Source organism: Terrapene carolina, unplaced genomic scaffold (genome assembly GCF_002925995.2).
Source record: "Terrapene carolina triunguis isolate 2854851 unplaced genomic scaffold, T_m_triunguis-2.0 Scaffold53, whole genome shotgun sequence".
NCBI classification, from domain to species: Eukaryota; Metazoa; Chordata; order Testudines; family Emydidae; genus Terrapene; species Terrapene triunguis.
In genome coordinates this window covers 14,789,551-14,855,191 of record NW_020664404.1, presented here as the reverse complement: position 1 = coordinate 14,855,191, position 65,641 = coordinate 14,789,551, and the positions used below count along the sequence as shown (strand labels likewise).

The 65,641-nt window shown below is 44.8% G+C and overlaps 2 protein-coding genes and 1 long non-coding RNA gene across 5 annotated transcripts; 1 reads left to right on the top strand and 2 right to left on the bottom strand.

The window, feature by feature from the left end:
- Positions 1 to 14,685: 14,685 nt before the first annotated feature.
- PLAT (plasminogen activator, tissue type) lies at positions 14,686 to 35,270 on the top strand. Of its 2 annotated transcripts, none has more exons than XM_024203391.1 (14): positions 14,686 to 14,793; positions 21,940 to 22,039; positions 23,039 to 23,078; positions 23,518 to 23,649; positions 26,222 to 26,335; positions 26,736 to 26,910; positions 28,268 to 28,359; positions 28,631 to 28,802; positions 29,179 to 29,264; positions 29,666 to 29,861; positions 30,937 to 31,073; positions 31,149 to 31,289; positions 33,056 to 33,201; positions 34,098 to 35,270. In XM_024203391.1, the coding sequence occupies exons 2-14, from the start codon at positions 21,977 to 21,979 to the stop codon at positions 34,254 to 34,256; spliced, it is 1,653 nt and encodes a 550-aa protein (XP_024059159.1). In that variant the 5' UTR covers positions 14,686 to 14,793; positions 21,940 to 21,976; the 3' UTR covers positions 34,257 to 35,270. The 2 variants fall into 2 exon arrangements, with proteins under 2 accessions (XP_024059159.1, XP_024059167.1); XM_024203399.1 differs by lacking the exon at positions 14,686 to 14,793 and adding an exon at positions 15,307 to 15,439.
- Positions 35,271 to 43,201: 7,931 nt separating this feature from the next.
- On the bottom strand, positions 43,202 to 57,146 carry AP3M2 (adaptor related protein complex 3 subunit mu 2). Of its 2 annotated transcripts, none has more exons than XM_026658446.2 (9): positions 56,989 to 57,146; positions 55,704 to 56,052; positions 50,339 to 50,510; positions 49,677 to 49,814; positions 48,976 to 49,061; positions 47,927 to 48,060; positions 46,823 to 47,030; positions 45,427 to 45,571; positions 43,202 to 44,935 (listed from the first exon to the last, which is right to left on the bottom strand). In XM_026658446.2, exons 2-9 carry the CDS (start codon positions 55,974 to 55,976, stop codon positions 44,835 to 44,837), a joined length of 1,257 nt encoding a protein of 418 aa, XP_026514231.1. In that variant the 5' UTR covers positions 55,977 to 56,052; positions 56,989 to 57,146; the 3' UTR covers positions 43,202 to 44,834. The 2 variants fall into 2 exon arrangements, with proteins under 2 accessions (XP_026514231.1, XP_024059470.1); XM_024203702.2 differs by lacking the exon at positions 56,989 to 57,146 and having other exon boundaries at positions 43,202 to 43,767; positions 44,819 to 44,935; positions 55,704 to 56,048.
- Positions 57,147 to 57,912: 766 nt separating this feature from the next.
- On the bottom strand, positions 57,913 to 64,231 carry LOC112109022. The gene is made up of 3 exons (XR_003899893.1): positions 64,170 to 64,231; positions 63,129 to 63,188; positions 57,913 to 57,989 (listed from the first exon to the last, which is right to left on the bottom strand). It is a non-coding gene; the product is annotated as an uncharacterized LOC112109022 (long non-coding RNA).
- Positions 64,232 to 65,641: the final 1,410 nt, after the last annotated feature.

Sequence of the window (65,641 nt, the reverse complement as noted above, 5' to 3'; positions counted from 1 at the left end):
AGAGGGAGTTCTAACAAAAATGAAACAATACTAGACTCTGGAGGTCAATATTTTCTGAGGTTAAACAATTTACCTTGTTGCTTCATCACCTCCTGAGTCTCGTGGTCACTTATCAGATGCTTCATCACCACAATGACTACATTAGAACTCAAACCCAGTAATTTTACATCTGTTCTTCTTTTAGCCTGAGACATTATTTTGCATTAAGACTTCTGAGGGATGCCAACCCCAAAAATACATATAACCTGCACCCTGTTTTACGTAACTAGACATTTAAGGCTTGTCTATGCTATAAAAATTATCCATCACTGACAAACAGTCCTGGAACGAAGAGGGTTACCTCAATCAGCGTATACTTGTTAAATATACATGGAGAAACAGTCCCTGCCCCAAAGAGCTTACAATCAAAACATTCATGGTTTTCCTTTGAGTCTGCAGCCAAATGCGCAGTAACACAAGATTGCAATGCAGCTAGCCTGGTTCAGCTCCCATTTCCTCAGAGAATGGAAAGGACACACCCAAATAGTCAGAAATCACCTCTTAACTAGGTGTCTCACACAGTGACAATCACAACTGATCACTATAGGCGAGTGGTTCTCAACCTTTCCAGACTACTGTAGCCCTTTCAGGAATCTGAAGCCCAAGCCCTGCTGCCCAGGGCTGAAGCATGTAACTTAGCTTCGAGGGGCCCGCTGTGGTGTGGGGCCACAGGCAACTGCCCTGCTTGCCAGCCCTGCACCTGCGACCCCCTGAGGCTCACAATCCCCAGGTTAAGAAACACTGATCTAGAGGAGTTGATGTACCCCTAGAAGACCTCTGCGTATGCGTATCCCTGGCTGAGAACCAAGGCTATAGGTCATGGCTGAGGTAACTAACTGGTCCCTATATTTAATCTAGATGAGGTCAATGACTGGTCCTTACCCATCATCATAGTTACTGATAAAAGTGAAGCTGCCTCTGTAAAAGAATGATGCTCTCTGTAACTCTCAATGGCCTGTTCCCAGCTTGCACTCCATGATGCAACTCTCAGATGCACAGAGAGTCATTAGTTATTAAAACATTCAGCTTGGACATCTGCATTAGTTTAAACACAAAACATCCTTTCCTGAAAGTGACCTGAACACACACAGTTTTTCTTCAGCCTGCCTCCTCATCATTGTGGCTGACGTAGGAGTTATATGATTGGGGGAGGGAGTGTATAACAGTTAGAGGGGGATGTGGATGAACAAGTTACCATACAAAGATAGGGGAGAGCAGAAGTTGGGCAATTAGCTGAAATGTTAGAACCCGTTTATTGTGTGTTTGGAAGACAGTTGCTCCATCCTTCATCTATGCTCTTTCTGTTTCTACCAGCAGTTGAGATAAGTGCACCTGCTGCACTCCCTAGGTCTGCAGATTTGCCATCCACTCAGTAACAAGGGACAGGCTGTGCTGAGCTGAAGGGATAAGGAAGAGAGAACTGCGTGATACATAACTAAGGAGCTGCATCACTGCAGGAAGAACACGCTAAAGTACATATGAAAAATTCACCACACAATCATAACACACCAGGAGTGCAGAAAGAAACCAGCTGAAGGGGCAGCCCCTAGAAATCTGCTCCAGCTCTGGGGCAGCTCTGACCCCAGCTCTGAAGAGACACAGTGAGACAGCCCCATGTGGGCCTTGCAGAGAACTCAGCTCTGCGTGACTAGGGATATCACCTGTTTAGCTCTGGCCAGCTCTGGCAGTAACTGTTACAAATTAAAAACTTTGTTCTTGTTTCTGGAATTTGTCAGCAAAACAAGTCAGAACAAGTCTGTTTGGAAAGAAACTATTCACTGACACAGTGTTCTGTAGACAGAAAAGATTAAATGCTCAATTTAGCTGGAGGGAACTAACTACTCTATGAGATCTGGAGGCAGAAAAAGGAGACCAGTAGCAGAAGGAGCTGCCAATCATAGAATATCAGAGTTGGAAGGGACCTCAGGAGGTCATCTAGTCCAACCCCTGCTCAAAGCAGGACCAATCCCCAACTAAATCATCCCAGCCAGGACTTTGTCAAGTCTGACCTTAAAAACCTCTAAGGAAGGAGATTTCACCACCTCCTTAGGTAACCCATTCCAGTGCTTCACCACCCTCCTAGTGAAAAAGTTTTTCCTAATATCCAACCTAAAACTCCCCCACTGCAACTTGAGACTATTGCTCCTTGTTCTCAGTGGTCATCTGCTACCACTGAGAACAGTCGATCCATCCTCTTTGGAACCCCTTTTCAGGTAGTTGAAAGCAGCTATCAAATCCCCCCTCATTCTTCTCTTCTGCAGACTAAATAATCCTAGTTCCCTCAGCCTCTCCTCCTAAGTCATGTGCTCCAGCCTCCTAATAATTTTTGTTGCCCTTCACTGGACTCTTTCCAATTTTTCCACATTCTTCTTGTAGTGTGGGGCCCAAAACTGGGCACAGTCTCCAGATGAGGCCTCACCAATGCCGAATAGAGGGGAATGATCACATCCCTCGATCTGTTGGCAATGCCCCTACTTATATAGCCCCAAATGCCGTTAGCCTTCTTGGCAACAAGGGCACACTGTTGACTCATATCGAGCTTCTCGTCCACTGTAACCCCTACGTCCTTTTCTGCAGAACTCCTGCCTAGCCACTCGGTCCCTAGTCTTTAGCAATGCATGGGATTCTTCCGTCCTAAGTGCAGGACTCTGCACTTGTCCTTGTTGAACCTCATCAGATTTCTTTTGGCCCAATCCTCTAATTTGTCTAGGTCCCTCTATAGCCTATCCCTACTCTCCTGCATATCTACCACTCCTCCCAGTTTAAACAACAAGGAGTCCGGTGGCACCTTAAAGATTAACAGATTTATTTGGGCATAAGCGTTCGTGGGTAAAAAAAAAAAAAAAAAAAACCTCACTTCTTCAGATGCAACAGACTAACACGGATACAGACTAACACGGCTACCCCCTGATACTTGACTCCTAGTTTAGTGTCATCTGTAAACTTGCTGAGGGTGCAATCAACATCATCCTCCAGATCATTAATGAAGATATTAAACAAAACCGGCCCCAGGACCAACCCCTGGGGCACTCCGCTTGATACTGGTTGCCAACTAGACATGGAACCATTGATCACTACCCATTGAGCCCAATGATCTAGCCAACTTTCTATCCACCTTATAGTCCATTCATCCAGCACCATATTTCTTTAACTTGCTGGCAAGACTACTGTGGGAGACTGTATCAAAAGCTTTGCTAAAGTCAAGGAATAACACGTCCACTGCTTTCCCCTCATCCACAGAGCCAGTTATCTCATCATAGAAGGCAATTAGGTTAGTCAGGCATGACTTGCCCTTGGTGAATCCATGCTGATTGTTCCTGATCACTTTCCTCTCCTTGAAGTGCTTCAAAATTGATTCCTTGAGGACCTGCTCCATGATTTTTCCAGGGACTGAGGTGAGGCTGACTGGCCTGTAGTTCCCCGGAACCTCCTCCTTCCCTTTTTTAAAGATGGACAGTACATTAGCCTTTTTCCAGTCATCCGGGACCTCCCTCAATTGCCATGAGTTTTCAAAGATAATGGCCAATGGCTCTGCAATCACATCCACCAACTCCTTTAGCACCCTCGGATGCAGTGCATCCGGCCCCATTGAGTTGTGCTCGTCCAGCTTTTCTAAATAGTCCTGAACCACTTCTTTTTCCACAGAGGGCTGGTCACCTCCTCCCCATACTGTGCTGCCCAGTACAGTAGTCTGGGAGCTGACCTTGTCTGTGAAGACAGAGGCAAAAAAAGCATTGAGTACTTTAGCTTTTTCCACATTCTCTGTCACTAGGTTGCTTCCCCCATTCAGTAAGGGGCCCACTCTTTCCCTGACCTTCTTCTTGTTGCTAACATACCTGTAGAAACCCTTCTTGTTCCTCTTAACGTCCCTTGCTAGCTGCAACTCCAAGTGTGATTTGGCCTTCCTGATTTCACTCCTGCATGCCTGAGCAATATTTTTATACTCCTCCCTGGTCATTTGTCCAGTCTTCCACTTCTTGTAAGGTTCTTTTTTTGTGTTTAAGATCAGCAAGGATTTCACTGTTATACCAAGCTGGTCGCCTGCCATATTTACTATTCTTTCTACACATCGGGATGGTTTGTTCCTGCAACCTCAACAAGGATTCTTTAAAATACAGCCAGCTCTCCTGGACTCCTTTCCCCCTCATGTTATTCTCCAAGGGGATCCTGCCCATCAGTTCCCTGAGGGAGTCAAAGTCTGCTTTTCTGAAGTCCAGGCTCCATATTCTGCTGCTCTCCTTTCTTCCTTGTGTCAGGATCCTGCACTCGACCATCTCATGGTCACTGCCTCCCAGGTTCCCATCCACTTTTGCTTCCCCTACTAATTCTTCCCTGTTTGTGAGCAGCAGGTCAAGAAGAGCTCTGCCCCTAGTTGATTCCTCCAGCACTGAGGGGGAAGGAGAACTGCGGCCCCCAAGAGGAACAGGGAACAGCTGTGTAAAGCTCAGATTATAGTATGTCAGGGTGGGGAGCAAAAGGAAGAGAAACAAAAATGGGAGAGAAAAACAAGGAGACAAACAGAGAAGGGACAAGCAGGACTGAATGGCGCATCATAGGAGTTCTGGGCTAAGACAGGGCAACACTGGCTGGAAACTGAAGAGAATCTGTGGGAAAGAGAAGGGATTCGTGATTTAACGCTTATTCTCAGTTACTGGAAGAAGCATTTACTCCTAAATGAGAATATTAATTCTGGTGAATACTCACTGGGAAGAGGGAGTTCTAACAAAAATGAAACAATACTAGACTCTGGAGGTCATTATTTTCTGAGGTTAAATAGCTTACCTTGTTGCTTCTTGTGGTTACTTATCAGATGCTCCGTCACAACAATGACCACATTAGTACTCAAACCCAGTAATTTTACATCTGTTCTTCTTTTAGCCGGAGACATTATTTTGCATTAAGAATTCTGAGGGACGCCACCCCCAAAATGCATATAACCTGCACCCTGTTTTATGTAACTAGACTTTTAAGGCTTGTCTATGCGATAAAAATTATCCATCACTGACAAACAGGTACAACTGAACATGGAACGAAGAGGGTTACCTCAATCAGCGTGGGACGGCATGGCAAAGACACGCCGCATCCAGTGTGGGAGGGGAGGGCAAGGACACACTGTGTCCTGCACTATTTTAGAAACTGTGGTTAAATCTTACTCTTCCTCTTGATGTCTGAAGCAGAATTTTGTAGCATGGTCAGGATTGTTTGCAGTGTTATTGTAGCCATGCTGGTCTAAAGATGTCAGTTCGAAGGCTAAAGGTGTCAGGACTCTGGAGGCCTGGTCCTAGCGTCTCCTGTGCACAGGAGGGCCGGGCTTTAAAGTCTCAATCTTGAACCTATTGGAGACTGATTTATCTTTGACACGTGCACACCCTCCAGCTGTCTAAACTAAAGGATTGGCAGAAACACCATGAGACTATGACAGGCTCAGTTACTATTTCTCTAGATATCTAAACCAAGCTCATTGCTGTGGTTCCTTGGTATAGAGTCCCCTACCGAGGACAATCAGTGGGAGTGGGGTAAGGAGAACTTGTGGCATGCTCCTGTTAATCATTCACAGATCAACTAGCTTCCTCCAGGGCAGCCTTATAAAGCCAAGACCCAGTAGCTAATCAAGGGAGTCAGGCAGGGCCAGGAGGAGAGATGAGTACAGGGTGAATCCAGCGCCAAGAATCCTAAGAATTTCTCTAATTAGCTGACCTCATGGCAGGTGTCAAGTGAAATTATGGCCTCTGATATGCTTGGCTCCAGCTGACATTGGGCAGGACTTATTGAAACAAAGTAGAAAAATGCCTCTGGCCAGAAGGCAATAGGAGGTTAGGCACTGACTGCACCGAAAGGAGACAGAGTCAGAGAAGCTGCCCTTTCCGCCCATCCCTTTTGAAATACTCATTGCTAGATACCATCATGCAAGGGCCTAGAATCCACTGAGAGGATGCAGCCTAAACAGCTTGTCTGGAAATTCCCCAGGACTGCAGTTGAGGATTGTTAGCTACTGTGTTCATCGACAAGAACCAGGAGCATGACGTGCTCACACTGCGAGGCATGACTATCTGGGTAGTTAGACCAAACCTGTCCCTGTGGTATCTGAGCACCTTGTTACTGTCTGCTCCTATTCCATCCCATTAACATAGACTTGCTGGTGTCTGACACTCTCCTTAACACTGAAGTAGCAGATTGCTGCTGTGCAGCAAAAGCATTCAAGCCCAGCCACCAGGACTATAGCAGGTTAATCTCAGACTGAAGTTTTGGGCATCCCTGCAGGGGATGCGCTGAGAATCATTCCCAAAGAAGCTTGGTTGCGTGGCCACAATCTTATCTCACCACACCACCTTCCGTTCTCAGGTTTGCAGAAAGGTCCCCTGCTGGGCAGCGACCTCTCTTCTAGTTGCAACATGAATATACCTTCACTATAGACCCAAGCTGGCAGAGGGATCAAACAAACTTTCAGGAAAGGGGGCCCCAATTTGCAAGACACTCCTTTAGATCTGACAAGCAGCTGTGGGATATGCTGCTCCCTGGCTTAAGTCTCTGCAGGCTCTGTTCACCCCTCATGTGCTGCACAGAAGCAGCCGTTGTGTTTCCAATAGGTCTTTTAAAAACATACTATTGGACTCTTAATACATTCCATGGGTGGGGTACCCGAGCCCACCTATCCACTGATGCTTTAAAAACTCCGACACCCCAATCTGGATCTATGCTGGTTATGTGATATGTATGTACCTGGTGAACCTTGTAACCGATACTCGCAATCCCCCATAACCCAAGCCCGACCCCAGATGTACAGTACCTTCCCTCTTAACTTGTGTAAATTTGATTTCAAACATTAACTTTAATAAAAAATTTAAATTTGTTTCTTTAACATATTGAGCTAAAGTAGCTTTGTCCTGATATGGAAATATGCATTCACTGTGTCTTGGAGTAAATGAGTCAGTGCCACCTTCCCCCCTACTTCTCCACCAGCTCCCACCAGGAAATACCTAGGCAAAAGAACCAGAAACTCAGGCCTTGGCTACACTTGAGAATTCACAGCGCTGCCGCGGCAGCGCTGTGAAGTGCAAGTGTAGTTGCGCCGCCAGCGCTGCGAGAGCTCCACCTCTCCGAGGGGAATAGCTTGCAGCGCTGCGAGCGAGCGTGCAGGCGCTGATTACACTGGCGCTTTACAGCGCTGCACTCGCTGCGCTCGGGGGGGGGGGGAGGCTTTTCACACCCCTGAGCGCAGCAAGTTGCCCCGCTGTACAGCGCCAGTGTAGCCAAGGCCTCAGTCCCAGCCACCACTGCAACACCACGCCAGATTCTTCAGGTTCATCCCAACAAAACCAGTTCCTCTCATAACGGCTCTAACAGCAACTCTGTCGGAAAATACTGCTGAAGCCAGCCCTGAGAAGTGTGTGGCAGTCAGGGCTGTTTCTTTCCCATTAAGCACAATATGGGAAGGTGAGCTAGTGGCTTTCTGGAGTACTAAAGTTAGGAGCTCGTAGCAGTCAGCTGATGCATATAAAAAGGAAGCAAAACAAGTGTCTCTCTTGAGCCACAAGGAAAAGACACCTGGTGGAAACCCAGAGCATTTGTGACAAGGTGAAAGCAGATGGTGAGGGGACATACGTAATGGCTGCCACTTCACCTAGTCTTCTTTCATCAGCATGCACTGCTGCAGGATGGGGAGTCTTTATTTGAGAATGAAATGCTTGGGCAAGTCACTTCACCTCTCCATGACTCAGTTTCTACAGCTGTAAAATGGCTTTTGTACCCACTCACCAGCCTCTCAGCGGTTTAGGGTCAGTTAATACCTGTCCAGTGTTCTGAACACGTAAAATGCTAAGCACTGTTATTCTAACAACCTATCACTGACCCCAGGACCATAGTGTGACACCCTCTTCACATCCCAACCCCTACTGCAGCATCTCACTCCCTTACAATCAAGCTGATATTTAGATCACACAAAGATGCCAGCAGGTAGAGGTGGGCCAGACATTCACCTAGTGTGCCACATTTTAAGGGGCACCTAGATAGTCCACTGAATAGCAGTGCTCAGATAGTGGGCCATTTTTCAGTCACTTTAAGAAGCTCTTGAGCCCTCCTCCACAGACTCTGGTGACTCCATCAGCTTTGAGAGACACCTGCCCACTTCTAAATTCTCTTTTGAAGTTGTTAGTATTGGAGTATGTATATTAAAGTATTGCTCTGCTGAAAGGTGTTAATGACTACTACCAAGCGGGTCTTTAATCTACACACAATCAGACTTGGTTTAAGTCAATGGGTGTGCTAAGTACCCTTCTCACAGGTGAAGTGGAAGAAGCAGTTACATGCTCTTTTATGCAGTGATAACTGGAAACAGGAAGAGGTTACTGCCCAAAGTCTCGCAAGGAGGCCTCAGCAGGACTAAGATGTGTGGTGTGACTGATTTCCCTGGGACTGGGTGCAATCATAGGGGTTAGGGGAGTGTATGCAAGCTGCTTGTGTTGGAGCAGAGAAAGACAGCAGAAAGCAAAAGAATCAGTGGATGAGTGTGGCCCTGACATGGAGCAGAGAGACAGAGCTCCTTGGGCACAGAAATTACTAGAGGAGCAGACTTGGAAATAGCAAGAAAAGAAGATGCCTGCTGTTGTTTCTATTGTGTTTAAGGAAACAAGACTTTGGTGTAATCCTGTTTATATACAAGAAATGCACGCAAAGAATATACCTGATTCATATCCTCAATTTCTTTTTCTAGTGGAAAGAATTCTGCAAGGCTCCAAATATTGTCTAACCACTCGGGACAAAGGGGCAATAGTAAATTTACCTGTTGCAGATAGAGGTCTCACATGATCATGCCCTGCTTTCTTGGCTTCTCTTGCTCAGTCATCCCCTTACATATTCTGTTGGCCCAGATCTCTACCCTGGGTGGCTTCATAGTACATTTAAAATGAAAAGCTGAAGTTGTGGCCCAGCAGAAGCCCCTGAATAGCTTCCTTCCCTCAGGAAGCCTCAGCTTATGACACACCCTTGCTGCAGTAATAAGTAGGTTCCTCCCTACGCAGAGGAAGTCCAGCTGGAAACAGTCAGCCCTTGACCCACCAAGCCATGTCATGTTTAGTCCAGCTGGGTCTGACACACTCCCACAAAGCCACACACATATCTGGGATTGTTGAATTAAATTTGAGTATAAGATACTCGCAGAAGCACAGTTAGATTTGCATCCAGTCTCTGAGGTTCCTGCCGCTTCACATCGAATATGTAGATGGATCAGTTCATGACCTCACCATTAGACACAAAACATGACCTTTGAAGTGTGATTCAGTACAACAGTCTGCACCAGGACAACCATCAGATAGGAAATGGAGACTAGCAGATAAGGTGCTTCCCCAAAGAAGGCCCCTGAGAACTTCTTTCAGACTCTTGCGGTCTGGACTGTGGCACAGAAAGAAATAATCAGGAAAATGTGCAATAAATGTTAAAAACTCAATTGGACTAGGAGTTTCCATATTTACCCACTGTGAAAAAAAGGAGATCTCTGCAAAAAGTTAGGGACTTACCAACTGGAGGAGACACCCATGAACAGGGAGGCAGGACTGAGAGCTGGCTTTCTCTTATTGCAGGGGAAGTAGACTACCTGTGCAGTCTCTGAGAGTAATGAGGACAATCTGTGTGAAATAATCTTGGGCTGTGATAAGAGAAAATGTGTGATATTCCAATGCCCCGGGATCTCCCAATTCCAAAGCTCACTTAGGGCTACGGTGCATCTGCTTGAGCCTCTCACAGACACCAATGGGTATTACTGAGAAGGCTCAGAGCCAGCAGATAAGCACAGACTATTTTCTGTGGGCACTGTGTGAAGCTTACTATGTTCTGTACTCATCCTATGTACAAACAGAGGACTTCAGTCTTATCAGTCTGGCATCTTTCAACAGCATTAAACCAACTGGAGAAAAAAATAAAACCCAAACTTTCCTGTGCTGGACCTGATCTGCTAAGTGTGCCAGCCCCTGGGAAAGGGAGTAGTGATTCTCTGCTCAGGGTTACTTCTAAACTCCTTGAAGAACTTCAATATCTATGAATAAACAATAGTGGATTGCCTAACCCCTGCAGATGCCAGCTGATCTCCTAGCCCCACAGGGATTCCAGCGGACACAGAAGCTCCTATAGTGTGACTCATGGTTGCCCTTTGGCCACTTTACAGTCATTAAAAGGAGCCAAAGAGCAGCCACAGGCCCCCTCCCTGGTGAACAGTCCCCGCACAGCACACACCCCTCCAAGTGCAAAGCCTGTTCTGCCAGCAGCATGCCAACCCTGCAGAAGTCCTATTTGGACACAAGGTCAGTTCTGAGGTGGGCTGACAGAGGAAGGGGGTGTATTGAAGCAGGAGGAGGCATATCCAGGGCAGACCTATAACTTAGCAATTGCTTAGCTGCCACAATGCACAAGGCAGCCCTAGCCTGCCCCAGTAGCTGAATTGTCTCCCAGCAGCCCCAGAATGGGGGAAGCACAGCTGCATGTGTTTAGTCCATAATCCATCTGAGCACCTAGGCAGAACTAGATGGGTTAAAGAACACTATAATGTCTGCAGGTACAGCCTGGGAAACATCTTGTTGCAGTCTAGCAATCAGAAGTCCATAATATGCTAATAACACTGACTCTAGACCATATTAGTGGTAATCTAATTTACACAGCTGTAATTTACTACAACAGGGGACTTAAACACCTAAGGAGGTTCTCAGACAAACAAACACCTCAATCAAGTTGGAGTTAAGGTTAATTCGTGTCAATAATTTAAAGGGTAAAGCATATGAAACCCCTCCCCAAAACACACATCCTGGAATGCCAAGAAGTTTAAAGTTAAGGTAAAACTACAGCTTTTTAAATTATCGATCCCTAATACCCAGATTCGTCCCATGAAGAGAACACTTGTCTTCTTACAGCACCATAGTTGTCAAAACTCTGACTTATTGATGACCACGTAGACAAACCACAGAAATAGACATACAAACTTTGCTAGTTCATGAACCGAAAAGAGCCTTCTCTATTATTTCTAAAGTGTGCACGTGCTACCAAATATAAAGGTGTCATTAGACACAGAACTGGCATATCTTTGTGTACAAATCTTTGAAGCCAAGATTGTAAAATTATGCCTCTACGTGGCAAGATCATAGGATGCAGTAACAACAAAGCATCACAGAGATGTGAAACCAGCAATAAAGCCACACTCTTGATAGGCAGCTTGTAAGCTGTACAAAAGTATCTCATCCATATTTCACCCACCAGTACTGCAGCTTCATGAAGGTGAAGGTAACTACACAGGAAGAAAGCTGGGATGGGCCTTTTTGCTTGTTTTTATTTTGCTTCTTTCTAATGTATAAAACTGTCTTGAAAGGTTATGATAAAAAAGAGAGTTTTCTTTGTGCTTGTCTTTGCTATTAGAAATTCCAGCCCTGCACCCAGGCCTCTAAGTGCCCCTACCTGGGCATTTCCATACTTTCCAATATTTGTTCTTAAACTTTACGTTAACTGACCATTCCTTGGCTTTCTGAGCTGTGTTTTTATCACACTGCACAATACCTTGAATGCTTTTTCCATGTAGCTACTGATTTGTCTTAACAATCCAAACTCCAGCTTCACTAAATTGTTTTGTTTTTAATCTGGAAGCAGAGATATGCCAGCAGCAGACAGCCTGTGTCTGTCTTTAATTCCCAATAAATGGTACCCTTTCCCTTTCAGTTAGCAGACATGTTCTGTCACCTTTTTGTCAAACTGCTACAGAAACAGTTTCTCTCCCTGGCAGCAACAGCTGATTGATAGTCCAGCTGCCCTTCAATCAGATGCTACATCACTGCCCACAGATCTGATACCCAAGCCCAACAGCACCGTTGCTACTTGCTTTGTGAGTGACTCATGAAGAGAAGAATGTGATAAGGCCCCAGTCAAGCGAAGACAAGGCCTCAGAGGGAAGGTATCTCCTCACTGCATGGAAATCATGCCAAATTCAAAGGTTCACCAGCATAGTCTTAGTTTGACTTCTATATCTGGGAGGAAGCTCCAATCAGGCCAATGGGGAGGGGGGGAATTTTGCACCTGCCTGAGGCTTGCAGTTTGGGGGGGCAATGTCCCCCTGCTTCTCCCCAACTATGCCCAGGCCAGCACTTCCTCTTGCTAAAGGTGCCAAGTAACCCTCATCACAGAGCCTGACAGGGGCTCTTTCCAGCTATTTCATGGGTTCACAAACTGGGGGTCCTGACTCCTCAGGGGATCATGAGGTTATGATGTGGGGGGTCGCAAGCTGTCAGCCTCCACCCCAAATCCCACTTCATCTCCAGCATTTATAATAGTGTTAAATATAAAAGTGTTTTTAATTTGTAAGGGGGGGATCACACTCAAAGGTTTGCTGTGTGAAAGGGGTCACCAATACAAAAGTTTGAGAACCACTGAGCTATTTCCTGAAAGTGAAAGCCTTTCACACACTGTTTTCCCTGGACATACTATCAGACTGTAATTTCAGTGTGAAGTTGAGGGCAGGAATCTGATTCCTATTGAATCAGCTTCTTCATAGTTCCCGCAAATCTGTTATTACAGCAATTATCTCATCAGAGTAAACCTGTGTGCAATGATAATGCCATAGTGTCCAGCTCTAAGGCTGCCACCTTGTCCTTTGCCCTTCATGCTTACATACAGTAGTACCTATAGAGCTATATGTCAGATCGCCCTCTCTTCTGAGACAAGCCCCTCTCCCTCAGCTTCTCTGCCTCCATAACCCCCCATATGTAGTATCCTTGTCTTATATACTCAAGTCATTAGTATTTACTGATGCAGGAGATGAGACTAGAGGACCTAATTGTCCCTTCTGGCCTTAAACTGTATAAAATTCCTCATAAGAGAGCTAATTTCTCAGACTGCTTCTCTAGGACTGAACTCATCTGTGCCTTGGCAGAGCAACCATTCCTGCTCTAAAAAGTCCATCAGGGTTTTCATAAAGCATTACAAACTCTCCAGTCTTTCCCCTCCACACCCATCACTGACAGCAAACCCACCAAGTGTCAATTCCTTTCTTTTTAGCAGCGTTGCCTATTGTGGCCTTTTCCTGGAAAGGAGCTTGTAGTTCATGCTGCTTCCAGCTATTTCAGCCAAATGCTCCATCTTTATGATCTGAACCCAATCCAATCTGCCTCAGGGAATCAGAAGTTAGGGACAGAAAGGTTCAAGGTCATATTTAGTCCTTCCACCCAATCCCTCCTCCAATGGGATAAATCAGCTTTGTCCCTATGGGAATTTCTGAAGGGCTTTAATTGGTTATTACTGGTTTTAGGTTGTTGGTTCTAAGGATCAGAGTCATAGTCTTAGATGGACTCAAATCATGAAAAATAATTTAACTTGTTGGTCCTTAAATTGCTATTCCCAGTTCCCCCCAAAACGCTCTCCAGCCTTGAGCCTCCCACCCAATGTCTATTTTCCCAAGAGCCCTAGTGAGCTCCCCAGACAATTTAATCTCTGAGTGTTAATGATGTGACCTGGTGACAGTCAGTCATATGGGGCTACACTAAAAGGCTGAGGAATATCCAGGATCTCAGATGAGGCAGCAAGAATCTCCTGAGAGCAAAGAGAAAAGCTAAGGAATCTCTGTGTTAAAGATACAGGGTGTATAAAGATCCTAGTGGTTAACAAGGGAACTGGGCAATAAGAATTCAAACCTCTGCTGTTGTTAAAATCAGGTAGCCTCTATTTTAAGAACATCATCAATGTGGGTGGCCCTGCACAAACATGTAAGACACAGTCCCTGCCCCAAGGAGCAACGGCCTAACCTTTAGAGAAAAGTGGCCATTTGAGAGAGTGTAGCATCCACTAGTGGAGAGGTAGACTGGGTGCATGGAGGCTCTTATCTCCGGTGCTAGGAGTACATTATCCCAGCACAGGGCCTCAGACTGCAAAATTCAAACCTAGATTAAACTTGTCCAATATCTCGCTGTGTTTGGACTCAGGGATTTTGTTGAGGCCCTCGTCTACTCTCCCCCTTCTTCCAGTTATCTCCCTCACACCCTTTCCTGCCCTGTCCTCTCCCCCGTACACTGCTCTGTGCTCTCTACGGCTGCCAGGGCAGGTTTTGTTCCACTCACAGATCGGTGTCTCTTTTTCAAGTGATGTGAATAGGCATCATTCAGAGACGGACGCCTGGTGCATTACGTGCCTGAACTGCATCATCTGCTTGTTTAGCGTGGAAAGCTCCCTGGAGGAGGGACATGGTCTTTCTCTATAGTTTGTACAGCACCAGTTAAGCTGATAGCCCAAGGAAATAATGAACTTTTTTATATCTTGGGGCATTGTGTGGGTGATTTTCTCCCCCCCATTCCTGGAACCGTGATGAAGGTTCTCTTTGTAAGTGGCACTTATCTGATCTGTTCCTGGCTCTCAAAAGGAGTCAAGAGAAAAGGGAATGTACCAAAAAGAGACGCTGTGGAGTCACTAACTGCTTTCTGATCAGGACCATGAATAATACTGATTGGATGAGAGCCAGGATGTGTTCTGCTGACTTCATCAGGCACTTCCTCCCCCTCATCTTTGGAAAAAACTAACTCAGCCCATCCTGACCTCATCGCCACAGCCTACCACTGTGTATCTTTTCCTCAGGGTGAAAAAGTCCCACCCACCCCCCTGTAAAGTCTCCACCCCCTTGATTGGCATTTTAAGAAGGACACTGGAGCTATTTAGAGAGATCAGAGCTTAGACATATTCAAAGCACATCCAGGCTGCACTGAAAGGAAACCATCAGCAGAATACAGAAGAGAAGTGAAGGTATGTGTTATTCTGCACCTGTCTGTGCAGAGTCTTTCCCTTCCCCCCTATGGCTTAGTGTTGCAATCAGAGCAGGGGTAAATAAGGTCACACTTCTGATATTAATGATTACTTCTTAATTAATTAGCATGATGTACAGTGCTTTAGAATGTGGAATTTAACTTAGCTGTTTCTTTTCAGCCTCTGGGGAGAATTATGAAGTTGGGGACAGATGGTGCTTTCCAGTTCTCTCAGGAAAGCCTTGCTACCCCAAGTCAGGGAAAAGTGGAGCAGCTAAAGGACTGACAGCCTCTGGCACTGAACTGCACTTGGGTAGGAGCCCCCTGCACAGAGAAAAAGAAAAGAATAGTGTACATAAAAAAGAAGAAAAAGAAAAGAATAGTATAAATAAAAAAGAAGAAAATAATAATATAAATAAAAAGAACAGATATAACAAATCTTCCAAAAGCAACAAAAGACCAAGAGTGCCAGCTGTGACATTATCATTTGTCCTATTCATGAGAGGGGCTGAGATCAGACTGCACATTTCTCTTCAGGATTCCCATCTAAGCAGGGATGACAGAGGGGCCTCCGTGGGCTCTCTAGGCTTCTTCCTCTTCCCAAACACAACCAGAGCTACAGCAAATCTTCAGAACAATTCCCAAGGGTAAATCAGACTTCACAGGTGTCACGGGAATGGTGTATTTCAGAGACACTGAAGGGATAGGATATAAATATAAATGCCCTGGCTATGGAGGTGGCAGACAGGAAGAAATAGTAAGAAACTAGGCACCACAATGCTCAGTACAGGATTGGGGCACTACAACTCCTCTCAGCAGGCAGTAAAGGGGAGAAAGGCACAAAGGCGCTTTCTCCCTGCAGACAGGAGGGGCAGTGAGGCCCGGACTTTATGCCCCTCTGATCAGCTAAATCAGCTTAGAGAAGTATCAGCACAAATGGCAAACAGCTACTGATTCCAAATCCAGAGTCAAGGCAATGGGTTCTAATGAGAAGAGCATGGAACTGGGAGTCAGGATTCCTTACTTTTAATCTCTATTCTGCCTCAGACTGTCGATGTGACCTTGGGTGAGTCACTTCACCTCCATGGGTCTTGCCTTCCCCACCTTTAAATTGGGAGTAACATTTATTTACCTATTGCAGAGGAGAGTTGTGATGCTTAAATCATTAACGCTGAACATGTGAAGTTCAAAGTATTCTTGTTTCTGAGGCATCTGCAGAGCTGTAGCTGTGTCTGTAGAATGCAGCATTCTTTCGCTGTGTTGATTCCAGATTGGTAATGAATTTTGTCCTACTAACACAACATATGCATTAGGTGCACTAACTCCAGAACTGCTCCCCGGCTTTGTTTAGCACAAGGTTATCATGATATCATCAAGCAGGTGCACCAGGATCCAGGTATGTGGTTCTGGGGGGTGGCAAAGCATCATGAGGCAGATAGACTAGTTACATGCTACCCAGCTCACTTGGGGTTATGCAGAGGTTTGCACTCTCTGGGCTTCACACCACTTAATACATTCCTTAAAACCTCAATCCAAACATTTAAAAAACACCCTATCGTAGCCAACCTCCTCTTTCATCTCCCCCCATCCTATTTTCCCCTCCCTCCTCTTTGTTTCTCTACTTAGGGCTGGTCTACACTGGGGCGGGATCGATCCAAGATACGCAACTTCAGCTACGCGAATAGCGTAGCTGAAGTCGAAGTATCTTGGATCGAATTACCTGGGGTCCACACGGCGCGGGATTGACGGCCGTGGCTCCCCCGTCGACTGCGCTACCACCGCTCGCTCTGGTGGAGTTGACGGTGAGCGCGTTCGGGGATTGATATATTGCGATATATCTTAACGAGACGCGATATATCGATCCTAGATAAATCGATTGCTACTCGCCGATACAGCGGGTAGTGAAGACGTACCCTTAACTTCAGACAAGAAACTAGTTCATTCAAAACAAAACATTTGCCCATTTACCTAAATGTGCCAGGTCTGCACAAATCAAGCAGATTCTAATCCGTTTAGAGTTCCATAAGAATCTAGCCAGAGAGTAAATTTAAAGTGACAGCATCAATTAAAGTATAGTATGACCTGGATTACCTTTAATGTATTTTATACAGAATGAAAGTGTCAGCACAGTAAATCCAGCCCTTTCTATCTTATCACTGGATTAATTTACCAAGGGTCATGGTGGATTCTCCATCACTGGCAATTTTTAAATCACAAGTGGATGTTTTTCTAAAAGATTTTCTCTAGGAATTATTTTGGAGGAGTCCTATAGCCTGCTTTATATAAGGAGGTGAGACTAGATGATCACAATGGCCCCTTCTGGCCTTGGAATCTATTTGCTGGTCACAGGAGCCGAAGCAACAGGCATAACTAGGCCAGAGGCAGCTAGGCGAAAAAGATTATTGCTAGAAGGTCTCTGCTTCTATCCATGTAAACATTCTCATATTTTTGGAAATCCATGTGCTTTCCTAGATAGGGCTTATCATTAAGAACACTCTGATTGGGTAAGGCACAGCTGAGGCCAGGGATAAGACTAACAACATACATCGGGCAAACATCAGTTACCAGCCTTCCAAGCACACTGGACATCAGAACTGCCCTACAGCTACAGATAGGGGATTATGCTCTCATTTCTGTGTATTGGAGAGGTGCTGGCTGGAAGGAATAGCAAGGGTTATTGGAACAAAGGAATCAGATGACATCCATGAGATACAGGAAGCACTATCTGGTACAAAGAAAATTAAAGGATATGAGCTGCAGGTCAGCACTGCTAGAGTGTACAGTAGACTACATTAAAAACTGACTAACAAGCTAAGTGTAATTGGGACAGAATTTGTTTTATATTTAATTCTTCCTTTAAGTAGCTCTGGTGCTTTTTAAATGGAAGATTCTCCTCTCATACCAGTCTCCAAGATTTTAATACAAAACCTTTCAGGATATAAAAACATCTCTGATTCCTTCTTTTTCCTATCCAAGCTCCGGTTCCACCTGATTCCACATAGCCGGACTCCTGCTAGGTGACTACCCAGGTTAGCTCCAATACTTTGTTCTACTGCAGGAAATTCGGACTTTGCCACAACTGGCTTATTTCCAGGGAATCCTAAATTTCCTCAGAAGAAATGGCTCAGCAGACACTCTTCCACAGACAGATACTTGCTGGAGGATTAGGTCAGAGATTCTTCCTTTCAGATGAATAAAGTCTCACTTCCCTTAATGAGGTTTAAGAACCTCCATTCTCATGTGCTGCTTTAAGAGGAGGAATTGCAGCCTCCCTCTTACTGGTAAGAGTGACATTGGTCCTATGGTGCTAATTTACATCAAGTTATGGTTATACTGCAGCATCTGCAAGAATTCAAAGAAGTCATAGCATAGCTCTGATTTCAGGCAGCAGCCTGAGGACTTCTGCGTAATAAATTGGCACTAGATTTGATCAACAGTCTTGTGACTTTAGGGTAACAAAGACGGAGATGCTAGTTTGCTACAGCACTCCTGGGGACTTCAGAGGCTTATATCAGATTCATGTCCATATTCCTGAGAATCACTGCCTGTTTGGAAAATGTTTCTGCACTAAAAAAAAAAAAAAAAAAGGCCTGCTCTACAGCAGGGACCCATTTGTAAAATGAATTTTGTAAAGCCAGGGCCCTGAGAGTCTTTCTTGGGAGATTCTGTGAACATCAGGGACTTTACCACTGAAATGTGGAAATATATGGGCATCCTCAAAACTGTTTCTCCAGGTTTGACATCTGGAGATTTTTTAAAGTGCCTGTAACCCTCTCACATGCCCTCTTGAATCCTCCACTTGTTACAGACCTATCATGAGACATGGCAGCCTACATTCTGCTGTTACCACTGCTCCCTCTGATTCAGGGCCTGGAATAGTTCACTTGGGTCTTTCGCTTTTCCGTCAGTCAAACCCCATTTCTTAAAACAAGACTTCTTTTCATTTTCTCTCTCTCTGCTTTTGTTCCTGACCTGATGACTGACTAATCTGCAGCCTGCCAGCCATTTTCCAGCTGCTCTTACTGGCTTTATTTAAATAGCAGAGACTGAACTCCAGAGTTATGAAATATCAGTTCTTTCAAATACTTGGGCCAGTTTTCTGCTCACACAAGGACGCCTGATGTAGACAAACAGAGGAGATGGAAAAATGAGAAAAGGTGAGAGAGCAGATGAATGATATGGCAGAAATATTTGTGACTGCAGAATAATCCTAGAATTTAGAAATTGATAAAAGTTATGGAAACAAAATCCTCTTGCTACTCCTCCTATTTCCTGCTATCTAGAGCAGTCAAGTACACTCTTGGAGGAAGACAGAAGCAAAATCCCTTAATTTTATGATGCTCTTGTCACAATGTAATGAGAATCTATTTACATGACAGTTGGACAAAAACAAAAATCATTAGTTTCTGACAGCAGCACCAGTAACACTGGGGGTTCTGAAATCTCACATGCTGGGTACAGAGGGCCGTCACTAGCAATCTCATGAGAAGTCTCCCCACTCTGGCTGTGTATCCTACCTTATTCAATTGAAACAAAATGTCCCCAGTATGATTTTAGTTGAAAATAACTAAATAACTTACTTGAAGGGAGCTGTGCAAGTATAGGGCACTTTACTGAATGTCCCTGTACCTAGGAATTTACCATCTAATCCAGGCAAATATGATACCTGGAAGCAGATATCCGATACTTAATTGTAGGCTTGATCCAGGAAACACTTGGTGAATTTGCTGGCCTGTGTTATGCAAGATCAGAAGGACCTTAACATCTGTGGCTCAAAAATGTGGAAAAACGAAGTGTTGGAGTGCCCTTTAGTGCTATTTTGCTCCCACAGTGGAGTCCCTATGAACTGTATACTAATTCTAATCTACCTTCCTCAGTAACCTAACCTCTGCTGTACCACATGCCCTTAACATTAGTATAGAGCCCCTTTATTATCCCAGTGTGACTCCTGGTTAGACAGTCAGGTTTATTACAAGTTCTTGAATTCAGTAACATTTCTGAAAAAGATGATGAACTTCCCCCTGCAGTTGTTAAGCTCATGCTCTCAAGGTCAGGATTTGCAGGAGATTGCTTATATACCCTCCTTTTCCCTAATCTTTTATTATTGCTATGAGGTCACTGAGCTAACTGAAGAAAAAGGAAGCCTTTGCAGGGAATGGTCACAGAGATGAAAGTAGTGCTATGAGACCAGAGCAAAGCTGCACTGTCCCTGTGGGGAACAGACCTCCTCAAAGAGCCCCTCAATGCCTACGCCCCTTATTCCAGGGTGTTCTACTTGTGCTAGGATAAAAACTGTGCCTGGCTCTATACAGGGGCAGTAATGGATGTTATCAGTCTGGACTGGAGAATTTTATATATAAAAATGCTTTAATCTGCTCAGGACTGAAGTTGTATGATAAGCTTTCCGCAAGGTGCTCAATGGGGCTCTCTCCTCTCTCCAGCAACTTCCCCAAACCACAAAGTAATTCTCTACTGCTATAGTGAAGAAAACTGCCTGTCTCTTGCCTTTGTTTGTGAACAGACTGGGGGAGGGGATACTGGAGATAATGAGATGGCAGAGTTGAGCTACAGCGATCAGAGCTCATGTTGCTGCCATTAAGTCCGTCACCAAAGGAGGCTGAAAATGCTGCTCGGTAAAGGGGCAGGGAACACACAAGACTACTGAACTCCTCAGAGCCTGGATTGTCCCACTGTAATCAGTAGTGATCTGGGCAGCTCCAAGCAGCCAGGTAAGAAAGAGGACAGGGGAAGGAGAGAAGGAAAGTAATGTATTCATTGGAAGAGATGGATGCAGGCAGAGGTCTAAGTCCATTCTTCTTCTCACTCACATCAGATGAGCTAATGAACTGTGCAGGAACAGATTGTTTCCCAAGGTTACTGTTGTGGGGGACAGAAGATGTAAAGATTTCTCATAAGGGCTGGAATAGAACTTTGTCTGAAGTGACAGCTGCTGAGGTAGATTAAAGGGAATGAGAGACTGTTGTGACTACAGGGAAGTGAGTCAAGGAAAGAAATGCATGCTTGGATAAGTGAGATGGAGTGCCAGACCACAAGCTAGCATCCCAGCCAACTAACCTACTTTCAACTGCCTGCAAGAGGGGCAGGATGATAGTGGAAATAAAGTCCAGACCATACAGGGAGTGGAGGTTAAAATACTGAAAAACAGATCTAGTGCTTTAAATTGATTAGTGCTGTCCACACCCCTATCAGACACCCCGTTGGCCCTTCAGCCTTTCCCTCACCCAGTACTAACCAATCCATCAGCAGGCAGCATTATCCTTTGAGTGACAGCATGTGTGTGTAGGGGGGTAAGGATGGGAGTGGTCAGGCTTCTGATTCTATGCAAAAAATTTACTAATTCCATCTGCAAACCCTCTCACACAGACTTGTGACCTAGTCTGGAACCAGCAAGTTCTTGCTCAGCACAGGTGTCTCTTGGGCCCCCGAGAGCTGACACCCCAACCTAGACACTGCTACTCTTTCAGACACCTTGTTTTGGCATCTCTTGAGACACTGTAGTCTGTTTTATTAGACAAATCTGGGAGTCACAATTTCTTTTGTGCGAGTCTAGAGTTCTCGGCTGCCACTCAGCACCCTTGGAATCCCACAGCCTGCAGAGAAGTGAACTGGACTTGTCTCTTGCCAATGTCATCCCAAGTAGAGCCAGACAGGCACTGCTTAGTGCCAGAGCCTAAGAACTTGGTTTCTGCCACTTACCTATGGGAGGTGGCAGTGCTTAAAGTGGTCTGAAAAAAGTAGGGGGTCTATCATAACCTGGGAGCAGCAACTTTGGTAACAATGAAGTGCAGCCTTCAATGACGCAGCTCAACTTTTATTTTATTCTTTTCCCCGCTCCCAGGTCTGCAACCCCTCCCTCCTCCCCCTGCCACTTTAAGCAGTGGGAGGTGGGTCTGGTTCCAGACTGTCAGGGGCCCTTCCAAGTTACACCAAGGCTCCTAGGCTCTCAAATTGCAAAGCCAACTCAGGGATTTAGCCACTCCCTGCAAGCCTCCTTCCCTTTGGAAATCACTGGGAGCTGTGTGGGTAAAAGCCCTTGTTGTTTGCTTTGACAATATCAACCTCCGCTCACACTGGAGGCTCCTTGCTCACCCCCCCCCTTTTTTTTTTTTTTTTTTTTTTTTTTAAGATTCTGAGATTTGAAGGAAACACTGGAAAACAGGAGGATGGAAGGGAAACTCCTGTGTCTCTACCTGCTGATGGCAGCAATCACCACTCTGCAGTGCCAGGTAAGAGGCCAACATGCCAGTGCCATTCTGGGAGATCCCTGGAGGGTCCTGGCACCCCTTGGCGCCCTAGCCCTGGCCTGGCAGCACTGTCATCTCTTCTTGCCGGAGCCTCCATTGGTCTCTGCTGGTCAAGAGAATGGGCAGAGTTACACAGTTATAGAAGTCAGAGACAGAAAAGCCGTAAGAGGGTCCCAAAGTTCAGCCCCGGGTCCAGGCTGCGATCATTCCCTGCAGTCAATTATCCAGGGCAGTTTTTAATTGTATCAAGCAATGCACCTTCCGTCACTCTATTTGGGTGACTGTCCACAGCCAGATACCCCTGACTGTTAGAAAAGGCTCCATCATGGTCAGCCTTTGCTTGATTTCCCCACATCAGTCTTACTTACACCATCCTATCATCCTCAATTACACTTGACCCTTTGAATTTATGCAGAGGGTTCCCATATTCCCTAGCCTCAGACATTGTGTGGCCTCCAAACTGTAGATCCAGATGAATTCTAACTTTCTTAGTTCTTAATCTTTCCTCATTAGCAAGCCCCTCCGCCCTTCAGTCATTTGTGCTGCTTTGTGTTACTTGGGACCAGATTAAAGAGATGTTCTTTGTGAAAGTATTTCTATTTCATATACCTGAATGGCTCCACTTGATTTTCCCTCTGGGCCTGGGGAAGGGCTGTTGCCTAAATTCTCATGTCTGGCATTTACACAGAAATAGTGCATGGTGGTTAGCACATGTAAATTGTGTGCAACTGGAAGGATCCTTAATGCGCAACCCCAGGAACTTGAGCCAATTTGTGCTTGGTCCCTGCTATCCTGGACTATTATAGGTGTGTCTAAGGCACTCCCCCCAATACCAGGAATGCCACATTGGGGAGGGTGGGAGTGGGGCTCAGAGCTCTCCAGGTGTGCAGGGCCTGGGAAAGGAGTCCAGATTTTGGGAGCACTTGGTAATTGAATCTCTAAGACAGCAGCCACTCAGGCTTCCTCTTTCTCTGCTTGCAGGAGTTCCTTGTGCGCCTCAAACGGGGAGCCAGATCTAAAGGTAAGGAGGGGAGAGGAAACCCATTTAACTTGGGCTAAGCAGATGTGCAAGGCAAAGCAGGCTGGTGCTGAGGAAGTGAAACCAGGGCCAGGCTCATGCTCCAACTATGCCCATTCTCATAGGCTGTACTGACAGAGATTTGACCATTGAAGATATGGAGAACATACCCAGCATGCTGTAATACCTTATACAATTCAAAAGACAAGGAAGATCTTTCCCCTCTCCTACACACACAAAAAGAAGCTGGTGGAGCACAGAATTCTACATCCAACAGCACAGCAGGGAGAGGGACAAAGCAGCTCTGGCCTGGGAAGGGAAGAGAGCTCTGTTAACAGAGGGGACCATTCTGCTGTCCAGGGAAGGGAGCGGAGCAGAGCCTCTATGGTCAGACAGCCCCATTTGCCTTTTCCTAAGGAGGGTTTCCTGTCTCCAATTGCAGCCACTTGCACTGACCGTTCATCCAGACAGATTTACCAGCAGAGAGAGACCTGGCTACGACTCGCAGGAGCCAGAGTAGAATATTGTGTGTGTGAGAACGGCTGGAGTAGTTGCCACAGCGTGCCTGTCAGAAGTGAGTATGAAGCAGGAGCGGGGAAGGGAAAGGGGAGCATCTGCATTTCCAGCATTCAGCCCTGTTAAACAGAAAGGGGAATTCTGCTCTCGAGGGAATGATGATTGTGCACATATAATCTGGGGTTTGTATGGATGCACTAGGATGTTCCTACTCATTGAAGCAGGAGTAAGAGTGCAGGCTCGGCCAGAGGGGTAAGTGGAGATAAGAGCCAAAGCATGTGCCAAGGTGAGTGGGGAAGATGGAGGAAAGGGGTGGAGGTGAGTACAAGCTGGACCAGCGGCAGGAAACAAGATATATGTCTGCCAACATGCCAGAGAGAAAGGGGCAGTAAGGAGGCTGACAGGAGAGGTCACAGATCATAGTTTATGGCCAAAAAGGGATCAACAGATCATCTAGTCTGACCTCCTATTTATCACAGACTAGCACCACCACCCAGCACCCGCAGTTAGAGCAAAAATTATACAGCCCACAAGAGAATACACTACTTGTGCCACAGGGAGAGAATAGGAGGGATAAAAGTTCACCAATGTCAGGCCCCTGCAGTGGCAGAGAAATGATTGAGATACACCCAAATAATCCTGGCAAGTGACCCGGGCCCACAGAGGAAAGCGAAAAAACCCAAGCTTTCTGCCAAACTGACTTGGGGGAAAATTCCTTCCCAGCCCCACATATGGGGTCAGTGATACCCTAATCATGTGAGCAGGAACCAGCCAGTCAAGCACCAGATACAGAGGTGCCACCTCAGAGCCCTGAATCACTCTGCCCAATGTCCCTTTTCTAGCTGTGGTCAGGCCTGATGCTTCAGAGGAAGGGGGAGTCCCTTTGACCCCTGCCAGTTGCCAGCTGAAACCCAGAAACTTGAGCTTTTAGGAACATAAGACAAACTGGAAATGAACCCTAGGACTGCTGAGTCTTGCCCCTACCATCACAAGCAACCCCATCATGCCATCACTCATAAATTTGTCCAACCCTCAATTAAAACTAAGTTGTTTGCCCCGGTAACTCCTACTGGGAACAGTCTTTTTTCCAGCCCGAATTTGTTCATGGCCAGTTTATATCCATTTGTTTGTGCCCCCACATTGTCCTTTAGTTTAAATAGCTCTTCATCCTCCCTGGTAATTACCCCCTTTTTGATGTTTTTATACAGAGTAATCCGAGCCCCTCTCAGCCTTCTTTTTGCTAGACTAAGCAAGCCAAGTCCTTCGCATCTCCTTTCCTAAGACAGGCCCTCTGTTCCCCGATCATCCTAGTAGCTCTTCTCTGCATCATGGGTGACCAGCATTGTACCCAGTATTCCAAATGAGGTCTTACAAGCATACCTTGTACAATGACATTAGTTCTTCTCTATCTCTACTGGAAAGGACTTGTCTGATACATCCTAGGATTGAATTTGCCTTTTTCACAGCTGCATCACGCTGGTAGATCATAGTCATCCTGTGAGGGACCCCCACAGCCAGGTCTCACTCCTCATCTGTCGCCTCCAAATGATGAGCTCCCAACTTGTAGTAGAAAATCTTATTAGACCCTTGTACTTTGTACGGTTGAATTTCATCTCATTTCTGTCACTCCAGTCTTCGAGATCATCCAGATCTTCCTGTATAATATTCCAATCCTCCTCAAGATGCTTCCCAACTCTATATCATCAGCAAATTTCATTAGCACATGCCCAAGTTTTGTGCCAAGGTCATTAATAATAATATTGAATAAGATTAGTCTCAAGACCAATCCCTCATTGGTCTCATCTGGAGAACTCATCTGGTAACTTCCTCCAGTCTGATAACTCACCTTTCAGCACAACCCACTGCCTTCTCCCCTTTAGCCAGTTCCTTATCCACCTTACAATGCTTGTACTGATCCCCATCTTCCCTGCTTTAACTAACAGTTTCCCATGCGGTACCATGTCAAATGATTTACTGAAGTCCAGGTATATTAAATTTACTGCACTTCCCTTGTTTAAAAAAATCAGTTATTTTCTCAAAGAAGGAAATCAGGTTAGTCGGGCACAACCTACCTTTGGTAAATCCATGTTGCATTACATCGCCTTTACCATTACATCCATGAATTTAATTATTCTTTCCTTCACAATTTGTTCTAAAGCCTTGCATACTACTGAGATCAGACTAACAGGTCTGTAATTACCCAATCACTCCCCCCCCCCCTTCTTAAATATAGGCATGATGTTAAGTATTCTCCATCATATGATACTATCCCCAAATAAAAAGATTTATTCAAAATCCTTGCTACCTGACTAGCAGTCTCGTGTCAGTTCTTTCCATATTCTGGGATGAAAATTACCTGGTCTGTCCCGCCCCCCTCCCCCCATTTGAGCACATTAACATCTTTAAATTTTCCTTCCACCTCAGATGTGGTAATTTTCATTTCTAGACACTCATTTCCAACAGGTGTACTGCATGTATTCACATGTTCCATATTATCATCCTTATTTAAAACTAAAGCAAAGTATTCATTTAATTTTTGGGCCATACCAGTTTCTCAGATGGGGAGCTATTCATGACTGCCTGAGGATGTGAAATCTGATGAGGTTTCCTGGCTTGTGTTTGCTTGACAGGATGTGCTGACAAGAAATGCTACAATGGGGGTCAGTGCAAGCAGGCATTATACTCCCCTCTGCACTTCATCTGCCAGTGCCGTCAAGGCTTCTCTGGGAAGCACTGTGAGATAGGTGAGTGCATGTGCAGTGAGTACAGCTACATATGGCTGGGGCAATGAGGAAGGGTTTGGCTACCCAGAGCTGTGGGAAGAGCTACCCAGAGGTTGCTGCAATGTAACAGGCCCTGAGCTATGCTGTCTCTTTCAGAGACAATATTACAGGGGATCTTAGGCTGCATCTGGGGGAAGGATACCTGTGCTGCGGCCTGACCATAGATAAATACTTTCTAGCCTCGGGGCTGAAGACCCTCTGCTACACATGGGGTCTGGACTGTTGAGGCATTTACGCTGGGCTAGTGACTGTGGTACCTAGGGTCCCTCCATAAGGGAACAGCTCTCAGAAGCTCACGGGAGGGAAGCAGAGTCCATGTGGGACCAGTTTGAAGCTACCATTTTGCTTCCCTGTTGCTTAGATACCAAAGTCACATGTTACAAAGACTTGGGAGTAACATACAGGGGGACGTGGAGCGTGACGGAGAGTGGGAGCGAGTGCTTAAACTGGAATATCAGTGCCTTGGCTCAGAAAAAGTACAATGGGCGGAGAGCAGATGCTGCTCAACTGGGACTTGGCAATCACAACTACTGCAGGTGAGAGGCAGGGGAAAGGCGCTGCCATTGTAGTGATGGGGGTATACAATGTGTGGTGCTGTGTGTATGTGCAGGGGAGAGGATCACAGTGCTATGTATAGCATGGGGTGGAGGAAGACTGTATGCAGTGTAGGGGACCTAGCACAGGGTGACTGGCCCCTTTAAGAGGAAGCAGGGTCCAGTGCAGCTCTGACTGGTTAGATGCGTCCCAACTGGGTTTAAGAGAAGGCATCTAGGCCTATAAAGGGGCAGATGAGAGTTGCCTGAGAATAGAAGGGAGACAGATGGAGAAGCAGAGTTGCCTGAGGAGAAGAGATGAAGCAGAGCAGTAATTGTGAGTTGCCAGCAATAAGTGCTGAGGTAAGCTGTTGGGAAGACTAGCTATTGCTTGGGAACCCTACCAAGTTGCAGGAAGTTTTGTGAAGAAACCCCTAGGAATGAGAAGAACCAGCTTAGTCAGTGTAAGCTGGGCTCAGAAGCAAGAGGCTGCGGATGGTCCACAGGAGCAGGGGTAGGACTCACTGGTGATGAAATGTGAGGGCGTATAACACTGTGGGGAGGCCCTCTCATGGGTGACCTGATATGGGGTTACTGGAGAACACTGATGGGAGAGAAGTGGGTCTTGGAATTCTCAGGGTGGTGGCCTGGAGACGGGTCCCGAAGCAGGCTCACAATGAACTGGAACAGAGTGCCTAATGGTTCTCAGGTGGGTGACCTGGGAATGGTGACCTTGGCATGTGACTGAAGAGCTGCTGTAACCTTGTTTTGCTTTGGGGTTTTGGGAGGAACTGTGTTTAGCATAAGGGGTCTGTGGACTGCGGCACTTCATGTGAATAAAAGGGTTTGAATTTGGTACTGAAAAAGGACAATCATTCTTTGCATGAGTAGATGAAGGGGAAACTAAGGAAGGTCATACCTGATCTGCTGAGGTTGCCCATGACAGGGTTTCCCTGTAACAGTACCATGACGAAGCGGGGACTATATGTGGAAAGGGGCCAGGAAGCTACTTCCTTCCTGGGCCCTACATTCTGGCTCTCCCACAGGGGATTTCACTCTGCTTCAAGCTGCATATCTAATCACCCCCTTTGTTCTTTTCTCGCACCCTTGCCTCTGTACCTGAAACCCCCTTCCTGAGGGAATCTACCTAGCCATGACCTGCCTCTCCAAACCCTCCTTAAATAACCCAATCCTTAGTGCTCTCTGCTTCAGCACTACACACGCGCAAGCTACAAACAACACTCCACTACTCCTGCCTTCCATGTAACAATCAACATTCCTCAAGTTATTCAGTTAGACTGCAAGGGCTGGACTGTGCATCGGTATGGAGTTATATACACAATGTTACCATCTCTCTCAGGAACCCAGATGAGGACTCCAAACCCTGGTGCCATGTCTACAAAGGGGGGCAGTATACCTGGGAATACTGCAGCACACCTGCTTGCTTTAAAGGTATGTGCAGGGGCAGAGGGGATACCTGCTGTGGAGACTAGATTTTTAAGGGTTCCCTGGGCCCACAGACATTTCCATAGGCTGCAGAATTGAGCACTTTAAACTACATTTAAGCTTCTAACCTTTCTGGCTGAAAAGGCACAGACTTCAGCAGTCTTACTGATGTAGTGGTGATTATTAGTTGATGCACTATATAAACAACTGAGGTGGTGATGCTGCGAACAGTTAGCCCCTGGTACTAATCAGTTAATCTGCAGATTTCTTGTTGCAGGAAAGAAGGACTGTTTTTCTGGGACGGGCATAGAGTACCGGGGCAGCCACCGCACTACCAGCTCCGGTGCCGCCTGTCTGAGATGGGACTCCAAAATCATTGCCAACAAATTCTACACAGCTTGGCTGGTCAATGCCCAACAGTTGGGTCTCGGGAGCCACAATTTCTGCCGGTAGGTAGGGAGTTAATTCACAATTTTTAAAAGGAACCTCCCTTGCCCCATTCTCCCTAAGGTGCAGCTCTGACCTGTCACATGAATTAGGACATAGGGGATACACAGTACTGCAGGGAACATGCAGCCTGGCCATAGAGTGATTATCTGTGATGTCACTCCATGCACACAGTTTTCTGCAGATACTACTAGGTACAGCTCTGGTATCCTCCAGTGAAAGCTCACAAGGTGGTCTTGGCCCTAAGTTACACTCGAAGGATACAGACAGCTTTTGGAAAACAATGCTTTTCTCCATTGTCCCCTCCCCCACCGGGCTCTCTACAGTTCCAATGGGAGTGTGAGCAGCTGAAACATCTGCCCCTTTTTTGTGTTCCAGAAACCCTGACAATGACTCCAAGCCATGGTGCCACGTGCTGGAGGCAGGCCAGACAAAGTGGGAATACTGCAACGTGCCTGTCTGTTGTAAGAGACATCCCCACACTTGCTCTCCCTGTCTTCTCTTCCTTTGAATCCCCACTGCTATGCTTCTTGTCACTGTCACACTCAAGCCCCTTTCAGTAAGTAAGAGCTGGATTGCAGCTGTGGCAGGGCAGCAGCAGGGGAGTCTGTGGCTCCACACAGGTGTCTCTTCCAGACTTGCAAGGAAGGCAGCAGAATGGGGGGCACAGGCAGGGCTTCCTTGCTCTCTTTCCTGCCCGTGTGCCAGGTTTCCAGGGGGTAAAAGAAATCAGGTCATCAACAGCATTGTGTTCAGTGCTGCTTCAGCAGATGCTAAGCACATGGAGGCTTTTTAGCCCATGAGAGAGGGGAGAGCAGAATAAGGGCCACAGCACAAAGCCTATTTCTGTGTTTGTCATCCACAGCCACGTGTGGCCTACGGCAGCACAAAGTGGCCCAGTTCCGAATTAAAGGCGGCCTCTATGCAGACATCACCTCCCACCCGTGGCAGGCTGCCATTTTTGCCAGGAATCGGGGAGTGACTGGGGAGCATTTCCTGTGTGGAGGAATCCTGATCAACTCCTGCTGGGTCCTGTCAGCTGCCCATTGTTTCCAGGAGAGGTGAGAGAAGAATCCAGTTAGCGCCTCTGACACAGGGACTAGATACTGGGTCTCCCTATTGCAGTAATGAGAGAAAGAGATCCCAGTGCCCTGACTACCGAGACACTGAGCCACAGTGGGAGCTGCTGCATGCAGAGGGAGTCGAGACGAGTAACTGTGCCCTTCAGAACCTCTTACTCCCTACATTACTTTCCCAGCTATGGAATAAAATCCTCCTCCCCACCACCACCCTTGGGGATGTAGGACAGCTTAAATAGATACAAAGGTCCCCTCATCACCTCTCTCACTGCTGCAGCTAGGAAGGCACTCTCCTGTAGCAGTAGCACAGTGAAGGAAGGTGAGGCTGTGGTCTCTCGGTAGGCCTACTGTACTTAAGAACTATAGTGTAGGAATAGTGGGGTTTAACCTCCGCAACTGCCTGACAATGTTATTCTCTGTGAGTTAACCCTGCATCTGCTAAGCTAGGCTCAAATCTGGGGAATGGGAGGGATGTTGCAGTGACTGCTTTCTACAGAAAATTAACTACACAGTCATGGAGACCCCTATCCCACTGTGCATGGCTCCATCGAGACCCCATCTGGAACCCTGCACGCTACTCTAGTTACTGAGTTTAAGAAAAGATTATCTGATTTTTTTTTTTTTTCTGAGAGAGAGAATACAAAGGAAGCATCTGGAGTTATCAGATGTCCTACAGTAAAGAGATGGTCAAGATGAACATGACCAGCATCAAAAAAGGAGATTGAGAGGCGAACAAGCTGTGGGACATAAGATACCTCAAGGAGACTAAGAATAAATCTGTTATACAGGGCAATGAGAATAGAACCTGGGGCAGTCTGAGACATGACGGGGTGGGGAGAGAGAAGGGGAGAGCAGATGAGATTTCCCACTGTATGCAATAGTCGGTGCTACGAGGGAGACGAGGATGCCCTGAATATAAATCCAGACTGACTGGGTATGTAAGGAGTAACAATTCTACATGAGAGAAAGTTGAGCTCCTGCTGGGCAGCTGACACCTTCAAAGGATGGGTCTCTGGAGTTGAAGCTGGGAGACGCTCAAAGCTCTTTCATTGTCCAGATTTAGTGTCAACCGTCTAAAGATTGTACTGGGTAGGACCTATCGAATGATCCCTGAGAAGAACGAGCAGCAATTCCAAGTGGAGAAATACATCCTGCATAGCAAATTTGACCCAGAAACTTATGACAATGATATCGGTAAGAACTTTCCTAACCACACGTTCAGAAACTGCACCACCAGCCAAAGCCTGTTCTTATGCATTTTCTTTTCAGTTCTGTTACAGCTGAAGTCTGGGTCAGAAGAGTGTGCTATTGAAACGGACGCTGTACGCACTGTCTGCCTCCCAGAGCCAGGACTTCGGCTACCTGACTGGACGGAATGTGAGATCTCTGGCTACGGCAAGCATGAGGAATGTAAGGAGATGATGTACCCTATGTAAGGGATTCTTCCACAGGGCTCCTGTCCCTCACCTTCATATTTAAAAGAACTAAGTGGTCCCTGGAATCACTACTACTGTAGTTAGCATTACAGTGACTGTACACCTCAGTTCTGCCCAGAGTTATACCTGTAGCACCCTAGTGAGCTCCCCTCACATGGGCTACAACCATCCCTTGTCTGAAACCTACAGACAGTTGGAAGTATCGTGGGAGGTGCAAGACTCCAGCACAACGAATGAGCTAGGTGGAACGTGGCAGCTGTAACGCTGCATTTCCTCTTCTCAATTTATATGTAGAAAGATTCTCTCACTCTCATTCGGCTGGAAATAATTCTCCTGTCAAGGATTATTGCACAGTTGCAGATAGTGTGCCTTACTAGAATATAGTGGTGCTATCTGTATGATGCTGAGTAAGAGAACAGGAACAAGAGAAACAGCAAGAAGAACAGATGTTTAGAAGCCAACTAAACCACACCTAGATTATTTCTAGTTGGCTTTAAAAAAAAAGTGTTTATCCATCTAGATATGCAAATAGCTGTCTGATGAAAATAAGTCTTCTTATGGCCATCTTCTTCCTGGCTCCTTCCTATTGCCTATTATCCCTACTGTTGCATCTTTTCTCTTAATAAATTGCATGCCCTTCAAAGTAAGGGCTGACTGTTTGTGCAGGATCCAGCAAGTGGAGCCCAGATTCTGACTAGGGCCTCTCCCTGCTGCTGTAGTTATGTCTCCAAGCGTATATCAGCGTACTTTTAAGACAAACAGAGGGTTAAGTGACAAAGTGTTAAAGGAAGCTAATCCTTAATCATCCTTTGGTGAAACCTCATTTGAAATCAAGTTTTATGTTTCTGAAAAATCACTTGACAAATAACTATTCTGCCAAGTTTCAGCCCAATGAAGCTTGAAATGGCCAAGATATTAACCTCCCAAAACAAAAGCTTTGTCCCTTCTGAGTTCAGTAGAGCCATAATGCATTCCTATCTAGTTACACAGTTACATAGGCTCGAGTCTGCATGTACACAAATAGGACAGCTGGTTTCCATTAGAGCAAGTCAAATCCCCTAAAGCCATAACCCCTTTCAGAGAGTTCACAATACCCTCCCCCACCTCTTTCCCACCCCCCCAACTTTACACAATTAACAAACCATTTTACCGAACAAAAGCTTTGGCTGAAATGGAAGGCTTTTAGTCGACGCAATTTAGAACACTACAGCCAGCTGAGAGAAGCCATATCTTGTCCCACCTAGGTCCGAAGCAGTTTCCCAGTGCCAAAACAAAACCGATGGATTTTAAAAGTGACTCAAGTAGATAAGAGTTGAGATTTTTCTGTACCTACTTTAGAAACTTTGCTCTCCCTGATGATAGTTCTGGAATGGGGAGAGGGAAGGAGACTTGCAAAACCCCAGAGGTATCTGGGGACAGGTGGGGTAGTGCTCCAGGAATAGAAACTGTGTGGGCTCTGCCCCTGCATAAACTCGTGTGTGTGGGGTGGTGACAGCAGGATCCACAGAGACTGGAGCAGCTGCCATTGCGCCAGGGAGTGGGATCTGGAAGGATTGGAATGGGCCTGGGAGCAGATACGTGAACCCCCAGGACCCTCCTTCCAGCCAGAAACCAGCTGTTCCCCCCCACCACCTCATTAAGTCTCAGTACCTCCTGAGTCCCCTTCCTATCCCTTCACCTATCCATTTACAAGGAACTTCTGCTTCCCCCTCCAACCAAATACATCCATTTCTCTTGCAGTTTCTCCTTTCTACTCAGAGCGGCTGAAGGAAGGTCACGTCAGACTGTTTCCAGCTAGTCGCTGCACATCACAGCACCTGAACAAGACAGTCACTGAGAACATGCTGTGCGCAGGGGACACCCGGCAACTGGATGATGCCTGCAAGGTAAACCTACCTCTGTCCCTACCTGTTCTCTCTAGTTTCCTCCAGAAAATAGTTGCTAACAAAGCACTATGCTCCAATAAATCAGAGCAAATGCAGCGCTGCATCAGCCTATGGTGGGCTCTGGAGCAAGACTGTCCCTTGCTGATGCTGCAAGCTTCGCAGAAGCTAGGAAAAGAGGCCACATTTAACCAAAATAAACCTAGGACAATGGGCATTGAAAACCCAAACTGCAGGAAATGTTACCAATAGCTGGGCAGGAAACCCCACCTGGTGCAGGGTTTCCTGTAACTTTCCTTTACAGAAACAGAACATGAGGTGTTCATCAGGGGGCGGTCTGTGATAGGATAGGGCACTGCCCAACAGAAATGGGAATGGACTAACAGGCAAAGAGGGGAGTAGCATCAGAATTGGGGGGCACAAATAGTTAAAGTTCCTGAAACAAAGCCCCACATATCAGCATCCGATATTCCCTAATGAGTATGTTCTCTACATACCACAGCATTATACAGTGTCACCAGTTTACACAGTTGGGGGGGGGGGAACCCAACCAAGATTCTTCTAGGATTATTGTACTTTAAAGATTCCTCATGTGAGTTTCAGACTCTGATTTTTAAAGGGATGATGCTGGGAAGTATTTTAGGATCTCACTTTTTTCCTTGGTATAGCAGAAGGGGTGTAGGATGCTATCCTAGTAAACACAGATCGTAATTTTTCAGAGGGGCTTTCACCGACTGTACTTGAAGCATGGCACCTTTGAAGATCAGGCTCTATGCAAAGCCTAAGCTTGGCAGTGCAGAGGAAGTATCTATGGGGAATCTAATATGGGAAGGCTTAGCATCCAGTCAGCAAGTAAAGAAAGCGAATGAACCTCTTACTAACCTGCTTTCTCCTTGTAGGGTGACTCCGGAGGGCCTCTGGTCTGTATGAAGGATAATCGTATGCATCTGATTGGGATCATCAGCTGGGGAATAGGCTGTGGACGGAAAGACACACCAGGCATCTATACAAATGTGACTCGTTACCTTGACTGGATTCAGGACAACATGAAACCCTGAAGGAGGAAAATGAACCACTCAAGGCCTTGCAGTCATGCCCCCATCCCTCCCTTACAGCAGGTACTAAGGATACTGACAGGAGCTGCTGTTTACAGATGCCCTATGATCACTCACCTGTAGGGTGCAGGTGTGCAGCAGAGTGGAGGGCGGGGCATACACTTTTTAGGTACTTTCTCTCTCTTTAGAGATTATTAGAAGTCATGGGGGTTTTTTTGTTTGTTTGCGCACCAGGTCATATAGGCACAATGAAAAGTAAGTTCTACCCCCACGAGGACTGACTAAGCAGAGTCTATGCATCCCACAGCAGTAGTGAGAGTATATAGAAGGCAAAAAGGGCACAAGTCTAAACTCTGGAAGCTATCTTCTCTCTCTCTTTTAGAGGGTAAGGTTATGACACTTGCAGTATACTCCAAAGTATGTATAGAGAAACATGACTGTAGCTGCACTGTAGAGCTTGGACCATGTCCCATTTCCACCCCCACCTCAGGGTATGAGCTGTTGCTTAAATCCACTCCCACCTCCATATTTTCTTAAAATAAAAATACTGAGATTATTTGGCACTAGCCCCACCTCCCCAAGGTGCCCTTGAAAATCGAGAGAGGGGCAGACACAGTGAAAGGAGATCATAGCTTAGGATGCAAAGAGAAAAACCAAGTTTTGTGATCTCAGGTGAAACAGCCGAAGGTGAACACACACTGAAAAGCATAGGATGAGAGCATGTTCTACCACCACCCTGGTTCCATGCAGTGGGATTCCTAGAATAAGTGAGCACTTTGCCTGATGTCAGTTCACTCATAGGCACAAACATATTGTGAGTCCATCCACTTGCTCAGAACAATCTTCTAATGTGACACTTGTCTCCTGCAGCATTTTTAAAGATTATTTTTATACTATGCAGATATTTAAACTTTCCTGTATTTGTCGGTTTTGTTTTTTTTGTATGACGGTATAATTCCTACCACTATACTGACTTTCTGGCAAGCCTAGGCTTTTCCCTAGGAATATTAAACTATATTGGTCTTCTGAATTCAGCTTTGTTTTCATTGACAGACTTTATATTAATAATGACCTTGGAGGTAATAAAGACTGATTTACATTGCAAAAAAGGGCAAACATCATTCTGGGATGTATTAACAGGAGTGCAATATGTAAGGCACAGGAAGTAATTGTACCACTCTAATCAGCACTGAGGCCACAGCTTGAGTACTGTGCATCACATGTTGGGCATCACATGTTAACAAAGATGTGAAATTAGAGTCCAGAGGAGAGCCAACAAAAATGCTAAGAGTTTTAATAAACATGACCTGTGAAGAAAGGTTGAAAGAACTGGGTTTATCAAATATATAAAGAAGATGGTAATTGATTGTTCACCCTGTCCACAAAGGGGTAAGACAAGAAGGAATTGGCTTGTTTGTAGCAAGGGAGATGTAGATTAGATATTAGGAAAAACTCTTACTATAAGGATATTTAAGCACTAGAACAGGTTACCAAAGAGGTTGTGGAATCCCCCTCATTGGAGGTTTAAGAAGTTAGTACACTCAGGGGTTTGATTAGCAAAACTGATGAGTTGCTACTGCATCTGTACTTCATTACTAGCTCCAGCAGCACTCAAGCTTCATCCTATCCCACCAGATGGGCCAACTAGCTTGAGTACCATTTAGTTTGAGCTAGAGCTTAGGGCATTAGAGACAAATGCAAGTTATACTATGAGCTAACAATGCAATGAATATAAGCTCTGTCCTGCCCCAGTTTACTTTGGTAACTTGAACTGTTTGAGATTGGCTCTGGTATGAGCAGCAAAGCAAAATACATGGTTGCTCAGCTCAACTGCTTCATAGCAGTGCTGAAGTCCAAAATGTATGAATAAACACAGGACAAGGCATACACTAATGGGTTTAAGTTGCAGCAAGGGAGATTTAGGTTAGACATTAGGAAAAACTTTCTGACTGTAGGATAATTAAGCACTAGAAGAAATTATCTAAAGAGATTGTATAATCTCCATCACTAGAGGTTTTTAAGAACAGGTTAGACAAACACCTGTCAGGGATGGCCGAGATAATACTTAACCCTGCCTCAGTGCAGGGGACTGGACTAGATAACCTATCAGATTCCTTCCACTACTGCATTTCTATGATTCTACCCTTGATAATACACCAGCTACTCTTCCATTTGCTTTCCTTCTGACAGACAGCTGAACACCTAGACAAGAAAAAGGTCAAATAAGTAATGATGGAGCGGTCAGCAGAAAAAAATTTAAGCCTTTTGTATGTCACCCTTGATGCTTGGAATAGCCTCCCTGCCCTATATACTCAGGATTGTCACTGAAGACCCTTCTAAAAATTCAAATTTTTACCCCTCCCCTTTCACTCCTAAATGTCACTCTGACATTTAAGCCATTACAACACAGAAACCTGTAATCTAAACCATCCACAATGCATTATATGTCACACTTACCTCTTGCACATACATAATTTGTCATAATTTGCACATACAGCTTTTCTCATCGTACCACTCAGTTCTGCCACCCTTACTCACATTGATTAGTATCACACTCCTCAAGCAATCCCACAGAAATCAATGGGATTGCTCTCAGAGTAAAACACCACTCAGCACAAGCAACGCTGGCAGGGTCAAGGTCTTGGCTCATAAGCCCTTCAGGGCACAGACTTTTCTTATCACTGTCAAGAGCTATATACACATATGGCATTTGCCTCTCACTAGTATTGTGTCCTGCTACTCAGTACTCACTGGTGTGGCAAGCCCTCTACAGTAATGTCTGGGTGTTTCTAGTCATGTTTCACCAGGATGAGCTCCCAGTCCCACTGACTGCAGGATGCATAGGGAGGAGAGATAGGATTCAGCATAGAGTGAACATAAGAATGGCCATACTGGGTCAGACCAAAGGTCCATCAAGCCCAATATCCTATCCTCTGACAGTGGCCAATGGCAGGTGCCCCAAACGAAATGAACAGACAGGTTATCATCAAGTGATCCATGCCCTGTCACCCAATCCCAGCTTCTGGCAAACAGAGGCTAGGAACACCATCCATGCCCATCCTGGCTAATAGGTCCATCAATGGCTATCTTCCATGAATCTATCCAGCTCCCTTTTGAACCCCGTTATAGTACTGGCCTTCACAACACCCTCTGGCAAGGAGTTCCAGAGGTTGACAGCGCATTGCATGAAAAAATACTTTCTTGTGTTTGTTTTAAACCTGCTACCTATTAATTTAATTTGGTGGCCCCTCATTCTTGTATTATGAGGAGTAAATAACACTTCCTTATTTACTTTCTCTATACTGCTCATGATTTTATAGACCTCTCTCATATCCCCCCTTAGTCACCTCTTTTCCAAGCTGAAAAGTCCGTCTTTTTAATCTCTCCTCATACAGAAGCCGTTCTATATCCCTAATCATTTTTGTTGCCCTTTTCTGAACCTTTTCCAATATATCTTTTTTGAGATGGGGTGGCCACATCTGCACACAGTATTCAAGGTGTGGCGTACCACGGATTTATATAGAGGCAATATTTGTGAGTGGCCTTTGTTGTACCTGTGCTTAATGCCAGAACTGTTAAGGGCAGCTCCTTTTCCAGAAACAGGGTTGTTTGACTTTTCCCTGGGTCAAGGAGTTCTCAATGAAATTTGCTGGCACAGTTTAGTAAGAGTTACTACTGAGAAGGTATAATAGCCCCCAGCAGCCATTAAGCCTGTGCTGAACACATGTGCCCGAGTCAGAGATTTTGATTTTAGATCCTTATGCATCCAAATTCCTAAGATACACACAATTTTCCTCTCCTCACAGAGAGGCTTACTCTGGATAACCAAGTAATACAGTATTACTATTTGAAAAATAATAGTTTCAGGGCAAACAAAGGGAGGAATTTGGCTGCATCCTACTGGGGCTGCCCGGGCATGTTCAAACAGGAATCATTTTAAATTTAATTAACCAGAGCTGTTTGGCCTCCTAGTTTGAAGATGAAAAGTGAAAAGACAGCAGCCTCTCTCAGACTGGGTAATGGAAACCACAGACTGTAGAGACAATGCCTCAGTGCAGAGGTTGCTGACTCAGCAGCAGAGCAGGCTCGAGCACCAGGGTTGTTTGCAATGTCCTGGTCAGGTTCCAGTGCATTTTTAACAAGGTTTTCAGCCTGCAGTGGTGAAAATATGGAAGATTTTAGAGATTTAATTGAAACAAAACCAGCAGTGTTTATCAAAGAGAGATACTTTAACAGACTTACTACAAAAAAAGAGAAGCGTTCTGTTCCCAAGAGGATTAGCAGGGCTCTGGAGTGAAGTTTTCTTTCCTTGGATTCGGGGGTGCAAGTTTATAGATCTCTGTTACAAAATCTGCTAACAGTAAGGAAGACAAACATTCCTTCCCAGACATCAAAGCTGAGTCTTGAGCCACAACAGCAGTAGCTTGTAAGAAGCCTGTTTTATTGGTCAGAAAGTATCTTTTAAATTAACATTTCCTTCAATTGTCATCTGATGTGATGGAGCACAGGCTTCCTCTGCACCAGACCTTTGGTTTATAGCACAACCTACCATTTAAATGTTGAAGAGGTTGAGATAATTTATTAATTTAATTATATACAGATGGGAACATCCCTTGACAGGAAACAGCATAGGCTAAACCCTGGTACCATATACCAAGACAGCCAATAAAACTTACACCATTATTTATTTGCATTATAGCAATGCACAGATGCCCCAACCAAGATCAGGGTCTCATTGTGCTAAGTGCAGTACATTCACATAGAGACAGTCCCTGCCAGAAGAGTTTATGATCCAAATAGATGAGAGACAAGGGTAGGAGAAAGTAAGTATTATCCCTGTTTTACAGAAGTATAAACTCAGACAGAGATATTAAGTGATTTGCTCAAGGCCAGATAGGGAGTCTGTGGCAGAGCTGGCGACTGCTCTCAGCTCCCCCAGGACTGCCTTACCCACAAGGCCAGTTTTCCTTATTTGGCCAAGGTGTGTACATTAGAAAACATTTCTGTTGGTTAGTGATACATCACAGCTTTGAAAAAACTCTGGTGATTCACCACCATGCTCTTCCACCAAAGACAGAGGCCTATGGAACAGTTGGCATTCTGAGATTAGAGTGTTCAGAGAGGCCGATCCCTTCCACTCTGGCATCGGGTGAAGTGAATTCCCTGTAGAAAGCAACCCTGTCTTTCCAGCCACCTGCTTGTAAACAGGCCCCTGTAGAGAAAGTCATCCAGCATAAGCCCCTCAAATTAGCCTCAATGTAAGTTAGCCCCATTCCCACAGTATAAGTACCCCTACAGTCCCCTCTGCAATGCACAGGATATTTATGAACAAGTTGTAGCTTTCTCCACAGTTATCTAGTTGCCTTTTATAAATATTACTCTTAGAGAAGAGGAGACAGCTCCATTTCCATCTTCCCTAAAATCATCTCCAAACCTGCTGGGCCTCAGTTCTCTTGGCACGTGCAAGTCCATCAGCCTCCACCAGATGCAAAAACATACTACACCATTCCAGTGCAAGACATGAGCAGTGTGTATAGGACAGTAACTTTGGTCCCATGTTCTATTCCAGGGGTCCCCAACGTGGTGCCCGCGGGCGCCATGGCGCCCGCCGGGGCATCTATGTGCACCCGCGTACTGGCTGGCGGACAAGCATCCGCCGAAATGCCGCTGACAAGCAGCGTCAGCCAGAGGCGTCGCCGCCGAAAATCGGCGGCATTTCGGCAGCAACGCCTCTGGATGCTGCTGCTTGTCGGCGGCATTTTGGCAGCGACGCCTATTGACGTTGCCGCTTCTCGGCGGCATTTCGGTGGATGCTCATCCGCCGGCCACGGTGGCTCATTGTCTGGCACCTGCCAGACGAAAAAGGTTGGGGACCACTGTTCTATTCAGTAAAAAAAAAAAAAAAAAAAAATAGTTCATTATTTGAGTTAGGACACCACCTACTTGGCATAGGAAAGAAATACAATGGAACCCCACAGAGATGTAAATCACAGAAAGCAGGTGGAAGCCTCAGATAAAGGGTTTGGCATCATATGCATTTCCAACTCTATGTTTGACAAGTTACTCACTGGAGGATTATCCTGAGACAGCCGAGGGGCAGAGGCAACGCTGTAAGTTTCACTAAGGCAGCCAGCTTTGGCAACCATCTCTATGCTGACAACTCACATCCACTCCTGGCCTGGAAAGATAATGGAGCGGCTGATATGAGACTCGATTAATACAGAATTAAAAGAGGGCAATATATAATTAATGCCAACCAACACGGGTTTATGGAAAATAGATCTTGTCAAACTAACTTGATATCTTTTTTGATGAGATTACAAATTTGGTTGATATAGGCAATTCTGTTGATGTAATATATTTTTATTTCTGTAAGGCGTTGACTTGTATTGCATGACATTTTATCAAAAACAGAATGATACAGAATTAACATGGCATACATTAAATAGATTAAAAGCTGGTTGATAAGTCTCAAAATGTAATTGTAAATGGGGAATCATCATCAAGCAGGTGTGCTTCCAGTGGGATTCCAAAGGGATTGACTCTTGGGCCTATTCTATTTAACATTTTTATCAACGACCTGGAAGAAAACATAAAATCATCTCACTGATAAAGTTTGCAGAGGACACAGAAATTGGGGGCGTGGTAAATAACGAAGGGGAGAGGTCATTCTGACAGAGCGATCTGGATCATTTGGTAAGCTGGGAGCAAGCAAGCAATGGGTGTTTTAATACAGCTAAATGTAAATGTATACATCTAGGAACAAAGAATGTAGGTCATACTTACAAGTTGTGGGACTCTAGCCTGGGAAATATGGACTTGAAAAGGATTTGGAGGTTGTGGTGGATAATCAGCTGAACGAACGTAAGCTCCCAGGGCGACTGTGGTTAAAAGAGTTAGTATGATCCTTGGATTAATACACAGGGGAATCTCCAGTAGGAGTAGAGAGGCTATTTTACTTCTGTATTTGGCACTGTGTTTGGCGTGACTACAGCTGTCAAATTCTTGTGTCCATAGTTGAAGGATGTTGATAAAATTGGAGAGGGTTCAGAGAAGACCCACGAAAATAATTAAAGGATAAGAAAACATGCCTTATGTGACAGAATCAAGAAGCTGAAACTATTTAGCTCAACAAAGAGAAGGTTAAGGGGCAACTTGATCACAGTTTATAAGTACCTACATAAGGAACAAACATTTGATAATGGGCTCTTCAATCTAGCAGAAAAAGGCATAACACAATCCCATGACTGGATTGTAGACAAATTCAGACTAGAAATAAGGCATACATTTTTAACAGGGATGGTAATTAACCATTAGAACAATTCACCAAGGGTCATGGTGGATTCTCCATCACTGGCAACTTTTTTAACCAAAGATCTGCTTTAGGAATTATTTTTGGGAGTTTCTATTGCTTATTACACAGGTGATCACACTAGATTATCACAATGGTCCCTTCTGACCTTGGAATTAACGAATCCTTCCATTCAATCCAGCATATCAGCCTGTTACATACATCTCTTGGATGGCTCGTGGTCAGTTTAATAAGGACAAGACAGTGAACTCCCCATCTTTCTTCCCAAAATCCCTGCCTCCTCCACTGTTTGTCACTCAGGCCTCTAGCCTGAGGAGAGAGGAGGAACCTTGACACCTTCCTTTCCCTCAACCAGATTGTGTCCAAATACTACCACTTATTCCTCCACAACAGCTCCAAGACTCAACTTCTATATGTAGCACTCTCATTCTGGCCCTTCTCTTATCTTGGGTACTTCCTCTCCAGTCTCCTTAGAAGCCCATGGTGCCATCTTTAGTTTATTAAAAGACAACCTACCATTGGCAACAGCATTTCCCTGACCTGTCACTGACCACATCATATTCAACTTAATTTATCTCACCTTCAAGATCTTTCATTACTGTGCCCTCTAGCACTTAACAGACCTTATTTCTCATTGCATTATTCCCATGCCTCATTACTGATGCCAGCCTCAATGTCATTTGTTCTGCTTCTCCTTTCAACTTTCTTACCACTCTGCTATTGCCTCTGATGTACAGCTCACCCTTCCCTAACAGGTCTACAAAGCCAAGACCCACATCTCATTCAAACTCCTCAAGAACTTCCAGCCCATTGCCTACCAAAAGTTTGCCAGCTAGACATTTATTCTAATTAAAATACACCCCAAGGCCGCCTAAAACCCCACCTTCCTTTCCTCCACCAAGTCACGTTCTAGCCATCACAGTAAACTCATTAAATGTTTCCCTCCCCTCTACTTGGTGCCTTGTTTGGCCCTACATTCTACATTAGCTTGTAATCTCCTCATGCAGGTATTTATGAACAACGAAAATGCCTATCCAAGGCTCTAGGCATCCTAACAAACCATTTAACCATACAATACAATGAAATCCCAACCGCATTAAAGTAATTATTTCAACAGGAACATAGCCAGACAAGAAACCTACAGAACTCCTTCCTATTCCTTCATCATTTTGGGAAGCACACTCAGCCCTCTCCAAAAAACATATTGAACAGGTATCTTTTGCAGCATACCTGGACAGTCCAGGCAGGCTGCAAGAGACCCATCTGATAGGGTTTTTGTAGAGAGGTCACCAAATTCAAGATATGTTAGACCAAGGAAGGTGAATAAGATCTAGAGTCTCAGAGCCTCACAGAGAATAAGCTATCAGCCACATCCTGTCTTTTATAATGAGATACCATGTCTTCTGTTTTGGGAGGCGCATAGCACATCTTTCTGTGCCATCAGAAATAGTAATCCCAATAAACCAATTAATTTCAGCATGGTAGCTAGCTGATTTGGGAAAAATTCAGATTATTGATACAGTGATCATCTCACTGGGGTCCCCATCATCCAAGACCCAGTTAGCATGATCTAGCTTCAACCATGCACACCTTCTGCATCCCTTTTGAACCCCAGACAAAACACTGAACACAGACAACAGGTAAAATTGACCTTTATTGATACCCTGTTACATTTGCACTCAGCATGCTCAGATCCTAGGCCACCCTGCAGTAGCATTCATATTAGTTGCACAGGAATCTGTAATTCGAAAATGAGGTATCACTCACCCATTACAAACATCCATCACACACAGATCAGAGCAGAATGTAGGTTATCCCACAGCGGGTGTCACTCCTCTTGGTCACACACACACACAGGGTATGTGCGCTCGACTGCACAGCCAAGGAAGCTTTCCGGGTTATGTAGTCATATGCACAGTAGTCCACAGGTAAGTTCTGTTGCTCCAGAAGAGCACATATGGCTTTCAGTGGCCAAAGAGCACATGATGGGCAACCTGGAGCTATATGCACACTGTCCATGTATACTTTACTCTGTGCAGCACAGGCTGGAATGGGAACAAATGCGACAGTCTCTCATAGGACAGATGGCCCCAGAGGAATGACAACAGAGGCTGGAGTCTACCGGCACAGCAGCAGAACAAGGCAGGAAGTGGAATCAGGTAATACAGCCAGGAACATCATACAGATACCAGGACACAGGACCTTAAATAAACACGTCAGTGAGCAGCAGAACCACCATAGCCATTGTTACAGACAGGGAGAGAGGCATAGCTCTCACCCCACACTTTGCCAGGACAGAGCCTATCCTCTTCATTCAGCAGCAGGTAGGGCTGCCATCAGACGTCACTTCATACAGATGCTTAAATAATTATATACACAACTGTTCCCCCACTCCCAACAAGGGAACCAAGAGAACCCCCCCCCCAAATACTGAATAGAGAAGAGAAGCAGGGTCTCATGACAATAAGCATGTTCAGATAGCCCCATCCTTCAGACATCACAAGGTAATCCCTGCTCCAGTCAGCTCTTGGCAGGGCATAAGGCTAGGTTTAGTTGGGAATTTCCAGTCTATTCTCAGAGGCTCAAGATATGTAATGATCAAGAGAGCTCTGTGTAGCCAGAGATAACCAGATTCACTCTTCCAACTTCCTCCCTACTCCCCTTGTGCACCTTCTGAACAGGCTCCTGCTCCCTCCTTCCCACTTCTGGAAAGGAGATGCCTCCATCTCCCTTTGCCTCTCCAACTGACCCCTTCTCACATGACTAATCCTACCTCTCCTTCCAGTTCTAACAGGAATCGCTAGTTAGGGAGAGGAGCAAATTCTAAACCATTAAACTTTGAGTCCAGCTTCTTTAACCGAACCTTGTTCGATCTGCATAGAAATGCTAGCCAACCTAGCAATGCCTGGTAGGGGGCTCACAAGGGGAGTAGGCCTCCAGAGTGTCCTTTGCCAAGCAGGTTGAAGATGGTAAGAACTGAGTTGACATATCTGAACCCGCAGCCCCAAGAGACTGGAACATTTCTCCTATTTTCTTTTGACCCCACCTGAGAACTTAAGACTCAGCTAAAGCTGAGATGGTTTCAGGTCAGTCCTGCTCTTCCCTGTATATGCCATTCCCAATCCGCTAGGTACTGGCATCCCTGGAGGAACTAGAAAAAGGCAAGGGAGCAGCCCCAAGGGGTTGATAGCGGGCAGAGGCTGGATCCAACAACTGGGTACATAGGAAATAAGAAAGTGCTTGTGGTTCTTGCCTCACTCTTGGGCTCTCTAAGTTCGGACTTGGAACTTGCCAGCCTTGGTCATGTATTTAATGCCCTTAAACGGTTTGTACTTCTCCCCATACATGTCCAGGCGATTCACCTTCAGCCCTAAAAAAAATGGAAAAGACAGTGAAACTTTGGGGGTTGGAGGAGAGCTGCAATACTGCCACAGATGATGGGGAGAGGCTTTGAGAGAGCACAAAAGCTAGAAACAACATGCAGGCAATACTGGAAAACAGAAGGAAGGCAAAGGGACATAGGCTGCTGGTCACCACCTGCCTCAACTTTGTTAACAACATTGTTCACACACGCTGTACACTTCCCTAAAATGCTTTACAGAGCTCTAGAGAGGGAGAGGAATTAAGGGGGGCACAGACAGGCTGTTCCACACAGCAGTCAGGAGAGACTGTATGCTTGGGGGATTGTTCATACACCAGTGTGTACTCCAACTACAGAGACTATTTCAGATCAAAAACCCAGTTATGACACTCACATGGCCCCATATGCATCCAGAAGCACATTCTGTATGTCAGACATATGCTCACCCAGTGCATGAAGTAGAATAGGACTGTGCAGGCTCCAGGCTGACAGCCACTTACCAGAGATAGCCAGCTGCTGAATTTTAAACTGAAGGTTGATGGTGGGATTCTCATCAGGTTTGGATGTGCCAGCTTGAAGGCTCATAGTCCCCTTCAGACTCGGCAGCTTCTGGGGGTTTATTTTCCCTACATCCCATGAGAGCAACTTCAAAGGACAGAAAGAAAGTATTGAGATAGATGGATGTAATGATGATGCCCTGTAACGCAGTGGCTCAACCGTTCCAGACTACTATACCCATTTCGGGAGTCTGACTTGTTTTGCATACCCTCAAGTTTCATCTCACTTAAAAACTACTTGCTCACAAAATCAGACATAAAAATACAAAAGTGTCACAGCATACTATTACTGAAAAATTGCTTTCTTTCTCATTTTTACCATACAATTATAAATCAATTGGAATATAAATATTGTACTTACATTTCAGTGTATGGTATATAGAGCAATATGAACAAGTCATTGTCTCTATGAAATTCTAGTTTGTACTGACTTTGCTAGTGCTTTTTATGTAGCCTGTAGATGAACTGATGTACCCCCTAGAAGATCTCTGCTTACCCCCGGGGTACACGTACCACTGGTTGAGAGCCACTGCTGTAAAGGACCATCCCATTGATGGTTTTGAGTAATGATGCTTTCAGCCCATCCCAGTATTTGATTCTTTGCATTCAAGCCATGAAGAGGATTTAATGCTGCATGGTGAAACTGTGGGTCTGATTAAAGGAGTGTGCCCTCCAGTGGCCAGGATTGGCACTGCCAGTGAGACTCCACCTCACTTTCACCCAGTTGCGGCATCAAATGTTCCCTGTAAAGGAATCTGGGCAAATGGACCCAAAAGAAACAAACTAATAAAAATAAGTATATCTCCTTTAATAAGACCTTATGGCAAGGAAATTAAAATCCTTCTTGTTGAGCATTATAATCCTTGTAACTCTGTTCCCATTACCACCCAGGAGTGAGTGACCAAAAATCAGGTGTTTTACTGCAAGAGATAATCCCCATCTCCACTTCCATGGTATTGCCCATCCCAATTCAGAGGGGGTTGGCTTTTGCTCAGGGGCCTGAGCTGATCAGTCTGCATCACAATGGGCAGAAGTGACTGGTTTTGGCCCACTATATAAGAATTCCTCTCAGTACAGGGCTGGGGGCTCTCTCCAGGTAGGGAAGGCTCTGCTGGGAGTGATGCTCAGGGCCAAACAAGTGGAGACATTTCTTGAGACAAGGAGCTCTCCTCCAGATCTTAGGCCAAAACCCAGAGAAAGCAGTGTATGCAGTTTGGCCACTGTCGGAAGACAGGATACTGGGCTAGATGGACTTTTGGTCTTATGTTATGTTCTTACCAAGAGAGTGGCCCATGTACATCAGGCTACAAGAAAATCCCACTGCATCCTTTTCTCTCACCTTTGTAACTGGATCAAAGGTGTGCATTCCCTGTGAGGGGGTGAGGCTCATGTTCAAGACCCCTTTTGGCATCTGGCTGGTGACCATCACCCCCTCTACAGTCTTTCCCATAGTCTGCTTGGGTCCCACAGTGATCTCAAAGCGTCCCAATGAGCTGCTGTCACGGAAACTGATGTTGTGTTTAACATAGACAGGAATTGCCACCAAGCTGAAACAAAGGACAAGTCACTGCTATTGTAACCTACCCCTCACCACTTTCTATTCCACAATCATCACCCAGGCCCTGCATAGCCAACACTACAAGACATTCCTTCTGCATAAGGAGGAAGAAAATGAGTGTTGTATCATAGCTAAAGCCCAGACCAGGAAGTCAGGATGCCATCTCAGCTCTGTTAACCATATCCTTTGGTAGGTCACAATCTTTCTGTACCTCAGTTTCCCACTTCCTCACACTGCTGGTGTGTCAAAGATTAATTACTGTTTGGAACATGCTTTGGGGGTGAAGGATGCTGGTTTTTCTTGCAAAATGGGACCATGTTGGCAAGTTGCTCAAAGCAAAGGCAGCAGCACTGCCTTGGACTATGTAAGTGTGTTTGCAGCCTGACATCATCATTTCTGCTCTTTTCTATATAGTGCAGGTTTCAAGATGCACTTTGCTCAACCAAGTCTAATAAATGGCTTCAGCGTCTAGAGCCAAGACGTGCATCTTTTCATGGTGAAACCCAAACTGCTGGAATAAAAACTACCAGTTCCATTAAAACAGACACCAACATCATTGGATTATGCTATTATTTTACTTTATTTTAAGGAGCCTTGTTAGTGTAATGAATTAAAATAGACGGCAGACACTACTGCCTACTTTGTCCCAACCGTAGAATACACACCTGCCACAGGAACGTGACAGAGTTGGCTTGCAGAACTGAAATTGCAAGATTATTGCCTCAAAGAGTAAAGAGTTTAAATTAAAAAATAGCACTAGTTTTCCCAGCTCCTCATTCAGCAAAGGAAGCAAGTGATCCTTCTCTAGAGACTCTATTTAGCAATGGGCAGGAAGGGACAAAAGTCCAGATTTTGAAAACCCTCAGTTCTAAATTCCCTACTTACTTCTGAGCGCTGACATGATAGGAGAGCAATCGGAAATTTCCATCTGGTGGGATGAAAGAGAGGATCCGCTCTGATTCCCAGCGCTTGAAACGGACACATGGATGGAAGCTGACATCATCCAGTAACCGGGGGTTCTGAAATAAGACTGAGTCAAGAAGTCCAAGAAACCAACAAAATTTATGAAAAGGAATCTGTCTATGCTCTTTCCTCTTGTTCCTTTCCCGTGTCCCACCTCAAGCATCTGCCACGTGGCACACAATATATTCTCCCATCAGACATGCCAAACCCGTGGAAAAAAACGCAGAAATTGGACTTGCTTTTGGCTTAACTGGCTTGTGAGTTGCTTGTTGGCTTGTAGCTTGTTTGGCTTGTTGCTTGTTTTTTTTTTTTTTTTTTTGATCGGTTCCCGGCAAGCAGTGGGAGAGAGTCAGGGGTGCACAGCGGGCCCACCATAGTCCCAGACTGCACACCGGGAGGATCTAGTGACACAGAGTGTTGGGGTTCTTAGGGCCTGGCTTGTTTTGGCCTTGTTTTGAAATGAGATTAGCTCGATTTTTGGCTTATTGTGAAAATCAGGGTGCTTATTTATCACATGAAAGTTGGCTACTGTGTCTCCCATTCTGTTCTGTAGCAGTGTTAAGCTGTTTAATATTTGTGTAACAGGTGTACCTATGGTGGTGGTAATTCTATCCTAGCATATAAGGAGCCTATCTACTTAGTCATGTCAAATAACTACCCTGATGTGAACTCATTACAGATGAGCCCCGGGAGAAAGCTGCCTTAGACAGTGCTACATCTTGGAGCTTAGTGAGCCTACACACTGCTGTAGGCGACTTCTAACAAACAACACCCCCCCACACTCAAAATTGTAGAGGTTTATAGAGATTTTTCATCGTATGCATTCCTTCTTCCCTTCTCTACGTGGTATTCCTGGAACCTGTCATAGCTAGAGGCACCTAGGAGCCCAGTGAAGGCTATTTGATTAAAGAATCCTGCACTTCCTCTATACAGTATCAAGAGGACCTATCACCCCTTTTCTTGAACTTTACCATGAAAGAGAGAGTGAGGTCTGGCATTCCAGTCAATTTAACACAAGCATCAATCACCCCTTGGATTTCAGCTGTAATTGTGGAACCTATAATAGGAAGTAAAACAAAACAGGTTATGGAAGGCAACTGTGGACCTGATTGAAATTCATCCTGGACAAGTGGGGAAGACTGCAACACAGAGCGAACAACCAGAGTAAAAACCAAACCCTACATAAAATTCTGGCGCCTCTAGCTTGCTCAGTACACTAGCCTACCTATTCCTAATGTCATCTAGAGACGATACCAGAGTAATGAGAACTGCTAATATGGGCTCTCATCTACTTTACAGCTGACAGTGACAGCCTTCACCTCCAGTGAACCTATGGGAAATGCACTAAGATTAAGGAAGTAATTTCAAGAACAAAGGTTTCCTCTCACCTTCTATTTTCAGATGTAGAGTTGGTAATAAAGGTTTCATAAGGGAGCAGAGGAAGATGACAAGACTACTCAGTGCCCAAGACAAACCCTATTCAGGCCTTACAGCTTGAATCTACTGACACTTTACAGAAACTTAAGACTAAACAGCACATCTAAGCTGTCAAGAGGTCAGAATGAGAACAGTTTCCAACACTCCTCCCTCCTCTAAGAAAAATACACATCCTCTCCCTCTAGGCACTCCCAGAGCAGGATATCTCAGCCTTAACTGGAAGGAACGCTCATACCTGATTTGTCAATGATTGCATCTATCTCCTCAATTACATCAAAATATGCCTCATTATTGGTGTATTTCACACCGGTCCGTCGCCATGGCACCACTGATAGTTGTCCAGTAGGGAGTTGGTCACCTACATTGGTGCTTCCTGGAAGGGTTAAGAAGATCAGGGTGAACACAAGCAGCTAGCAAAGCCCCAGAAGAAGCCCCTGACCTCACCCATATAGAATATTGATTTGTTCCAGAAGTCCTCAATCTCATTAAATAAGAGCACAGTCACTCTCCAATGACTCATAGTATGAATTCACCAAGCATTACCTCTCCTGCCACCCGTCCCACTAACCCCTCATATGAGAGGAGGAGGAACAGTCCACTTAGGAAACCAACCCTGGCCATAAAGTAATTTCATGGATCCAACTAGAGTGCAGGACAATCCATTGTGGGCAGATGACTTTTTAGATAAAGGAGATCCTATGTCTAATGCTGGAAACTGGACTACCCCAATGCCAATATGCTAACATGGGCTCCCTTACAGCAACAGATACACTGGAGGTTAGGAGGATATGGTCAGAATATCAACTTCTCCTCCTCCCTCCCCAGCATTTGGAATCACTTCAACAGAAGGATCATCACAATGACTCAACCCCTTTCCCACTCCACACTCCCCTGTACCTGTAATGGTGTTGACAACAGTTCGCAATATGGTGGGGGGTTTTATCAGCTCCTTCAGGATATTGGACTCAGTAGCCAATGGGAATCCATTGTCCAGCATCTCCTCCAGCACCTCATAAACCACCACCACATTGTCCTTGATTACTACTTCTGAGCAGACACCAAAATAATCCTGTGTGAAACAGACACAATTACCCACCTTCCCCACTAAGCATATTCACAAGAACAATTGTGATTTTTAATGCTGCTAAAAGTGAGAGACCAATGGGTCTGATAATTAGAGCCAAGTATTAGAGCTTGTCTACACTTGAAATGCTACAGCAGCACAGCTGCGCCACTGCAATTGTGCCACTTTACTCTTCAGTGTAGACACTACCTACACCAACAGGAGGGGTTCTCCCATCACTGTAGGTAATTCACCTTCCCCAAAGGCAGTAGCTAGGTCGATGGAAGAATTATTTCGTTGCCCTAGCACTGTCTATACCGGGAGTCAAGTCGGATTAACTACGTCATTCAGGGATGTGGATTTTTCACAAACTTGAGCGACATAGCTAGGTTGACCTAACTTTTTAGTGCAGACCAGGCCTTAGCTATGCTGCTTTTCTCACACATCCGAATCTTCACCTGCAGGACTCTATAGTCCCGCTGCTTGAGGGGAACAATCCCCTCTTGACACACAGCTATTCCACTTAGTTTTGTTACTCACATTGCAAAACACAGAGTATTATTATACTGGTGTAAGTCACTTCAGTTTTTAAAGAAAGTTGTAAGTTATTTATACAACGTCTATCTCTTGTATGGGGGAAGGCTAGGGGAGAGCTGGAAAACTACAGCAAGCTGATTTTGATGCTGTTCCTTTCTACCTGGTCTTGTTTTACAGGGAAACGCATTCACCAACTGACATTTCTAGAGTGTCTCCCTCCCACATTGCTCTCAGTCTTTTCTCCCCAATGCCCTTTCCGATTCTTATATACTGCCAACAAAGCCCAAGGTAACTTGAATGGTCTGCTAACACTAGGTCCTGAGAGCAAAAGTCTGGTATTCCACAATCTGTTGAAGAGCCTGAGAAGCAATTCTCTCCTTCTGAAGGGCAGAAACCCAGCATGCAATCTTGAGAAGTGGGTAAAAAGAAAAACCTGTAGCATGAATAATAGAAGATCCCCAGCCCAGCATCTGCTTCAGTCACTCGGACTCTCAATGACAGTTGGTACAGCTTGGTTATGTTTCCTTCACTGTTTCTCACTTCCCACCCCCCACATAATATTTAACAGTATTACAACTTCTGGTCAGAGCATAACAAATCAGGCTGTGAGCCCATCAAATCTTACCAGTTTAGCAACTGGGATGGGAGATCTCCAAGAAGGAAGGAGTGTTGGTGATTCAGCAGTTCCCTTTGATTGAGCATTAAATCAAAGCCACATCTTGATGCTAGGGGCTGTGTGTGGCTTAAGAAGTCATCTTTCAGTAAAACCAAGCTCCTGATCATGCATGCTCATTAGAAAGCCAATGCATTTTTCATAAAAGCAAGAGTGTTACTATGCTATTTTGCCGAAATTCTGATGTGTGTAACTACATCCTGCCTACCTAATTCTACCCCACCCCACCCACAAATATCAACTGAAGAGATGATTCTTCTTTTTCCTATCCTCAACTGTCAAATAGTACCTGTGTGATGTTAAGCAGCTACCACGTGCCATCCAAGAGATGGTTGCAGGTCAGTAGGGGTTAAGCCATTATACATGCTCATGCATATTTATTTTATCTATACACTGGCAACGCTTTAAACACAAAAGGATGATGCAAATGCCAAGTATTATCATCTATGAAGTTTGTGAAGCACTCTGGGATCCTTTGTAATGAAAGGTACTACAAAATGTTAAAATATTGTAACAATATATTTGCCCTGGTGGTATCTGTGTGTCTATCCAGGGCTCTTATACAGCTAGTATGCAGTGAAGTGCACCTGCACCTCTTTCTTGTTCTTTTCTCATTCTCCAGATTCTAAGTTTTCACTTAAAAAAAAAAAAAAAAAAAAAAGTCAGTGTCTAGCTACTATGGTTGTTGAGACAGTCTTGAGAATGCAACCTGAGTAACTAGTGCAACAGCTCTGAATATACTTACACAACCTGTGGCAGCAAGCCTCCCAACTCAGGTTGTCAGACATGGGCTTGCACTACTGTGCTAAAAATAGATGTTGTAGACATTGTAGCTCAGGCTGGAGGTTGGGCTCTGAAGCTTAGGGAGGGTAGTGGTCTTCAGAGCACAGCCTCAATTTCAAAGTGCTGTCAGCACAGCTATTTTTAGTAGGCAGTACAAGTCCAGTGCAATGGGTTACCTAGGGAGGTGGTGAAATCTCCTTCCTTAGAGGTTTTTACGGCCTGGCTTGACAAAGCCCTGGCTGGGATGATTTAGTTGGGGATTAGGTCTGGCTTTGAGCAGGGGGTTGGACTAGATGACCGCCTGAGGTCCCTTCCAACCCTGATATTCTATAAAGTCTGTCAACCTGGGCTGGAAGGTGCTGCTGCAGGCTGTGTAGAGGTACCCTTGAGAGCTGTGAACTGCCTCATTCATCTGACTAACTCAGACAGCCAATGATAACTTTGATACTTGAAATATTAACTATTTTACTGCTCATCAAAGCCTGTAAGGAAGAAGGGTGGGGGGGGGGGGGAGAATCATAGAATGACCATCTGAATAATGTACTGAGAGAGACAGCTCATTTTGGCACTGCTGTGAGTGAGCTTGAACAACACTGCCACTTCTCTCCAGCCCCCACAACCAAGAAGGAGCCAAGTCCAAAGAATCTAGCAGAGCTCCCAGAAGAGAGCCAAGCTCAAGCAGCCTCCTGGGGCACATGAGCCTCATGAATGGGAAGCCAAACATGAAGAACCTAGAAGAACCCATGTGTGCATTCTCCATCTAAGGGGCAGCCCAGCACAAGCCCAATAAGCATGAGCAATCATATTCTGAACAACCTGCACAATCTATTGCAAATAGCTCCAGACTCAGGCTCCACGGGCAGAAGGGACAGCCACGATCATGTAGTCTGACCTCCTGCTCAACATAGGCCACAGAACTTCCCAAAAATAATTCCCAGAGCAGATCTTTTAGATAAACATCTAATCTTGATTTAAAAGTTGTCAGTGAGGGAGAATCCACCACGACCCTCGGTAAATTGTTCCAATGGTGAATTACACTGTTAAAAATGTACACCTTATTTCCAGTCTGAATTTGTCTAGCTTCAATTTCCAGCCATTGGATTATGTTGTACCGTTCTCCGATAGATTGAAGAGCCCATTACCAAATATTTGTTCCCCATGAAAATACTTAAAAACTGTAATCAAGTCATCTGTAACCTTTTCTTTGTTAACCTAAGTAGACTGAGGTCTCTGAGTCTATCATTATTATAAGTAGGGTGACCAGATAGCAACTGTGAAAAAACGGGACAGGGGGTGGGGGATAATAGGCGCCTATATAAGAAAAAGTCCCAAAAAACGGGACTGTCTCTATAAAACCGGGATATCTGGTCACCCTAATTATAAGGCATCTTTTCTTATCTTGTCTTTCTTGTGGCTCTTCTCCAAGCCCTCTCCAAATTATCAACATCTCCTCTGGGAAAGGCTTGGAAGAGTACCATCAAGTTTCATGCTCCACCTACCAGTCTGATCCCTGAATCTACCTAATTTCTGATCCCATTCCCCACTCACACCTCCCACGTCTGAATTCATGTGTCTGACTATAGTGCTCAGAAGCAAAGCACACATGATAAAGAAGTTTTACTAAAGGCTCCTATTTTCTCTCTTCTGCTGCAACTCTGGTCATGGGACACCTCAAATCCTGATCACAGGATTCAGAGCTTTGCAGGCAGAACATGATGTCTGCCTTCCTTCCCTAGATTGCCCGAGGATCCCACTACCACTGTACTCTGAATATTAACAACGCTCTGGGGCAACTCTAATGTGACTCATCTTTCTGTGAAACAAGATTTGTACTTTAAATTCACTACAGGAAACTCAGAGAAACCAAATCCAAAGATAACACTCCATTATCTGAAAGAAATGCCGTTAGTTGCCCAAATTCCTTCTGAGGGAGAAAAGTTCAATTAGAACAAAATTAGATTCAAAAAAATCCCACAGGAAGCAACTCCACTTTGGGATAAACATACGGTAAGGTAACAGCCCATACAATGCCATAACCCTTGCAAATATAAGTTGATCCTGATGTCCTGTTTTTCTAGTTATGAGTGCAGCTGCATCTTGACTGGGAATCACCTTGCTGCTGATCCAGTCCTGGTCTTCTCATGAGCAGAATGACAATGATGGGACACAGACAAAAGAGGAAGCAAATTACTGGTAACCTAACAGAGTTCCTTTTTTTCTCCCTTTGGCTTTTTTTTTTTTAATTAATTATAAGCATAATATCATAATCTTTCAGAACTTTTGTGTGTTTCAGTCCTCCACACTCATTACTTCACTGCCACTATAATCAATAAAATAGAATGTCCTGGTGAAAAAGAAAAAAATATTCAGTTACAAAGAAACTGACAAAGTCAGCTCCTTTATGATCCAAGGCAGGATTTAAGTCCCAGATCTGCAAAGGTGAAAGGCTACTGAGTTAACTCTCAGCACTATCTAATACCCTTTCCCACCCTGCAGAAGACCCTGCAAACCCCAAAGTTGTAAATTATCATGCTAGGGTTATTTTGTTAAATTAATGGAAATTTGTTTTATATGATCTCAAATGTCTATTTGTTTGCAGGTACAATTCAAGTTGTTCACTGATTTACTGTATAAGCACTAAATGGCTGGGTGTTGACTAAGTGAAGCATCATCCATGCTCTGCTGTGAATCTCCAAAGTTAATATCAGCTAGTGTATTTGAGCTAACAGTCCCCAGTTTTACATGTTAGGTGACAGGATGTTCTCAGAGGCAGACTTTGGATTTGAAAGAGCTCAAGCTTGTTGATTTTTCAGCCATTGTGTGAAACCCATCTCTTTTTACAGACTTTTGACTTGGCAAGAGCATGAAGTGGGGTGCAATTGCACTGAAAGAGCTTTACCTTTGTCTGAGTTCTTGCTGAAAAAAAATGATCTGTTGTGTTAAATTGTGTATGTGAATTCAAGGAATTGTAGTTGAGCACATTAAACAACTAAATGGTAGAGACCTAATTTATAAATCCACTTTTGTTGGTCTACACCAGCCAAGCAAAGCATGCCATGCAGAGAAAGGGCACTGCTGTGAAAAAGCTCACTGTGGCAGTTCCTAATGAACAACATAATATTGCTACAAGGCGATCTTTACTATTATAAGACAGTGAATGCACGAGTGACAGATAAATAAGAAACATAATGTCCTGCTTTTCTCACCTGGAAAGTGTCCACAACCCGATGTAAGAATTCAATGACAAAGAGGGGCGGCACTTCTGTCTGAATCACTGCCACAAAAAAAATCTTATGACGATAAACATTCAGGAGGTAGTGATGAGGTGTGGGGATCACAGGAGGTACATTTTCTGCCTCTGTAGCCCTCTCCTGTGCTTCAAAAAAGTAGTCACAAACAGAGCGGCTGACAACACTTTTCCAGTGCTTCTCCAGAAAAATATCCCCTGAGGAGTTAATCAGGAAGAGGCTGTGAATCATGGTTGAACCCAAGGGAGTACAAGTGCTGGAAACACTTTGCCTACCCAACAGGACCCTGTTCTGCAGTAGTTTGATCCTAGAAAACAAAATGGCCCATTCAAGAGTTGATCTTCGACGCTATTTAATTTTACAGAAAGTAACAACATGCACACGCTTGAATTTTGTAATTAGACTGTGTGGAGGGAGTATAGTCTTGTGTCTAAAGAAGTCAGGAGACCTGGATTCTGCTCCTGAGGCCTTGTCTACACTACAAATGTTTTGCCAGGATAACTATACCGGCAGAACCCCCTAATGTATATGCCACATATGCTACCAGGAATTTTTCTGTCAGCATAACCCCACCACCTCCTTGAATGATGTTAACTATGCTGACAGGAGCACTGTTCTATTGGCATATCTGCATCGATATTGGAGTTTTGCCAACATAGCTATGCTGGCCATGTGTATTTTTTACACACCCCTAACCAACAAAACTTCATACCAGAGAATTGGCCTAATTGTGCCACTGACTTGTTGGGTGATACTGAGAAAGTCACTTTCCCTCTATACCTCCATTTCCCCAGCTTTAAGACAGAGATAATGACACCACCCCAACATTGTAAAACACGTTGTGGTCCTGGATGTAGAGATTCCGTACGAGCCTGTGCATTCCCTGTGTAGCCTCCTCCTGTTTGGCCAATACCAAGTCACAGGGGGTGGCTGTCTGGGGCCTGGTGTTTTTTTTTTTAAATCATAATACCCTCCAGGAGCTCCCTCCTGCCTTATGTGGTACCATCACTCACTGCAGCTAAGTTACATGTAGCCCTGAGTGGGGGCCACACGGCTAGGGGGGCTGTGCCCGCAGGGAGGGGCTCTGGCGTTACAGCTGTGACAGCGGGGGGGGGGTGTGCCCGCAGGGAGGGGCTCTGGCGTTACCGCTCTGACAGGGGTCACGGAGCCAACCCCCTTCAGCCTCCGGGGCTCCGCGGGGGGTGGGCGCTAGGGGACCAGGAGGCTGCAGGGCGCCACTCACCTCCCAGGTCTGTCTGGCTCGCACCACGTTCCGGACGCTCCCCTCGCCTTGGCGGCGGCGGTCCCCCTCAGCAGAGCAGCCGTCCCCAGCCCCGGCGAATGGCCGCGGCAAAGACAAGTCCGGCCCCGACGCGCCTGGATCGGTGACGCCCCGAGGATTCTGATTGGGTGACTTGCGCCCCAATTTACGACGGATAGGTTGCGAAAAGGCAAATTGTTTACGACAAGAACGACATTGGTGCGCTGGCCTCTGATTGGCGTATCCCCAAGGCAGTGCGCTATGATTGGTGCAAACTCTAGGACGCCCCCAGCAACGCCCCGGCTCAGCGTGACTGGAGTCCGCCCGACAGAGGGCCCGTGCGAGAGCGAGCGACCGCGTGCTCCGGGCCCTGCTGCACAAAGAGAGCATTTCCCCGGACCTCCGCCATCCCAACCAGAGTGCGCCCCCTACCGGTCCTGGGCATATTGCGGGCACCAGCTGAGCTCACTCGCCCTTCCTTACCTTTCTGCACCAATGGGCTTGGGCTGCGCCCTCCCTGCTGAAAGCAGAGCTCTGCCCCCCCTGCTAGGCAGCACCTGCCAGCAGAGTACCCCCACTCCTTGCTGTGGGGGGCATAGGCCAGCTCTTCCCAGGGGAGCACTGAGCCAGGGACAGGTATAGCACCAGGCACCACAGCCCGATCAGGTCTCTGGACCGGAGTGCCATGCAAGGACAGCTCACACAGCCAGAGATGAACAGGCATTCAGCAAGGGTGACCAGATGTCCCAATTTTATAGGGGCAATCACAATATTCAGGGCTTTGTCTTATATAGACACTTATTACCCCCCATCCCCGTCCTGATATTTCACACTTATTATCTGATCACCCTACATTCAACATCACCCAGTATGGCCAACAGTCAAAAGTCAACCCCACCTTCAAACCTTTCTCATTTCTGTGCTCAGCTCATGGTTTCAGATTTCTCTCTGCAAGCAGGAGGGCTGGAAACTTCCATTTTTTTCTAGAGGTAAATGAAAACCAAGATTCTCATATAGTCACAGCACTCCAACAGCTGGGGTTTTAAGAAAAACTATCACAAGCGTAAGTAACAATGGAATTTACTATAGTACCCAAAGGGCTCAGTCATGTATCCTAGCCCTATGGTTCTGGGTGCTATAATCACCTGAAGAAGAGCACTGTGTAGCTCAAAAGCTTGTGTCTCTCATTAACAGAAGTTGGTCCAATAAAAGATATTACCTCACCCACCTTGTCTCTCTAATAATCATACATAATAAGTAACAGCCCCAGCCCCAAAAAGCTTACAGTCTTGGTTAGTGAAAAGATGCAACAGCTGGAGAGGCTGCACAGAAATAACCTCACCTTATTCTGGTTATTAGTCTGTCTCTCCGGTGGGGGTGGACAGCTCAGATATAAGAGCAGCACAATGAGAAAGAAACCCAGTAACAAACTCATAGTGGAACACACAAACTAACTGACTCCCTTCCTCTCACCCCCATTTCTCTCCGTGGGTGTCTGGCTGGCCAGCTGGTTGTTCCCACCACTCCCATTCTATATCTCTTCTAGTTCCACATTGTGTAGGCCTTGTTTTCTCCTGTAGTGCTTGGATCTGGAGAGCGCTCCCCAAAATGTGTTTCCTCCTGCTCATGGAATATGGCAGATACTGTTCCATTAACACTGACAAGAACATCTATTGTTCCTCCCTCAAATCCTTTCTAATAACACTCAGGTCTGGGAAGAGAAACATGCTGTTGCTTTCAGACAGGATGTCCTGTTGCTCCAATTTTAGCAGCACATCTCTATTCCTTCATGTCTACCAAAAGCTAAAATAAAAGCACCCCCATTATTTCCAGTGTCAGTGTTTCCTCCCATCCATATTCTGAAATATCTCACCACAAATATAGTTTTTTCTCAATATAAGCTTTCTGCATTCATGATTAAAGCTAAGATTTTGTCATGGATATTTTTAGTAAAAGTCAGGGACAGGCCACGGGCAATAAAGAAAAATTCACGGAAGCCTGTGACCTGTCCCTGACTTTTACTAAAAATATTCATGATAAAATGGGAAGGGCTGGGCGGCTGTGGGGCGGCTGGGAGCTCTGGGGGCCCCCACCACCCATGGAGGTCGAAGCTCTAGGGTCCCCCTCCAACCACTGCTCAGAACTGCAGGGTCCCCCTTCTGCCGGTGGTGGCGAGGAGCTGCTGGGGTCCCCCGCCTCTCCACAGCGACGGGGAACTGCGGGGATCAAAACAAAAAGAATCCTGACAATGGTATTGGTCCATTAAAGATGGAAATAGTAGAAATTTAAATAATAATTAGAAAAGGCAGACATGTTCACTAAATATTTCTCTTCTGTATTTGGGGAAAAACAGATGACAGTCTCATCCTATGATGATGATAACATTCTTTCCATTCCACTAATATCTCTGGAAGATACTAAAAAGAAGCTACTCAAGTTAGACATTTTAAAATCAGCAGGTCTAAATAACTTGCGTTCAAGAGTTTTAAAAGAGCTGGCGGGGGAGTTCACTGGACCGTTAATATTGATTTTCAATAAGTCTTGGAGCACAGAAGACTGGAAGAAAGCTAAAGTTGAGCCAGTTTTTAAAAAGAATAAATGGGATGACCTGAGTAATTCTCCAGTCACTGACTATTTTTAAATCAAGCTTGGATGTTTTTCTAAAAAATGAGCTCTAATAATTTGGGCGGGATGAGGGAGGGGGATTCTATGGCCTGTGTTATACAGGAGATCAGATTTTGTGATCACAGTGCTCTCTACTGGCCATGGAGTCTATGAATCTATGATATACAATTCAGCAGAGATAGCACCCCATTTATAAGCATGTGAAACATGGACAGTTTACTGCAAACACATTAAGTATCTTGTAAAATTTCATGTGTGCTATATCTGTTCTATTCTAAAGCTCTGGACACTCAATAATAGACTTAAAGGTGGCAATTCTTCAACAAAAACATTTCAAAACCAGATTCCAACAAGAAACTGCAGAACTGGAATTAATTTGCAAACTGGACACCATAAAATTAGGCCTGAATAAAGACTGGGAGTGGATGGGTCACTACAAAAGCTAATTTCCCCATACAGTTCTGTCTCATCTTACGGGGGGTTCCGTTCCGCGGTTAGCGCGTAAAGTGAAAACCGCGTATAGTCAAAATTACATTGAGTTCAATGGCAGGCGGAATCGCCCGCACTACAGGTACAGTATTAAAATTGTTATTTTTCTCTTTTTGTTTGTTTGTTTTTGTTTTTGCCGACCGCGTAAAGCTGAAAACACGCATGTTAAATGCGCGTAAGATGCGAGAGACCTGTACTAATTTCCCCCTACTGTTACTCACACCTTCTTGACAACTGTTTGAAATGGGCCACCCTGATTACGTTGCCCTCATTACCACTACAAAAGTGATTTTTCCTCCCTTGGTATTCTACTGTTGAGAATAGCCCATTTCCACTTTAATTGAATTGTCTCGTTAGCACTGACCCCCCCCACTTGGTAAGGCAACTCCCATCTTTTCATGTACTGTGTATATATATACACCTGTCTACTGTATTTTCCACTCCATGCATCTGATGAAGTGGGTTTTAGCCCACAAAAGCTTATGCCCAAATACATTTGTTAGTCTCTAAGGTGCCACAAGTACTCCTCGTTGTTTTTGCTGGTACAGACTAACACGGCTACCACTCTGAAAATGATGAGACAAAGTCTCAAACATTAAAGTCCTTGAAAAAGCAAAAAACAACCAGCAACAAGGCAATGTAATCAAAGCTCTGCTTAAACAGGCAGGTCATAGTATAAGAATGGGCGATGATAGACTCCCAACAAAACTTTTCTATAGTGAGCTGAAACTCAGAAAATGCAAGAGGCCCTTCACACTTCAGCAGAATCTCACCTCATGCAGCATAACTACTGATAACTTTGAAGACAGAGCCACAGACAGATCTGAATGGAAAGCAACTATCCATAAAGGTTGTAAACACTTTGAGGAAGACAGATGTGAAAAATCGATCGAAAAGACAGCCAAGTATCAAGAGGGAGCCTGCACATTCCTGTGTGATATCTGTTTGTGATCTTGCTCTTCACGGATTGGACTATACAGCCACATAAGAACACACATGACACCATGACATCACTGTTAGATGCAACAGTCATCTACCTATTATTTAGTTAGTTTAATTACTAAGATACATTCTCACACTATTAATTTATTCTGAATTTAAAACTTTTAGTAACATAGGTCTGTGAAAAGACACTCAAACAGGTTTTAAACATAGGATCCAGGAGACAGATATGGTCTGTTTCTGTTATTTATTCAGCCTATATGACAGATTCAGATTTTGCAGAATGCAAGTTTTCATTAAAAGAAGCATATCTCTAGCTCTTACTATTGTAAAGAAAATCTTAAAAATATGAAACATGTGTAGCCTATACATAACTGAGGCAGCGTGGTTTTCCTGAATCTGTACACAGCCTGAAATAACAGCTCTAAGAGATGTGAACTAGTTATCTAGTTGGGATGCAACTCTTGAATCACGTCATGAGCCATATTTTACAATAATAAAGGTACATGACTGAGCATGTAACTTGCATGGTTATTACCACTTCGTCAACAAATCAGTTAATTGCGTGCACAAAAAAACAAATAATTTTAAACAGCAATTTGTCTTCTCAACAGAATTAATTTGGTACCCTTACTGTAAATAACTGAATATGCTGTACACCACAACACAGAATATATGGCAATGAAGGCAACAACAGTGTGAGTCCTTGTAGTCTCCCCTGTTCTAATGCAGCACTGAAGGCATTAACAATCCTTGGTCTCTTGACAGCCACACTGGGCAACCCACCTTCCTCCATCAGAGTGAAGTAGGATGAAATTTTTTCAACAAATAGGTTATGTGCCAAAAATACACTTTTGATTGAGCTGAAACTATTCATAAATTTGACCAAGTTAGTTTGGGCCAGCTTCAGAGAAGTGAGAGACAGCATGTCTGTCCATCTATCAGCCTAGCAGTTAGAGCACTTACCTGGGATGTGGGAGATGTGTATTCAAATCCCTCCTCTAAATCAGGCAGACAGAAGATTTGAATCCACAACTCCTACCTCACAGTGAGAGGCTTAATCACCAGGGAACTGTCATTTTCACTAACTCTCTCTCTTTGGCCCAATGAATATTTAAGTATTTATACAAAGTAAAATACCTTTCACAGGAGAACCTGAGAGTGACTCATCTCAGAATTGTCTATAGCCTGGTGGTTAGAATGCTCATCTAGGAGGGTACAGCTCTGAGTTGAATCCCTGAGCCAGTGTGTGGATTCAAACCTTGGTCTTCTCCTTCCCAAGCAAGTGCCCTAACCACTAGAGGTCACACCCATATTTGCTGACAAATTCTGAACATTTTCGGAATCTATCTATTGTTTCTGATTTTTCGATTTGCAGGTTGAACCAAAAAATAAATTATTTACCCAGCTCTAGATGTAAGATGCCTTAAACAAAACCTTTCGAAACCAACCCAAACCAGCAGGGGGCACCTTTGAGATTTGCATGCAGGACACTGAAAGTCTGCTGTCTATACACCTCTACCTCGATATAACGCCACCCGATATAACACGAATTCGGATATAACGTGGTAAAGCAGCGCTCCGGGCGTGGGGGCGGCTGCGCACTTCGGTGGATCAAACCAAATTCAATATAACGCGGTTTCACCTATAACGCGGTAAGATTTTTTGGCTTCCGAGGACAGCATTATATCGAGGTAGAGGTGTACTTCTAATTCCCCTACCTCTCTAGGTGTCATGTAACAAAAATTAGATTCACACTGGTTCTCCCTATATTGGCCTAAACTCTCCACTCCTCCCTTGATTTATCCAGAACCCTAAAAAGGCTAAATCCTCACCTGGAGAACATACAGATCATTGTAGACCTCTGTTTTTGTGAACAGGTTTGCACAAAAAGATGAGTCTTTCACTGTGTCTTAAAAATGGCAAGACTCCAATTCTTCTTGTGTATCCCATGTAATGTTTACACAAATGTACCAATATATATTTCAAATTTAAGGTGCTAACCCTGGTGAATGAGGTCCTGTCTCTGACTTGGTTTGAAAAGTAATTGAAAAACCAATACATACCTCAAAAATACATGGTAATGTTATCTCCACAGAACCTTCAGCTACTGTATCATGGGTGGTCTACAATAACACAAGTACAAATTCAAGGACTAAAGACAAGATTAAAACATGTAATGTAATAAACTTAATGAGAATCAAGATATCCACCTCCTTAAAGTCCTCTGCCTGCTTTTCCTTTGCTTCTGGTCTAAAACTGCTGTGTACTGTTTCTGTGAACTATTAAACAGTTGCTGAATTTCATATTAGAAATAATTCAGAGGAATAATAATTATAACCATCAGTTTAGGCCTGAAAACACAATTTTCAGTTGAAAATTAAGTAATGTGAAATGAGACCCTGCCAAGCAGCTTCTGGGCAGCAAGCAGCAAAGAGCTGCTATTAGCATGTCTGAAGCTCCATTGACATTGGGACTGTTCTTAAGTCCTTCACAGCCATAAATCAGTAACCATAGCATCTGTCCTTACTGGGATCATCCATGGACTTAGTACCAAGCAATTGGTTATTTATAAGTTTTCACGTTCCCTATCAATGTCAAGGAACTTTTTGGGGGGATTTTACTTCCCCTTTTCAAATTCAGTAAAGGCTTGAACTGAGAGGCTTAGGTTGGACTTCAGCTGTTAAAAACTCTAAATACAAATAATCTTCCAACCTGCTCCATAACCAAAAGCTGAGAACCAGGACAGACAGAAAGCAATTTATGGTGAAGAGGGGCTAGAAGAAGAGTCCCAAAAGAGTGCTCTAATGGCTAAATGTGGAGACTGTGGAGTAAGCGCAGCTCTGGCCACCTCCAGTTTAATTCATCTTAGGCTTTGTCTTCACTAGGAAAAAAGGAGTATTTTGCCACATATTAGCTTTAGGCTTCCCCCTAGTTAGTGTTTACCTCAACCTGCTAACATGTGAAAACTAAAACTGCCCTGTCCACACTAGGATGTTACCATATGTTAACTAATATATGGTAAAACACCTTTTCTTCCTAATGTGGTTGCACACTTGGATTGGGAGATCTATCTTTCTATTTAGGTACTTTCTAACCCCCATTACCTTAGCATCTGTTGCCTCCCAATCTGAAAGAAGAAGAAGAATCTCTCTTCTTTCCCAGCCTGTAAGAGAAATAATTTTATTAGTTTATAGGCAGTTTGTGTGAGTGAGTGGGTGTGTTGGGTATCCATTTGTGTGTGAAGAAATTATTGAAGGGAAACTAAATTGAAGAGATGAGATTTACATTTAGAAACCAACTTAATTACATTGGTACAACTTTCTTGTAGACAAGATCTTAGTTCTGAATAGGGTGAGGCTTGGTGTCACTCTTATCTCTTGCAGAAGTGAGTTTCAAAGTGTAGGTCTGGCTCCTGTGAAAGTTCTGTCCCTCACACTCATGAGCCTCCTACTATTGGTCAACAGTTTCATTGTTTCTGGGGGAAGCAACTGTTGTGGGAGGTCATCACTATGGACACAGAGATGATTTCTTGGGTGGCCAGGGCCATTTGCATGGAGGGTTTTGAATATCTGAACCGATACCTTGAAATAGACTCTGTATTCAGTGAGGACTAAATACAGAGGAAGGAACACTGGGGTGATGTGTCCACTAAGAAGACAACTGCATTTTGTATTGATTGATGATTTTCCAGGTGTGAAGCTTCATTCCTAGATATGAGTTGCAATAAAGGAGCCTGGAGGTACATTCATGGACACTACAAATTCTATTAGGCCAAATCTCATTTCTGCTTTTCCCTTCTAAGAACTGTTTTGTTTTTCTATTGCAGGTAAACTCAACCAGAAAGAAATTTCTGTTAATCTACCGAGGAAGATAAAAACACGAACTAATACTGGAGTACATTTACTTTTTAGTTGCAAAAGTATATAGATGCAAATTACCTGCCTCTCTCATGCTCCTTGCAAATTGGTAACGTGGCCCTTGATGGTGAAATCTGAATGACCCTAGATTAGCAATTGGGTTTCTAGTACAGGCAACACAACAGAAATATAGAAAAAGGGGTATGGATGAAATGAAAATGATGACTCAAGTGTTTTCTTCTATGATTTGATTATGCTATGTTTAAATATGTGTTGAATTAATCAGTTCTCAGTCAGAGACAAGTAGCAGAAAGGAACACATCATTTTACTGCTCATTAAATAGATTTTGGCAACTCGTACTCACACATTTCTTAGGGTACGTCCAGACTACCCACTGTATCGGCGGGTAGCGATCAATTTATCAGGGATCGATATATCGCGTCTCGTTAAGATGCGATATATTGATCCCTGAACTCGCTCCCCGTCGACTCCGGAACTCCACCAGAGCGAGCGGCGGCAGCGGAGTCGACGGGGGAGCCGCGGCCGTCGATCCCGCACCGTGAGGACGGGAGGTAAGTTGGAATAAGATATGTCGACTTCAGCTACGGTATTCCCGTAGCTGAAGTTGCGTATCTTACATCGACACCCCCTCCAGTGTAGACCAGGCCTTAGCTTCAGTTTATGCCCTTTTCTTTCTCTCCCTGTTACCCTGGCAAAT

What these genes read in the sequence shown, in the direction of transcription:
- PLAT (XM_024203391.1), top strand. Translation starts at nt 21,977, where the DNA reads ATGGAAGGGAAACTCCTGTGTCTCTACCTGCTGATGGCAGCAATCACC. An exon ending in GGCAATCACAACTACTGCAG is followed by an intron (nt 26,911 to 28,267) that starts GTGAGAGGCAGG and finishes CATCTCTCTCAG; the next exon opens with GAACCCAGATGAGGACTCCA. An exon ending in CTGCAACGTGCCTGTCTGTT is followed by an intron (nt 29,265 to 29,665) that starts GTAAGAGACATC and finishes TGTCATCCACAG; the next exon opens with CCACGTGTGGCCTACGGCAG.
- AP3M2 (XM_026658446.2), bottom strand. Translation starts at nt 55,976, where the DNA reads ATGATTCACAGCCTCTTCCTGATTAACTCCTCAGGGGATATTTTTCTG. An exon ending in GGGTTGTGGACACTTTCCAG is followed by an intron (nt 50,511 to 55,703) that starts GTGAGAAAAGCA and finishes TGTTTCACACAG; the next exon opens with GATTATTTTGGTGTCTGCTC. An exon ending in TATCATGTCAGCGCTCAGAA is followed by an intron (nt 47,031 to 47,926) that starts GTAAGTAGGGAA and finishes CCTTTGTTTCAG; the next exon opens with CTTGGTGGCAATTCCTGTCT.